The sequence below is a fragment of the Salvelinus fontinalis genome, chromosome 13, assembly GCF_029448725.1.
Source record: "Salvelinus fontinalis isolate EN_2023a chromosome 13, ASM2944872v1, whole genome shotgun sequence".
Lineage (NCBI taxonomy): Eukaryota > Metazoa > Chordata > Actinopteri > Salmoniformes > Salmonidae > Salvelinus > Salvelinus fontinalis.
The window spans coordinates 41,403,665-41,459,490 of record NC_074677.1 but is presented as its reverse complement, the minus strand read 5'-3'; the positions used below and the strand labels follow the sequence as shown (position 1 = coordinate 41,459,490).

Below are 55,826 nucleotides of genomic sequence, written 5' to 3'. Positions count from 1 at the left end.
GTACCTGTAGATGTATTTCAAGGCCTACCTTCAAACTCAGTGCCTCTTTGCTTGACATCATGGGAAAATCAAAAGAATCTGCCAAGACCTCAGAAAAAAAATTGTAGACCTCCGCAAGTCTGGTTCGTCCTGGGGAGCAATTTTCAAACAGCTGAAGGGTACCACGTTCATCTGTACAAACAATAGTACGCAAGTATAACACCAGGGGACCACACAGCCGTCATACCGCTCAGGAAGGTGATGCGTTCTGTCTCTTAGAGATGAACGTACTTTGGTGCGAAAAGTGCGAATCAATCACAGAACAACAGCAAAGGACCTTGTGAAGATGCTGGAGGAAACAGGTACAAAAGAATCTATATCCACAGTAAAAAGAGTACTGTAAAACAGGGAATTTTTACTAGGATTAAATGTCAAGAATTGTGAAAAACTGAGTTGAAATGTATTTGGTTAAGGTGTATGTAAACTTCTGACTTCAACTGTATATTAAATGTAAATACCTGTGAGGCCTAGAAAATGATACAGGGGATGGCTCCATAAAATAACAAACGAAATAAATAATAAAGAATATGACCATACATATTTGTGTGCCTCACATATAACAATGGCATTTGCTTGGGTACCACCTTGACATCTCTGATCTGCTTGCCTCAATAAATTCATGCCAAAACATTGGTAGCCAGGATTAGCTATTTGCATCTAGTCTCCTAATATTTGCATAACGGGGCAAGTTAGACACATGTTGTCTTTTGTTTGCATATGAGCATGTCTTTTTTGTCGGTCCTGTCAATGTTGAGTGATCACACATGCCTCAGCACACATCGGTTACTTTGCCTGCTTACAAATCTGTGTTAAAAGTGGGGATGTTTCATAGTATTTCTGATTGTTAACTCCCCACCACCAAGGATTTTTTAATATGTATTTTTTACAGAAAACCACAGAACCACCCCTGCTGCCCTATATACAAACACTTCACTGGCCACTTTAATAATGGAACACTAGTCACTTTAATAATGTGTACGTATTTTGCATTACTCATCTCATATGTATATACTGTATTCTATTCTACTGTGTCTTAGTCTATGCCGCTCTGACATTGCTCGTCCAAATATTTATATATTCTTAATTCCATTCCTTTACTTTAGATTTCTGTGTATTATGTGTATTGTTGTGAAATTGTTAAATATTACTGCACTGTTGGAGCTAGAAACACAAGAATTTCGCTACACCTGCAATAACATCTTCTAAACACGTGTATGCTCAGACTTAAATAGCAGTGTTCCAAGAACCACCACCAGGGGTGACTGTAGTATCCGCAAACAGACAAAAAGGAGACACAAGAGGGCACCCCACACTCATTTTAGATCCCAAGGGGTCTTTATTTTCATACTGTATGCTCTCACTCTCATCACGATCTCTTTTGCCATCTTCTCATGTATTTTCCTTGAACTCCATCCATACACACACACACACACACACACACAGAGAGACAAACTACAGTAGCATCTTGTTTACATTTCTCACATTTTAGGTGTCCATCTTTGGCCTTGGATGGATCATGCTGCAATGAGATGGGCACAGAGGTACGTGTGCACAGTCCTTTTCAGTGTGGCGGCAAATTAATTGAACAAGAGAATACGATGTGGTTGCGTGTGGTGGGAGAGCAGTGTGGGTGGTTGGGGAGAACATCCACAGTGATGCTGATTGGTTGCTCTGGCTCATCACTTGACTAAAATAAAAATAGATTTAGAAATTAGTTTGACCTTGCCTTAGCTCAACAGCTGAAAAGCTTTCATTAACATACTTCCAGAGATAGCAAGACATTCAGTACTCACTGAATGAGGTAGCCTACCCATCCCCATTTACAAGTGAATGAATCAATGAAATAAATTATAATATAGCACATTCATGGACATTATTTACTATAGACTATAGGCTACTCCTCTATCTACCTTGTACAATACCGTAATCATTGAATGAAGTGCGTACCATCCACATGTACTATTTTATTTATCAATTAGATAAATAATACAAGCACATACCGTTACATTATTGTAGAATAGGCTACTCCCGTATTCACACTATATTGGGATACCGTTATGATTTCATTGGTCTTGTCAGGCATGATTTTTAAGGTCTTCGATCGAAGTTGAACGTCGTACCTGGTTCCCCTTTTCAGTGAAAAGTAGTTATGCATCCCCTATTCCATTCAGTTAGAGTGTGAATGTGTAGGCCTAGTGACAGTGGAAAAATAAACCCATAGCGCCAGCACACAATGCCATCGTCTTACAATGTAAAATATGTATATATCCTATAGCACCACGTGTGTATATTTTAATTTACAATGTAATTCAAACGTGAAATAAATGATACTAGCACATCAAATGACGTTATTATTGTACACTAGCCTATTCCCTTATCGACATAGTAAATAATATTGCGTACCTGCTTTCGACAATGTTATCAACTCATTATCAACAAAAAGTAATTATTTTCTTATAAACCAAATTTGCCTTATCAACACAGTAGGCCTAAATATGTTCCTCACGATATCACAACTTAAACATAGCCTACTTACTCCTCAATCGGATCAAAGACATCTTGGTAATTATTTTGCATCGTCTCTAAGGAAACTATCTGGGAGCAGACACTCTGCTGCTTTTATAAAACAACAACAAATGAATACCTGTGTCTCGTCTGAGCTCTTAAATACCATGTCCGTCTCTGGATTCCTTTGGACAATCCTACCCTAAACCCTAAACTAGAACCCTTAACTAACACTAAACTTAACTATTTTACATTGATACTTGATTGAGGTATGGACATCCCAAGGATCCCAAATAGCTTTCAAACTCCTCTATTACTGAAAGCCATGGGCACAACTCTTATTGGTTGTCTGATGTAGGCTACTGGGAACTGGCAACAACACAGTTTGTGGTTGGCCAACAACATTTACATCTCTATACAGCAAGATAACACCTCATGGCATGGTATGTTATTTTGTAGGAAAAACAGATTAGATTGAACATATTATTTTCTATGCAATTTGCGAAAACAGAAATACACAAGCTGTAGGATCATTTATATAAACAATGCACCTTATGACTTTCATTAACATGCAAGCGTCACGCAGACGTTATTAGGCTGTTGGTATGACGACATGTTAGTTACACGCAGCCGTCATGCAGACGTTAGTAAGGTGTTGGTATTGTAATGAAACGGCAGGGAGCAGGTCTCGAACCCTCGACCTTCTAGTCCGAAGTCCGGCGCGCTATCGACCGTGCCGCAAAAGCATGCTCGTGCGGCAGGGTCGATTTCCGCGCTTATGAACCCAGGATCGTTACAATAGATATGTTAGTTACACGCAGGCGTTAATGTCATGTCATGTCATGTCAGTCAGATGTTCAATGGTAGGTGACAGCCACGCGGTGGTAGGTTTGTCTAGGCTTAATTCTGGCACATATCACCCCCCCCCCCCCCCCCCCCACAATATTCTTAGGTACAGGACACCATTGAAGGGAGTGATTTCTGGAGTGTGGAGGTGGGGCTTACGTTGGAGATTCCTGGTGTCTGTGCCGTTTGGTGCGACGCAGATCCAGTGGGGAGTATGGTGAAACAGAGGTGACACAGTCTGTTCTTTTGAGCTTTGATTCAGTCTTTACCTGACAATGTAATGTTAGGATATATGAGTTATGCTGTTACAGCTTTTGTGCTGAATACACTGCAGTGTTACAGGTGTTAGGTTAATGGGCATGACGCAGCAGGGTGTATGAGGGAGATTTGAAGGTGCGGGACAGAGGAATGTGTAGTTTCGTTGGGAAAAGTTGTGTGTCAACTGCAGGGTACATGTTGCTGGGGATCGGAGGTGTCCGGTGCGAGAGAGGCAGTTTGGGGTGGTCAGGGTCCGTGTGAATAGTAGATCTGCGCCAGAACAGATGGATAGGCCAATGAGTGATATATGTTTTAGTAAGGTTGGCTTCTTAGCGTTCATAGCAATGGTTATCAATTGTACTGCTGAGATTAAACGTAAATCGCAGAAAATGGATGGTGTGGTGGCCTCTACAGAGAAGTACTTGAGGATACGAGATTTGACTAAAGAAGAGTTACAGGGTGTGTTGAGTGGTAGTGTCTCGACCTCACAGGTCATTGGCCTGGGGTAGGATCAGATGGGGTTTTAAAGTAGTGGAATAACGTGGTGGGTTTTAATGAGGGTTAGTAGGATAATGAAAAACATTTTGTATTGAATTTTCCCCGTTTTGTATCACAAAGTGTAACGAATTTATTCTATAGCTCAGTTGGGGGCGGTAACGCAACAAATTGGATGCCAACCGACGTTAAACTCCATCGAAGAAGACGACGTCGACGACGAAGAAGAAGAATGATTATTTCTGGCTGTCGTTAATGCATAAAGTGTCAAATTCTCTCTGCTTTTTTGTTGTTGATTTTGGCAACATTCAGAAACTCGGTAACGTCACACCCAACAGTATCAGCTGTAGTGTCAACGTTGGGCTTTTATAATATTTGATCTGCAAACCAGACTAACAAAGACATATTTTCCGGCACGGATAAAAGTGCGTTTTGAAATGATTCCACGCAATATTATTGCAAGACTGTTCGCTAGCTAGATATGCGAGGATGTGTAGTTTAGCTAGACACAACGTTCGCTTGCTAAACTGTACATTCTTGATGTTTTTAGATAGCGTTGCTATCTAGCTAACGTTAGCTCGCTATAGAGTCAGGCTTCCCGTGTGTGGTTTCAAAGTAGTTAGATTGATTTCAAAAAGTTACCAAGTTAACGTTAGCTAGTTAATGCTAAACTGCTAGTGTGAGATTACCATCGTGCAATTAGTCAACAAGCAAGTCGGCGTTATTAGCTAGTTAGCTAGCTATATTAACGGTTTGTTAGCCAGTTAGTAATACAATTTAGCCTGTAGTTTATTCTTGATTATAGTGTTAGTTTGTCGTTATTATTCATAAATATGTTAGCCTATGTCGAGGATGTGATCACGATTTTGTAATATTACGTATTTATATTGTATAACGTTGTAACAAAACTGTCGAATCACAAAATCATGATCACATTCTCGACATAGGCTATCATATATAAATACAGTAGCTAGAATCTGCTGCTGACATTTCAGCTAGTCAGTCATATTGTGGCTGGCTTCAGACATAGCTCGTTTGCTAATTTAATAGATGATTATAGTTTAGATTTACATTTATGGTGTTGTGATCTACTTATTAGGGAATTTATAACAGCCTGATTGAGTCATGTATTGTTGTTTGATTAATGAAGGACTGTGGTAGGCAAATGGATGTAAACATATGTTAGCAATGTCAGTGATGATTTGTGGGCTCACTTTCTTCCTGTGTCTATCTGTCTGTTCTTAGCTGGCCCCACCAATCCCTACCATTATGCCTGCTCTATTAGAGAGGCCCAAACTGTCCAATGCCATGGCACGCGCCCTGCACAAGCACATCATGCGGGAGCGAGACCGCAAGAGACAAGGTAAGAAAGAACACTCTACCCAATGACACTGGGAGTTTGCAAACTCAAACAAATTTACTGACCATGTTTACATGCACACAGTTTTCCGGATAGTGGCTCATATCCTCCTTAAGGTCTTATTCGGGATAAGCTGTTTACATTTGATATCCTGAGTATCCCTATTCTCATGAATAAACAAAACATTCCTAACTTAAGTTCATATGGGTTACATGGAATAGTAACTGCTATATGGACACGGACTGTAGTCCTATAACCTCTCACATGTAGCATAATATAATATTAACACCTGCAGAATGATGCATTCTTTCAGTGAAAAAAAAAGTATATATTAAAAGGAAGGGAAGCGCTGCTAAGGTACACAATAGTAGATTTTGGTAGACAGAAGGTGCTCTTTTGTAAAAGTGGTAAATTGGTCCTCGAAAAGAAAGGAGGACCAAAGCACTCTTTAATATAATTAATTAAAATGCATTTATTTGTATGGCATGTTCAATGGAAACAGTTTATAAACTCTGATGCGTTTTGGCTGAATGGCCTTCATCAGGGAGTACAAAGATATAATACATGTCCTCTTTTGAACATCTTTTTTTCAATCAAATCAAATTTTATTTGTCACATACACATGTTTAGCAGATGTTAATGCGAGTGTAGCGAAATGCTTGTGCTTCTAGTTCCGACAATGCAGTAATAACCAACAAGTAATCCAACCTAACAATTCCACAACTACTACCTTATACACACAAGTGTAAAGGGATAAAGAATGAACCCAATCAACCCTAATTTGAAGAGGGAGTGGTTACATAATTAATTGGACAACACCTAGTATGCAATACTATACACATTAAAAAGTGAAATACTGTAGATGTGTTATCAAAAATGCATATCAAGGCTAGAAGCATCAGAACCCCTAGAAAGGTAGTTCTAACCTTGAATATGACTGGGCAAAGTGGTAAGAATAGGAGAGCCATCTATTTTATAGTACACTAGATAACAGCAACATGGAACACAACAGTTTAAACATAGCTGAGGGCAATAGAGCAATGTGAATTTTGTCTTGGGACAAGGGAGTGGAGAAATATGATTGCTTTCTTTCTGCATCTCTTGATAACACATTACACATGTATTCACATGTTATCTTTGACACTGTTATGCAAGCATACAGTATTTCAACCACATAAAATATGCACCCAAGAGGAACTGAAGTCTTATCAGAAAAATCTTTGTCATTTTCTCAGCTTTTCATTTCCTTAAAACCGGTAAAACTGATGACACTAGACATTTGGTAAGATGGCGCCCAAGAAGGCAGACGTTTTATGTTCCCCCAACCGATTGTTTTTTTGTTTGTTTATTTGCAACTTATTTTGTACATAATGTTGCCGCTACAGTCTCGTCTCTTATGACCAAAAATAACTTCTGGACATCAGGACAGCAATTACTCACAACAGAATGGTAGAATCCATTTCTTTCCTTTAACGAGTCTGTCGAGGCCGACGCTAACGATATACTGCTTTCTCGGGAACAGGCCCAGATCCCCGTAATTTGCGTGAAGAGGAGGCTAAGAAAAATGGTCTGAAGGGCTGGCTGCCTTCTGAGAATTCGTAGACGATTAAAATAAACCCCCACTTCTTTCCATTCTGTTAGCTAACGTGCAATCTTTGGACAATATAATATATGACCTACGCGGAAGATTAAACTACCAATGGGACATTCAAAACTGTAATATCTTATCGACACCATCAACATACAGCTGGCTGGTTATACGCTGCACCGGCAGGATAGAACAGCGTCGTCTGGTAAGACAAGGGGAGGAGGACTATGTATTTTTGTAAATAACAGCTGGTGCACAATATCTAAGGAAGTCTCAAGCTATTGGTCGCCTGAGGTAGAGTATCTCATGATAAGACGTAGACCACACTACATACCTAGAGTTTTCATCTGTATTTTTCATAGCTGTTTACATACTACCACAGTCAGAGGCTGGCACTAAGACAGCATTGAATGAGCTGTATTACGCAATAAGCAAACAAGAAAACGCTCAACCAGAGGTGGCGCTCCTAGTAGCTGGGGACTTTAATGCAGGTAAACTTAAATCTCTTTTACCAAATTTCTATCAGCATGTTAAATGTGCAACCAGAGGGGAAAAAGCTCTGGACCATCTTTACTCCACACACAAAGACGTGTACAAAGCTCTCCCTCGCCCTCCATTTGGCAAATCTTACAATAATTCTATCCTTCTGATTCCTGCTTACAAGCAAAAAATTATAGCAGGAAGCACCAGTGACTAGATCAATAAGAGGTCAGATGAAGCAGATGCTAAGCTACAGGACTGTTTTGCTAGCACAGACTGGAATATGTTCCGGGATTCCTCCGATGTCATTGAGGAGGACACCATATCAGTCAATGGCTTCATCAATAAGTGCATCGATGACGTCGTCCCCACAGTGACCGTACGTACAGTGGGGCAGAAAAGTATTTAGTCAGCCACCAATTGTGCAAATTCTCCCACTTAAAAAGATGAGGCCTGTAATTTTCATCATAGGTACACTTAAACTATGACAGACAAAATGAGAAACAAAAATCCAGAAAATCACATTGTAGGATTTTTTATGAATTTATTTGCAAATTATGGTGGAAAATAAGTATTTGGTCAATAACAAAAGTTTCTCAATACTTTGTTATATACCCTTTGTTGGCAATGACAGAGGTCAAACGTTTTCTGTAAGTCTTTACAAGGTTTTCACACACTGTTGCTGGTATTTTGGCCCATTCCTCCATGCAGATCTCCTCTAGAGCAGTGATGTTTTGGGGTTGTTGCTGGGCAACACGGACTTTCAACTCCCTCCAAAGATTTTCTATGGGGTTGAGATCTGGAGACTGGCAAGGCCACTCCAGGACCTTGAAATGCTTCTTACGAAGCCACTCCTTCGTTGCCCGGGCGGTGTGTTTGGGATCATTGTCATGCTGAAAGACCCAGCCACGTTTCATCTTTCCTTGGTGTCCACATCACCAACAAACTAACATGGTCCAAGCACACCAAGACAGTCGTGAAGAGGGCATGACAAAACCTATTCCCCCTCAGAAGACTGAAAAGATTTGTCGTGGTTCCTCAGATCCTCAAAATGTTCTACAGCTGCACTATCGAGAGCATTCTGACTGGTTGCACCACTGCTCGGCCTCCGACCGCAAGGCACTCCAGTACAACACTGGGGCCAAGCTTCTTGCCATCCCGGACTTCTATACCAGGCGGTGTCAGAGGAAGGCCCTAAAAATTGTCAGACTCAAGCCACCCTAGTCATAGACTGTTCTCTCTGCTACCGCACAGCGAGCGGTACCTCTACCCCCAAGCCTTAAGACTCCTGAACACCTTATCAAATGCATACTCAGACTATTTTATTGCCCCCCCCCCCCCCCCTCTTTGACGTTGCTGCTACTCTCTGTTATCATCTGTGCATAGTCACTTTAATAACTCTACCTACATTTACATATTACCGCAACTAACCGGTGCCCCCGCACATTGACTCTGTACCGGTACCCCCATTTATATAGTCTCGCTATTGTTATTTTACTGCTGCTCTTTAATCACTTGTTACTTTTATTTCTTTATTCTTATCCATATTTTTTTTTTACCTCATTGTTGGTTAGGGGCTCGTAAGTAAGCATTTCACTGTAAGGCCTACACTTGTTGTATTCGGCGCATGTGACTAAAATTTGATTCGATTTCACACAGGACCAGTCTTTCTACTGTTTGAGTTATTGCGTTTTCTCCCTGGTCCCTAAACGAAACAGACAACTTTACTGGTGTTAACTAGATTACTAATTCATTCATTCTGTCAATGTAAGACATTATTTTGGTGAGCACTACTTTCATTTAGTCTTCTGGGGCAAAAAGTTATGACAAACAAATGGCCTACCAAATTTCTGAAATTATAATATGGCCTACCATATTTTGGGAATTATACGCAGAATTGTCTAAATTAGGTGTGAAAGTAGCCAGTAGTAAATTAATTATAATAGGCTAAGTTATTATGGTGGATCGAAATGCGCAGGTATGCTACTTTTTGAAGTGAATTGTTTGGCAATCCGACGAAAACATCACACAACACCCATGATCTGCAAAACTAAGCCTGCACAGACCGCAAAAACAACAGTAAACCTGGTTAGATGTTTACATTCCACAGTATCCCGTCTTAGATTAGCATATACCAGGCATCTTATCTGGGTTTCTCATAACTGGGATACAAGCTTCTGTAAACGGGATATGATGTTTACATGCGCCAACTCAAAAACAAAATACTTGAGTATCCCGAGTAATAACAGGATCTTGGTGTCCATGTGAACGTGGTCGTTGATACCAACTCCTGTCCTGTAAACCCCCTCATCCAACCTTGTGTCACAGAGGAAGAAGAAGTAGACAAAATGATGGAGCAGAAGCAGAAGGAGGAGGAAGAAAGGAAGAGGAAGAAAGAGGTGGAGGAGAGAATGTCTTTAGATGAGACAAAAGAGCAGGTGCGTTATTGAGATTTTTTACATTGGCCCAGTGCCTGCTTCTTTCTATTTCTCTTATTCAACTCCTCTTTGTTTGTCCCTCTCGCTCTGCCTTAGATCATGAAGATGGGGGAGAAGCTACAGGGGCTACAAGAGGAGAAACACCAGCTCTTCCTCCAGTTGAAGAAAGTCCTCCATGAGGAGGAGAAGAGACGGAGGAAAGAACAGAGGTAAAGGCTCTACCGGCTCTTGAATGAACTTTCTGGGGGTCTTACAAAAATCACTTATCCTTAGCCTTGTGGTCCCAGATCTGTATGTGCTGTCTTGACCACATCTATGGTGTGACAGCGCATACATATCTGGGACCACCAGGCTAACACATCCCCACATTCCCCAGCAACCTACTTATATTATTGGCTTTTGATGTGAGATTCAGTCCTATTTGCTGATAGATTAGCATTAACATTGTTACTACTGACTGCTAGTGTGTGACTATGGACATAATTGTTTTCTTGTAGTGATATGACAACCCTGACATCTTCTACGTACCAGCCCAGCATGGCTATCCACTCCCACTCAGGACAACACCTGCTCAGCATGCAAGGTAATTCACATAGATTTTATGTAGCACATGTCTGATTGTTAAAACACACAAACTGTATCTTTCTCTCTGTCTCCTTCCTCTCTATATCAATGATCAGCGGGTCAAGTGAGTCACGGCCGCTCTGCTGCTCTGCTAGGAGAACGCAGTAAACAGCTCTTCCAGTCCCCTGTCCTTCCGGTGAGTGAGCAGACTTCTTAATATAAATGCATGTAAAGTTTTGGTTCCATGTTTCATGACCTGAAATAAAAGATCCCAGAAATGTTCCATACGCAAAAAAAGCATATTTCTCTCTCTTTTGTGCACAAATTTGTTTACATCCCTGTTAGTGAGTGTTTCTCCTTTGCCAAAATAATCCATCCACCTGACAGGTGTGGCATATTAAGAAGCTGATTGAAAAGGATGATCATTACACAGGTGCACCTTGTGCTGGGTACAGTAAAAGGTTTTGTTACAAAACACAATGTCAAAGATGTCTCAAGTTGAGGGAGCGTGCAATTGGCATGCTGACTGCAGGAATGTCCACCAGAGCTGTTGCCAGAGAATTTAATATTAATTTCTCTTCCATAAGCCGCCTCCAACATCGTTTTTTAGAATTTGGCAGACCACGTGTAACCACGCCAGCCCAGGACCTCCACATCTGCCTTCACCTGCGGGATCATCTGAGACCAGCCACCCGGACAGCTGATGAAACTGGGTTTGCACAACCAAAGAATTTCTGCACAAACTGTCATAAACTGTCTCAGGGAAGCTCATCTGCATGCTCGTGGTCCTCACCAGGGTCTTGACCTGACTGCAGTTCGGTGTCGTAACTGACATCAGTGGGCAAATGCTCACGTTCGATGTCCACTGGTATGCTGGAGAAGTGTGCTCTTCATGGATGAATCCCGCATTTAACTGTACCGGGCAGATGGCAGACAAGGTGTATGGTGTCGTGTGGGCGAGCGGTTTCCTGATGTCTACATTGTAAACAGAGTGCCCCATGGTGGAGGTGGTGTTATGGAATGGGCAGGCATAAACTTCTAACAATGAACACAGTTGCATTTTATCGGTGGCAATTTGAATGCACAGAGATACTGTGACAAGATCCTGAGTCCTGTTGTCGTGCCGTTCATGCCCTGCTATCACCTGAAGTTTCAGCATGAAAATGAGAATTGAGCATGTTTGGGAGGCTCTGTATCGACGTGTATGACAGTGGGTTCCATTTCCCGCCAATATCCAGTAACTTCGCACTGCCATTGAAGAAGAGCGGGACAACATTCCACAGGCCACAATCAACAGCCTGATCAACTCTATGCAAAGGAGATGTGTTGCGCCGCATGAGACAAATAGTGGTCACACCAGATACTGACTGGTTTTCTGATCCACGCCCCTACTTTTTAAAAAGATATATCAACAGATCTGTAAACAGTATGCACATTCTTGAAGCCCGCAGGCGTTGTGACATTACTCCATTCATGGGAGACTTATCGCCGCGATGTGCATGTGTGCATGAGCGTTTGAGTGAAGGAGTGTGTGTATGTTTTGAAAATGAAATATGAGCTTTTCTTTTTTTTAATCGTTTACGTTGTTTATACCGGTACTCCGTGTTTTCGATAGCCACAAGGACAGTGTGGCTGTATTCTCAGTCATGTGAAATCCATAGATTAGGGCCTAATGAATTTATGTCAATTGACTGATTTCCTTATATGACCTGTAACTCAGTAAAATATTTGAAACTGTTAAATGTTGCGTTTATATTTTTTGTTCAGTGTAGAAATGGAGTTCTTGGGGTTTGGCCTCAAGCACCTTAGTCAGTGTATGCAGCAGGCACTTGTTCCTGTTGATTATAATTAGGACGTCAGTGACTTGAGGAATGACCATTGGGGACACAAGATGCCCTAGTTGTTGTACTTAATTGTTCTATAATTAATTTAGTTCAGGCTTGAATGTAATGTAACAATTATATAATGTATGCAATTACACCACAGTGAATGTCTGAAAAAGTGTCCTGTATGTTGTTTGACAGGGGCGTCACTACCAGAGCCAGCCAGGGATGAGCTCCGGCGGCTTGGAGCATGGGCAGTATGCAGCCAGCCAGGCAGCCCATGGTCCCTACGGCCAGCTCACCCAGGCACAGCACGCCACTCCCTTCGCCCCCAGCCAGTCTGTCCCTGTCAGTTACGCCAGCAGCTCACAGCTCCGAGGTAACCGGTTCAATTTTTTTTTATGTCATTGTCATTTCAGAGACGTGTTGTCTACGTGAGATGTTACAGCAAATCATTTGTCTGGTAGCCTGCTCCCAGATCTGTTGTCTTGCCCACTAATATGGTCATTGTAATGCCAAGCATGTTTTGACAATGATCAATGGCGTTGTCAAGATGGCACAAACGGATCTGGGAACAGCCGTTGAATCTTTAGGTGTTCTGTTTTTCAAGGTGACTATGTTGAGGTTATTATGAGAATGAGAACCCTAATGTGTGTGCTGTTTGTGCACGCTTCAATCATAAACCCATCGCTATGGCCCCTCTTGTGTCCCCAGGTGCCTCAGCCTTCCAAGCCATGCAGTACCTGCCTCAACAGCAGCAGGGCTACGCCGTACACAGCCACTTTACCTCTCAGCCAGGTACCTTACACCTGTGTGTCTGTGTCGACTAACATCTATATGTTGTTGTAGGCCCTGTTGTGATTGTGGCACAGTATGTTTATTAAGAAGGTTTATGCGTAAAGGCGCTGGGATGGCTTGGTGTACCGACTGCACCAGGACTCTGTCTGTAATTGAATAACCATGTAGCTGGTGGTTATGGATGATGTCCGCCATGAAAATGAAACGACCTCCGAAACCGTTTAAATAGGCCTACATTTATTTTTATAAATTTTTATAAACTTTTTGATGTAGATAAACTTGACCTAATAGCGGGAGTGTTTCCTAATGATCATAAGCATTTGATTTGCTAACTTAGTCTGTCTACATCGCCTCCTTTTTCCAACTGTCGTTTTATGCTTTAGCAGCTAATCTGCTAGATGCAAGGGGGTGGAGAAGTGCTAGCCTATATGCTATGGCACTTCAGTAAAAAAAAAATGTTTGTGTGGATTAGTAAATAAATAAATCTGTCTTTAAAAATAGGTTGGATGTGTCTGACTATTAATTATTCAACAGCAGTTGACAAGTTTGTTCTGGCTCTGAGGCCTATAATGTGCTAATGTGTCAAATGGACAATGCGCAAATCCTACCCAATCTGGTATTGTATCATTTGATATGTAATCTTCTCTTAATTTATAGACTAATCAACGCTGATGAATAGGCTGTGTTGCGTGTATTTGTTTGTATGTTAATGATTGTCAGTTTCGCCTAGTTGTCTCCCCTTCATACTTTCCTTGTCAATTCATGATCTTAAAGCCTACTTTCGGAAAGAATAAGGTAGTCCTACGTTTTTTCATATGTTTTAAGAAAAATATATTTTTTTGCTCTTGTGTCTGACATAAGCTGGTTGCTTTGATTGACAGGTCCTTTTACGGGGTTGTGTGATTTCGCTGATTTCTCTTTATAGGCCTATATGTCCATTCAGAAGGTTTCTTAAAGTAGCCCGTCTAGGCTTTTATCTCTAATGAAAATCAAACGCTCCAATCATAATTTAATCTTGTTAAAGGCCATTTCTCACGAAGTCTGTTATTTTCGGCCAAATAATTAGGAAGAAAAAAATAAATACGTGCACGTCTTGTTTATGATGCCGTTCACACCAATTGCGAAATATCGTCCCGCCACAATCCGTCAATTATTTAACCGGAACAGGTTAGATTTTCGTGTCTTTTTGAAAAGCCGAAAATAATCTGTTGACCAATAGAATTTGTTATCAGGGACACTGGCGCTGACAGGTCTTTGGGGTCATTGTGTGAATTCACGAACAAATGAATTTCTCAGACTTTAAAAAAAAAAAACGTTTGCAATGATTCAGTTAAGCAATGTATCAATTCAATGTGATCACGTCACACCAGATCTAGGCTACATACACTTTGTCCTCACCAGTCCATTGCCAACGCTGTAGCCTATTTTATAGCCATTCAGCAAGCAAGACGATTGATCAGTGCTTCTCGAATAGGCCTATTAGTTTTAGAAATAGCTCGAAATAAGTTACAAATTATATTGCTCGTTCAAGAGCTAGAGAGAGGGGGATGAGATGGAACAGTGAAGAAGACAGAGATGTGTAAGTTAGAAGTTAATTGAAATATTAATGCATTATTTGTATAGCCTACATACAGTATTAGGCTATACGTTATAGGCCTGCTAAAGTAAATCTCGGCGACCCTAAAAGACAGAGAAAAATATCCTCCGGAGTTTAGCTTTCTCAATAAGTGGTTGCGCAGATTTAAATAAAGCACTCAAATTAAAATGTAGTGTCAACATAACCACCCATTGCTTCAATAAAATGGATCATCGGCTGATCATTAGGCTATGGCCAGGCTGATCATTAGGCTATGGCCAGGCTGATCATTAGGCTATGGCCAGGCTGATCATTAGGCTATGGACAGGCTGATCATTAGGCTATGGACAGGCTGATCATTAGGCTATGGACAGGCTGATCATTAGGCTATGGACAGGCTGATCATTAGGCTATGGACAGGTTGCATGCATGTGTTTTACATTTTCTAATGGTTATCAATTTCATCTTCATGCCAATCACAGCTGTCTCTATATCCCCCCCTTAAACCGTTCCTCGTCAGTTTATGATGGGCTACATTGTTTTAGCATTGTCCCGTAATGCAGACTAATTTTTATTGATATCCCACAGAAAGGATTTGAAGTTAAGGCTAGGTTTTTAATATGTCTTTGGGAAAGGACAAATGTGATTTGCTTATGCGTCTGAATGAGATGCGCTGCAGCCAGCTTGATTGACCTTTTAGGTGGGTGGTGTGCATGTATGAGTTCACTAATTCCTTATGTCCGTTCATACACTTTACTAAAATAGGACTAGCCTGTCTGGACTTCATCTCTTTAATCAGATAGAAAGCAACAACCTGTGTCTTGTTGCAGGGTCAGCATATGTGCAGGGAATGACGACCGGTACCAGTTTTGCGTTTCTTCTCTTATTAAATGTGGTGCAACTGAATGAAACGTAGCCAAGCTCTCTTCCTGATTCATCCTACAGGATGCATAGCCTATATCGTAAGATTTTCAGCAGCGTATAATTTTTCCAGTAGTATATGAATTTTTCTCTAGTTACTGTGTCCTCTAGCTACTTTGAACAAAATATTGCCACATAGAATGATCGCAGAAGCGTTGGTGACGCTACGCGAATTGTTTGGAGAAGTGGAGGGGAAAACGCGATGGACTTGATGTGTGTGGTTTAGTGCGTCAAAATTGGAATCTATATTTTTGCGGAATTCCTCTCCAATCGGACATTTCTTAATTTGTATACTAGATTAATATTTGGAGGTAATGACGTGAATAATAATAACGAAGTGTAATGATAATAGTAAAGTTGCAGAGAAAAGCCACCTCTCTTTTGAGTCTGATATGCCTAATCCTCCCCCCAACGGTTATGTTGGTGACGTGTACATTGGCCTGGCCTGGCCAACCTCGAAATTAAGGGCGTCCTGGCATCTCGACAATAAATATGTCTGGGGCGGTTCAAAACAGACGTTCGGACAGTTGTGGGACTATAGGCCAGAAAATAAATTTGACACAAAGATGACGCTTACGAAACAGATCACAATATTTAGCTTAAAAGTTGATAAATTATGAATAATTCACATAAGCGCACCTCGTCTCGGCCATGTACGTGAATGTTCCAAAACGCTATTATGGGAAAACACCCTTCTCAAACACGCACCTGATGCGAGCGATTCTTATAATGCGACAGAGATGGATATAATAGTAGAAATTTACAAAGAGGGAATAAATGAAGATGCAACAATAGAGTTGTGCCTTCCTGCCTTTGGACAGTAGAATAAGAAATGCTGTCTGCGTTCCCGCCGGCCCAGAGCTGAGGCTATGGCTATCTACTATGGTATTCTAGAGAATATGGTTGGATGTCCCTGACCTGAACCGAATGCACACTGGAAAATTTGCAATGTATTTCTGTCTTGCTCTACAACACTGCCTGACCGGGGGCTGTGCATGCACACGGGAAGAGCTGAGGGACCGATTCATTTTTAGAAGAGCAGCGCACGGGCATAAAAGTTTGTTTTAATTGAATTGAAACGGAAGTCTACTGAAGTGAGACTTTGTCCTTGTGTTCCTTGGCTAATTACGTAGTTTTGTGCACCAGCTAGGTTGTTTTTCAATGTTTGAGTTTCAACTGCTAGGGAGAGAAGCAATGTGGATACTAGTCAGAATCTCACAGGCGAAAACATGCATTACCATGGCAAAATTGTAAGCCTCTGTTTAAAATGTTTTATGAAATGAAACAATATAAACACACCACTTCTTACTACTAATACATGTATTGTTTTAGAAACATTACAAAGCATGCTCATCTGTTTAAAAAAAAAAAATTGTTTTGTTGGTGTAATTTTTAGAGATTTAATTTTTATCAGGGCTGGTAAAAATCTGATTACCTGCCACAGTGGCTGGTGGACCAAAAAGTAAATTTTAGTCCCTGGCTGTTAGGTGGTGGCGCTCAATAAGGTCAAGGTGACCATTCTTCACTGACTGAAGAGGGGAGGGTGAAGCGGAGGAAGTGAAGGCTGGGGAACACACGCACACACCGTTCTTTATTGTATGTTGTTGTGTTATGCTGTTTAATGGGGCAGCTGCTGGAGGAATGTAATGTCTCTTTAAGTTTGTTCAGTAACCAGTTCACAATAACATTGTTTGTTCTCTCTTAGATATATTGTATACATGTGGTTAGCATGTTCAGTTAATAAATTGTCATTATTAATAATGTAATGGATGTTTGTCTGTTTTCATTTAATTTTTCTCTTTTAAACATACTCTGTATTTTGTCACCAGGATTTATCCCTAGTGCTGGGATCCCTCTACAGAAGCAACTGGAACATGCCAATCAACAATCTGGCTTCACTGACTCTGTGAGTTCATTGGGCCCCTTTTATAGAGTGGAAAAGTAGCATTGCACACGATTTTAAATAATATGGTGTTAAGTGTTATAAACCATACAGTGTTCAAACAAACCTTTTTTAAGAGGTTGATCACAACTGTGTCTGTTTGTGGACGGGTCATCTGTGGTTAACTCGCACGTAACGGTCCGTTAATCTTTGGCTGCTGTGTTTTTGTGGTGGTTTCAGAGTGCTCTACGGTCCATGCACCCTCAGGCTCTTCATGCCAGTGCTGCAAGCCTGCTGCCTACCACCTCCCTCACAGTGCAGATCCCTCCTGCTACGGTAAGGCCAACCCTCTTCACCCACCTGCCCTGGGTCGTGTTCATTAGGACAAAAGTAGCAAAATGTTTTGCAATGGAAAAACAAGTGTTTCTTATTGGACCGGTGTAGTTAGTACCTCTCCATTTCACTCAGTTTTCTTCCATTCTGTGCCTAATGAACACAACCATGCTGTATGTACTACTCTCATCCCTCTGGCATTACACATACCACAAAGTCAGTTATCCTGATCAATTCATAATGTCATGTCTTCCTTTCTTGCTCCTCCTGTTCTGTGCGAATAGTCTGGCTTGCCATACACCCATCCCCCCCGTCCGGCCTCTCCAGGAAGCTTCACTCATGGAACTCCTCCACAGCAGGCTCACCCAGTGAGTATCCTATCACTAGGGCCTGGAGTTTTGGTTGATGATATGTAGCACTGTGCTTTTACCGGTATTTCCAGCCTTATTCTGCTAGTGACGCAGCTGTCAGAAAATTCTAGGAAATTATATTTGACACAAGCTGTTTCCAATCAATCAATGGCTGGTTGTTCGCGTGTGTTTTGTGGGGTTTCGCCTGATCCAGGGGAGGCGTAGTTCTGCGAATACATTTTTTGGCAAGGAACTCTTTTTGTAGATCAGTGATTCTGCACCTTACTTTGCTCAAACTGATCCTCTCCAACTGACTCAATTTCACGGCACAACCCAAGGGGGGGCGCCAACCCAGACAGGAAGATCACGTCAGTGACTCAACCCACTCAAGTGACGCACCCCTCCTAGGGACGGCATGAAAGAGCACCAGTAAGCCAGTGACTCAGCCCCTGTAATAGGGTTAGAGGCAGAGAATCCCAGTGGAGAGAGGGGAACCGGCCAGGCAGAGACAGCAAGGGCGGTTCGTTGCTCCAGAGCCTTTCCGTTCACCTTCACACTCCTGGGCCAGACTACACTCAATCATATGACCCACTGAAGAGATGAGTCTTCAGTAAAGACTTAAAAGTTGAGACCGAGTCTGCGTCTCTCACATGGGTAGGCAGACCATTCCATAAAAATTGAGATCTATAGGAGAAAGCCCTGCCTCCAGCTGTTTGCTTAGAAATTCCAGGGACAATTAGGAGGCCTGCGTCTTGTGACCGTAGCGTACGTGTAGGTATGTACGGCAGGAGCAAATCGGAAAGATGGGTATGAGCAAGCCCATGTAATGCTTTGTAGGTTAGCAGTAAAACCTTGAAATCAGCCCTTGCCTTAACAGGAAGCCAGTGTAGGGAGGCTAGCACTGGAGTAATATGATCAAATGTTTTGGTTCTAGTCAGGATTCTAGCAGCCGTATTTAGCACTAACTGAAGTTTATTTAGTGCTTTATCCAGGTAGCCGGAAAGTAGAGCATTGCAGTGGTCTAACCTAGAAGTAACAAAAGCATGGATTAATTTTTCTGCATCATTTTTGGACAGAAAGTTTATGATTTTTGCAATGTTACGTAGATGGAAAAAAGCTGTCCTTGAAACAGTCTTGATATGTTCGTCAAAAGAGAGATCAGGGTCCAGAGTAACGCAGAGGTCCTTCACAGTTTTATTTGAGACGACTTTACAACCATCAAGATTAATTGTCAGATTCAACAGAAGATCTCTTCGTTTCTTGGGACCTAGAACAAGCATCTCTGTTTTGTCCGTGTTTAAAAGTAGAACGTTTTCAGCCATCCACTTCCTTATGTCTGAAACACAGGTTTCTAGCGAGGGCAATTTTGGGGCTTCACCATGTTTCATTGAAATGTACAGCTGTGTGTCATCCGTATAGCAGTGAAAGTTAACATTATGTTTTTAAAAAATGACATCCCCAGAGGTAAAATGTATAGTGAAAACAATTGTGGTCCTAAAACGGAACCTTGAGGTACACCAAAATGCACAGTTGATTTGTCAGAGGACAAACCATTCACAGAGGCAAACTGATATCTTTCCGACAGATAAGATCTAAACCAGGCCAGAACTTGTCCGTGTAGACCAATTTGGGTTTCCAAACTCTCCAAAAGAATGTGGTGATCGAAGGTATCAAAAGCAGCACTAAGGTCTAGGAGCACGAGGACAGATGCAGAGCCTCGGTCTGACGCCATTAAAAGGTCATGTACCACCTTCACAAGTGCAGTCTCAGTGCTATGATGGGGTCTAAAACCAGACTGAAGCATTTCGTATACATTGTTTGTCTTCAGAAAGGCAGTGAGTTGCTGCGCAACAGCTTTTTCAAAAAATTGAGAGGAATGGAAGATTCGATATAGGCCGATTTTTAGTTTAAAAAAATATTTTCTGGGTCAAGGTTTGGCTTTTTCAAGAGAGGCTTTATTACTGCCACTTTTAGTGAGTTTGGTACACATCCGGTGGATAGAGAGCCATTTATTATATTCAACATAGGATGGCCAAGCACAGGAAGCAGCTCTTTCAGTAGTTTAGTTGGAATAGGGTCCAGTATGCAGATTGAAGGTTTAGAGGCCATGATTATTTTCATCATTGTGTCAAGAGATAAAGTACTAAAACACTTGAGTGTCTCCCTTGATCCTAGGTCCTGGCAGAGTTGTGCAGACTCAGGACAGCTGAGCTTTGGAGGAATACGCAGATTTAAAGAGGAGTCCGTAATTTGCTTTCTAATGATCATGATCTTTTCCTCAAAGAAGTTCATGAATTTATTACTGCTGAAGTGAAAGCCATCCTCACTTGGGGAATGCTGCTTTTTAGTTAGCTTTGCGACAGTATCAAAAATAAATGTTGAATTGTTCTTATTTTCCTCAATTAAGTTGGAAAAATAGGATAATCGAGCAGCAGTGAGGGCTCTTCGGTACTGTCTTTCCAAGCTAGTTGGAAGACTTCCAGTTTGGTGTGGCGCCATTTCCGTTCCAATTTTCTGGAAGCTTGCTTCAGAGCTCGGGTATTTTCTGTATACCAGAAATACTCCACAGAGACGCTCTTTGCAGATGACAACAACATATTCAGCAAAACATGCAACTTAGCATTAGCTCATAAACAGAAAGACAGGATAGATGGACATCTGAAATAACATTACGCTGTCTCATAAGAATTCTAGGACTACTGGCCAAGATCGTTTAGTCAGGTGGGAGGTCCTGGAGGATATGGTGGAGGGTTTTGCAAGAGCCAACATCCCTCTAGAAAAAGTTGATAAACCCCGAAATGCGCGCATTCATTAATAAACATGTGAAAAACAAGAGGCACAGTCCCTAAAAGTAGCCAACTTAGGAGTCTACATCTACCAAAGGTAGCCACAAAACACGAAGAGGAACTAAAACATCTTGTCCAAAAACTGAAAATGTCAATAATAACGGACAAATCAACTGACACACTGGATCAACATGTTCCTATTTTGTTTGTCTTGCAAGGAGAGCTGGGTGAAGGTTAAAGTTGTTCTATTCACATGTGCTAACCTAGGTTACGTTATTCTTTCTTGATGTTTTTTTTTGCTTTAGAATGTTATGTAGGCTAAGGTTGAGACTGTGTCGTCTGTTATCGTGATTTCCTCTCCATTTAAGTTTTTACATTAATTTCTATAGTGAATGAAAAATATATATATAGATTTATTTTAATCAAATGTGTATTTACGTTGCATTCGGAAAGTATTTAGACCCCTTCACTTTTCTCACGTTTTGTTACCTTACAGACTTATTCTAAAATGGATTAAATAAAAAATCCTCAATCTACACACACTACCCCATAATGACAAAGCGAAAACAGGTTTAGACATTTTTGCAAATGTATAAATAAACAATAACAGAAATACCATATTTTCATAAGTATTCAGATCCTTTGCTATGAGCCTCATCTGAGCTCAGGTGCATCCTGTTTCCATTGATCATCCTTGATGTTTCTACAACTTGATTGGACTCCACCTGTGGTAAATTCGATTGATTGGTCATGATTTGGAAAGGTACACACGTGTGTGTGTGTGTGTGTGTGTGTGTGTGTGTGTGTGTGTGTGTGTGTGTGTGTGTGTGTGTGTGTGTGTGTGTGTGTGTGTGTGTGTGTGTGTGTGTGTGTGTGTGTGTGTGTGTGTGTGTGTGTGTGTGTGTGTGTGTGTGTGTGTGTGTGTGTGTGTGTGTGTGTGTGTGTGTGTGTGTGTGTGTGTGTGTGTGTGTGTACAGTGCACGTCTGAGCAAAAACCAAGCCATGATGTCAAAGGAATTGTCCATACAGCTCCAAGACAGGATTCTGTCAAGGCACAGATCTGGGGAAGGGTACCAAAACATTTATGCAGCATTGAAGGTCCCCAAGAACACAGTGGCCTCCATCATTCTTAAATGGAAAAAGTTTGGAACCAACCACCAAGACTCTTCCTAGAGCTGGCCACCCGGCCAAACTGAGCAATTGGGAGAGAAGGGCCTTGGTCAGGGAGGTGACCAAGAACCCGATGGTCATTCTGACAGAGCTCCAGAGTTCCTCTGTGGAGATCAGGTCTTTATGGTAGAGTGGCCAGACGGAAGCCACTACTCAGTAAAAGGCATATGACAGCCCGCTTGGAGTTTGCCAAAAGGCATCTAAAGGACTCTCAGACCATGAGAAACAGGATTCTCTGGTCTGATGAAACCCAGATCAAACTTTTTGGCCTGAATGCTAAGCGTCAAGTCTGGAGGAAACCAGGCACCGCTCATCACCTGGCCAATACCATCCCTACGGAGAAGCATGGTGGTGGCAGCATCATGCTGTGGGGATGTTTTTCAGTGGCAGGGACTGGGAGACTAGTCAGGGTCAAGGGAAAGATGAACGGAGCAAAGTACAGAGAGATCTTGCTGCTCCAGAGTACTCAGGACCTCAGACTGGGACAAAGGTTCACCTTCCAACAAGCCAGCAACACTAAGCACCCAGCAAAGATGATGCAGGAGTGGCTTCGAGACAAGTCTCTGAATGTCCTTGAGTGGCCTGGACTTGAACCCGGTCGAACATCTCTGGAGATAGTTGAAAATAGCTGTGCAGCGACGCTCCCCATCCAACCTGACAAAGCTTGAGAGGATCTGCAGAGAAGAATGGGAGAAACTCCCCAAATACTGGTGTGCCAAGCTTGTAGCAGCATACCCTAGAATACTTGAGGCTGTAATAGCTGCCAAAGGTGCTTCAACAAAGTACTGAGTAAATGTTCTGAATGCTTTATGTAGTTTTTCATAAATTTGCACAAATAAAAATTGTAACAATGTGGAAAAAGTGGACTGTAATGGACTGTAATTCAGCTTCATCTCAAGTTATAAAATGAATCTATGATTTCCATGTGTTCGAGGGTGATTAAGAGATTGTCTAGATATAGTAAAATGTCGTCCGCATATAAAGAAATTAAGTCCTCCAGTAGATTTTAGGGAAATTGGTGTTACTTTCGATTTGACGAATTGTCTGGGCCAGGGGTTCCATGGATAATAATAAAAGTAGCTCTCTCACCTGCTGCTTTTAGGGATTCTAAAAGGAGCAGTGCAGATATTACCTGTTATAACTATGGCTGAGAGATTGGCATATAGTATTTTAATCATATTAATGAAATTGGAGCCAATTCACAAAGTACCAGTAAACATTTTGGAAACCTACGCATTCAAGGGTTTTTATAAATTTTTCACTTTTTTCTACAATGTAGAATAATAGTGAAGACATCAACACTATGAAATAACATATGGAATCATGAAGTAACCAAAAGAACTGTTAAACAAATCAAAATATATTTTAGATTCTTCAAAGTAGCCACCCTTTGCCTTGACAGCTTTGCACAGTTTTGCCATTCTCTCAACCAGCTTCATGAGGAATGCTTTTCCAACACTCTTGAAGGAATTTCCACATATACTGTGAAATTGTTGGCTGCTTTTTCTTCACTCTGCAGTCCAACTCATCCCAAACCATCTCAATTGGGTTGAGTTCGGGTGATTGTGGAGGCCAGGTCATCTGATGCAGCACTTCATCCCTCTCCTTCTTGGTCAAATATCCCTTAAACAGCCTGGAGGTGTGTTTTGGCTCATTGTCCTGTTGAAAAACAAATGATAGTCCCACTAAGCGCAAATCAGACGGGATGGCGTATAGCTGCAGAATGCTGTGGCAGCCATGCTAGTTAAATGTGCCTTGAATTCTAAATAAATCAGTGTCCCCAGCAAAGCACCCCCACACCATAACACCTCCTCAATGCTTTACATTGGGAACCACACATGCAGAGATCATCCGTTCACCTACTCTGTGTCTCACAAAGACACAGCAGTTGTAACCAAAAATCTCTAATTTGGACTCATCAGACCAAAGGACAGATTTCCACTGGTCTAATGTCCATTGCTCGTGTTTCTTAGCCCAAGCAGGTCTCTTCTTCTTATTGGTGTCCTCTAGTAGTGGTTTTGCTACAATTCGACCATGAAAGCCTGATTTCACTTTCTCCACTTAAGTTGATGTTGAGATGTGTCTGTTACTTGAACTCTGAAGCATTTATTTGGGCTGCAATCTGAGCTGCAGTTAACTCTAATGAACTTATCCTCTGCAGCAGAGGTAACCCTGGGTCTTTCTTTCCTGTGGCGCTCCTCATGAGAGCCAGTTTCATCATAGCGCTTGATGGTCTTTGTGACTGCACATGAAGAAACGTTGAAAGTTCTTTAAATGTTCCGCATTGACTGACCTTCATGTCTTAAAGTAATGGACTGTCTTATATTATTTGCTTATTTGAGCTGTTCTTGCCATAATATGGACTTGGTCTTTTACCAAATAGGGCTCTTCTGTATACCACCCCTATCTTGGCACAACACAACTGATTGGCTCAAACGCATTAAGAAGGAAAGAATTTCCACAAATTCACTTTTAACAAGGCACACCTGTTAATTGAAATGCATTCCAGGTGACTACCCCATGAAGCCGGTTGAGAGAATGCCAAGAGTCTGCAAAGCTGGCTTCAAGGCAAGGGTGGCTACTTTGAAGAATCTCAAATATAAGATATTTGAATTTGTATAACACTTGTTTTGGTTACTACATTATTCCATATGTGTTATTTCATAGTTTTGATGTCTTCACTATTATTCTACAATGTATAAAATAGTAAAAATAAAAACCCTTGAATGAGTAGTTGTGTCCAAACTTTTGACCAGTACTGTATGTTCCAAGACACACCAAAGATATGACTGATCTAGTCTATCAAAAGATTTTCCTTCATTGAGAGATAAAACAGCCCAATGAGCTGTTGTTTCATATGAAGCATTTAAGATGTGTAATAGCCGGAGGTTGCAGAGGATAAATGTTTTTTAACAAACCTGCTTTCGTCCTTGTAGACCAATTTGGGTAGTAAGTCTCGAAATGGGACGATAACATTTGGAAAAACTTTCATATCTGTGTTTATCAAAGATAGGAGGCGATAGTGAGAACACTGGGTGGCATCCTTTAAAAAAGATTTAAAGCGAAATTAGTGCTGTATTCACATCTCTTCCAAATGAACGTTTGTGAACGGCTGTGTTAATAATTCCGACCAGTAGTGGACCTAATTTATTCCAAAATTTAAATCGACCTCAGGGAATACAAACTCGTCCAGGTGATTTGCCTTCATTCATGCTATCCAATGCTCTTTTGAGTTCTTTGAAAGAGATTTGGGCTCCCAGCAGGGTGGCTTCCTCTGTTGAGGAGAGTAGTTCTTCATTCTTTACGAAAGGGCTTAGTCTGGCTTGATATGGATTTACAATCAGTGGTGTAAGGTTATTTAATTAATTTGGGTTCTGATAATTCCACTGTTTCAGATTCAGTAGTAGCTATTTGATCATTATGCATAGCTTGTTGGCCAGTAAAAGACTGGGATGATTACCATGGAGTAATGGTTGAGTCTAACTCGATGGACGGGAAATTCTTCTCACTGCCTTATCAATAAATGAAGTTCTGTCTTGACTACCTTGTCTGAGAAGAGTGTTTGTTGAGAACGCTCTACAGCAGTTAACATTTCCAGTTCTGATTATCTTCTTTAATTGTGTCGCGAAATGCTTGTGTTCCAACAGTGCAGTAGTATCTAACAATTCACAACAATACACACACATCTAAAAGTAAAATAATGGAATTAATAAATATATAAATATTAGGACGAGCAATGTCAGAGTGGCATTGACTAAAATACAGTAGAATAGAATACAGTATATACATATAAAATGAGTAAAACAGTATGTAAACATTAATAAAGTGACTTCTGTTCCATTATGAAAGTGACCAGTGATTCCATGTGATAGCAATTTAACAGTCTGACAGGATGCTCTCAATTGTGCATCTGTAAAAGTTTGTGGGAGTCTTAGGGGCCATGCCAAATTTATTCAGCCTCCTGAGGTTGAAGAGGTGCTGTAGCACACACACTTGTGGGGCCCATGTGTTGAGGATCAGTGAAGTGGAGGTGTTGTTTCCTACCTGCGTGCGGCCCGTCAGGCAGTCCAGGGCCTAAGTGCACAGGGCGGAGTTCAGACCCAGGGCCCCGAGCTTGTTGATGACCTTGGAGGTTACTATGGTGTTGAAGGCTGAGTTATAGTCAATGAACAGCATTCTTACATACAGTTGAAGTCGGAAGTTTACATACACCTTAGCCAAATACATTTATACTCAGTTTTTCACAATTCCTGACATTTAATCCAAGTAAAAAGTCCCTGTCTTAGGTCAGTTAGGATCACCACTTTATTTTAAGAATGTGAAATGTCAGAATAATAGTAGAGAGAATTATTTATTTCAGCTTTTATTTCTTTCATCACATTCCCAGTGGGTCAGAAGTTTACATACACTCAATTAGTATTTGGTAGCATTGCCTTTAAATTGTTTAACTTGGGTCAAACGTTTCGGGTAGCCTTCCACAAGCTTCCCACAGTAAGTTGGGTGAATTTTGGCCCAGTCCCTCCTGCAGCAAAGCACCCCCACAACATGATGCTGCCACCCCTACGTTTCACGGTTGGGATGGTGTTCTTCGGCTTGCAAGCCTCCCCCTTTTTTCTCTCCAAACATAACGATGGTCATCATGGCCAAACAGTTATATTTTTGTTTCAATAGACCAGGACATTTTTCCAAAAACTACAATCTTTGTCCCCATGTGCAGTTGCAAACTGTAGTCTGGCTTTTTTTATTACGGTTTTGGAGCAGTGGCTTCTTCCTTGCTGAGCGGCCTTTCAGGTTATGTCGATATAGGACTCTTTTTACTGTGGATATAGAGACTTTTGTACCTGTTTCCTCCAGCATCTTCACAAGGTCCTTTGCTGCTGTTCTGGGATTGATTTGCACTTTTCACACCAAAGTTCGTTCATCTCTAGGAGACAGAACGCGTCTCCTTCCTGAGCAATATGACGGCCGCGTGGTCCCATGGTGTTTATACTTGCGTACTATTGTTTGTACAGATGAACGTGGTACCTTCAGGCGTTTGGAACTTGCTCCCAAGGATGAACCAGACTTAGATTATATTATGATTATATATGTGGCATAACCATAGTAACAATAGAAAAAATGTCCAAGGACACCCATAGGACTAGGTAACGGCCTCCCTCAAGCCCACAATGGCCTAGTCACACACACACACACACACACACATATTCACAATGGTCTCCCCCCAAGCCCACATTGATTGTACTCACCGCTCCAAGACGCACAACACATGCATCGTAAAATCCCCCATACTTGGAAACCGAATGCTGGTTGATAACAAGTGTGAAGCATCCGACGTCAGAGAGATTGTGAATATGTATTTATTTTATTTTTTGGGGAGTTTGAAAATGTACTGGCCCAAGTGGGCGATATGAAAGCTTGATTAACTGGCCCGGCAAGCTTCGGCAGAGGTTGCAGGGCCAGCGGGCTGCCCTGAATGTCGAGCGCTGCTTATGGAGCAGGTGTGTTTCTTGGAGCATTGCTGTATCAATATGGTTTCTTGGAAGGATATCTAGACCGCTGACACGTTTGATAGGACATATAAAGTATTTCAAATTCCAAGAGAATTGCTATTTTTGCCATTGTTTTTCAGAAAAGAATGTTATATTAATTATATAATTGTTCTTTAGTGTTGATAAGCCCTAGGATGTGTAACAAAAAGCAGGACCCACAGGGAAATTCACCCATTGGTTGTTCCCCACCCAGAAAACACTCCCTGTAAACACTCAAACCCTGTTCCTGGAGAGCTACTCTCCTTTTTATTTTTTTATTTTTTATTTTACCGTTATTTTACCAGGTAAGTTGACTGAGAACACGTTCTCATTTGCAGCAACGACCTGGGGAATAGTTACAGGGGATGAATGAGCCAATTGTAAACTGGGGATTATTAGGTGACCATGATGGTTTGAGGGCCAGATTGGGAACTTAGCCAGGACACCGGGGTTAACACCCCTACTCTTACGATAAGTGCCATGGGATCTTTAATGACCTCAGAGAGTCAGGACACCCGTTTAACGTCCCATCCGAAAGACGGCACCCTACACAGGACAGTGTCCCCAATCACTGCCCTGGGGCATTGGGATATTTTTTTAGACCAGAGGAAAGAGTGCCTCCTACTGGCCCTCCAACACCACTTCCAGCAGCATCTGGTCTCCCATCCAGGGACTGACCAGGACCAACCCTGCTTAGCTTCAGAAGCAAGCCAGCAGTGGTATGCAGGGTGGTATGCTGCTTTAGGTTTTCAATCCAACCCCAGTTGTAACTAACCGGATTAATTTTTATCAACCAGCTAATTATTAGAATCAGTTGCGCTAGATTAGGGTTGGAGTGAAATCCTACAGGACGGTATCTCTCCGGGAACAGGGCTCAAACAATGTCCTTGTCCTCAAAGGCGAAACGCAGGCGGATGGAGGCGAGATCAAGTGGGAACATTCTAGCTAGACAATGATCTTTGGTAGAAAATATTTAATACAATCGTAACAACCTAAGCATTATGAAACTTCTATTCGATCCAATAAGCCTTAACTACCGTATCAAAATAGCAAATCACTTTTCTCTTTACCAAATTCGACACTCATTGCCCCCCATACAAAAACTCCTCACTTGCTCTACTTAACACTGACCAAGTCTGCTCAGTCTGCGCGGATAGATTTTGGGCAGAGACCCTGCCACTTTGCCTCCTCCTCTCTGGAATAAGTGTCGGCAGTAATTTCCTTTTTGAAGTCAATCCACATGGTTGGGAATATATTTTGGACTAATTGAATAATTCCGTTATACAATTATGGTATGCACGGGTGACAATTAATTCACACGTGGTGTGAGAAGATGCTACATCAGCCTCTTTAGGTCAGATGACTGAAAAATGCAGGGTAGAAAATAACTCTCCCTAAATGCAGAGCCCTACCTATCACGTAGCACCCAAACCTGGGCCGCACTGCCCATTACATACACCCTTGGTGCTGCCAGGTAGATCAAATGGCCAATTGTAATGGCTTCAACGAAATACTAGGAATACATCATGAAAATCAACATTAGTCACAATATGGATTTGAGTATTCGTCACTTTTAGGCTAGATGCACCCTAGCTGTGATTTGACCGACTCAGTCATTCTCATGTTTAGTTAGACCATGTGATGCTTACAAATAGAATAACTCAATTATACTTCTATGGTATGATGTTTCTAAAGGATCTATTCATGCTTTCTTGTTTGTCTTTTACAGGCAACGTTTCAGAGCTCTCCTCGGCACGCCTACCTTTCCCACAGCCAATCGGGACAGAGGTTCTACCACCACACCAAGTAAACTGGCCACAACCACCACCAGCAATTAGGGATTGGCATCATTCTCCACACAGATTTAGGCTTCAACTGCTGAAATAGTACATCAATGTAGCGTTTCTTCTGCCAAAATGTTGCATTACATCCCATAATGTGTATATTGACTACTTTCAGTATGCATTAGCATGTTTTTTAAGTTTGAGATAAAAAATCAGAATTTCAATAGATAAGCTTTCTGTTTCATTCAGGGTGTCTCAATCATGACATACTATGATAGAGAATTGGTAGATTCAGAATGATAATATTTGCATTCCAAACAATGGTGCTGTTTTCATTGTTTATGTGTTAGCAAATGAACCCAAGCTTCAGTAGTCTGTGCTATTCAATTTTTACTGATAATGAAAGCCTCTTAAAATTCTCTTCATAATTGTGTTCTTAATCTTATTTAATACATTTTAAATGATTAAATGTAAACCCTTCTCAGGGCCCATGGAGGAAATGATCATTTGCCAGGAAGAACTCTTTGATTCACTTAAACGTGCTGTATTTGTGGAAGCCATATTTTCCTAAACTTTTTTAAATGAAAATCTACTAATTTTATTAAATTGCACTTGAAACTAAACATGCAATGGTTTTTATTTTTTAATGCAGAGGCGTATGGTGATGTGTAAGAAGAGAACATGTGACAAGTTATGTGGGAGGGAAGTGAAGGTGGTAATCTTTGTAAAAACGAAAGAAAGAACTTTGAGATATGATTACTTGAAATAGAAACATTTTCATACAGCGATGAATCTAAGGAGAGGTCATTCACAAGAAGTAAAGCATAAAAAAAGTGTTACAGGATCACATGCAGAAGAGTCTTGAATATATGCCAGTCTGTGGGAGAGAAGAAAGGCGGAAGTTGATTATGCACTTTTTAGTGTTTAGGAAGAGGGAGAGCGCGAAAAATTAAGAAAAAATGGCCTGCTCTCCAGTGACTCGTCATGTTTCAGATTTCAACTTAAGAGAAAATAAGTAGGTCGAGATAGATATCAAAATATAGCCTACTGTTTTTGGATTCTTCGTTCCCTTCTGGATTTTACTCTTCACATTGCTATGGGACTGATGAAACTGAAACCAGTGTGTTATTTGAATGAATCACTGAGTCTGTTTTCTTGTAGTTGAAAGCACTGGGATGACTTGACTTTTTATGTGGGTGATGTATCTATTTGTGAATTTTGTACAGTTGCTTTTGGAGTGAGTGTTATATTCGCCCGTTTTCCTTTTTTTCTCTCGTGTATATAACTATTTCCATTTCACGTCAACTACTCAATTTTTTTGTTTCCTATATTTGTCATTCAATAATGGTGTCTATTGGCTAATATCCTTCAAGTTTATACATTTTCCTCACAGATAACGGGGTCTTCATGAGGGTGTTCCTTTACTTTCAAAAAAATGGTTGATTTCTACTTCCGAAACTGTTCAAGCAATACAATTGGTTACCAATGATGCTCTTTTCCTGATGTTTTGACCTTCTATTTGACTATACCCAGACCAAACCTCCATTTCCGGCTTTTAGTCAGTTAGAATTATAGGAGCAATTTTACGCCCTTTGTTCACTATTGTTTATCATGGATCTCTATGCAACCTCTCGATCTTTCCATCTCCCCAGAGTTTCAAACCCACTCATGGAGACCTCTTTCTCTACTACTTTTCCAGGCATCACCAATGACAGGTGGGTGATTCAATTGCAGGAGTAGGTTGCCATTGATATTCGATAAACGTGCTATGCAGTCAATCAATTTTATTGTGTTAATTTGTACATATTTCAATTAACCGTATGGTTTCGGAGGTTTTTGATGTAATTAGTCCCATTTTCTATCTGAGAAATATATGTTACACTGATACATTAGTGTTTAGGCTTTTAAAGTATTATATGAATTATTTGAATTTACTTTAAGGTAAAGGTCGGCTGACCGAAAGCTCAGCTACTATTAAAATGAATTTGCATCTGTCTGGAAGTGTGTGGATAGTTTTTCCTGTTTCTCCAGTTTAGCAATTTGCCTCCAGCGCTTTCACTAATCTGACTTAGGTGTGCGGTAGATTCTGCCGATTATCTACAATAATTATTTGAATTAATTATATATGTATTATTTACCTGCATTTATTGGTTTTGTTAGTTATGTATTGTTTGACAGTCTTGTTCACCATGTCTGGAATGTGCCTGTGACAGAGAGCCATTGTATGTGCCCATGTGGTAGAGAAGCAGAAAGGGATGTGCAGAGAATCTCCGTTTTCCCTGTAAAGTATTTGTCTAACATATTTATCTGATTATATCAAAAGTTTGTTTGAAAAGTTGGATTTTATAACTATGTATCCTTTATTGACTTTTAGATGGTCAAGAAAATGATGAAATATCCACTTGAAACTTCTATCTACTTTTTCAGTAAATTTCATGAAATGGAGGCTCTGAAATTGTCACACCACTCTTTCTGGTGTTTTTGGTCTGTAATCCAGCATATATACTCACCTGTGTTTTGAAAGTGAAGCTAAAATGTCTCTTTACTCCAGCATTTTGAAATCAAATGTTTCATATGAGGCAACCGTACAGAATGTCACCTTTTATTTGAGGGTATTTTCATACATATCTGATTTACCGTTTAGAAATGAAAGCACTCGGGTGTGACTATATACATAAAGCGCTTAAATCGATATTTATGAAAACCCAACATGCTGGAGTATAGAGCCAAATTTAAAAAATGTAGCTTCACTGTCCAAGTACATATGAAGGTGAGTGTATGATATCGGTAAAGTGGACATGTAAATGGTTTGTATTCTGTTAATTTGAATCTATAAAAGCATCTCTTAATTTTATGTCACTTTTGTAATAATCAGCTCTGGACAGGCCATTTGGGTGCGTTCCAGATTATTCATGCCTTTGCAGGTTTCATTGTAGATGGAGAGAGAGCTGACAGATTGCTAAATGTTATGATCCTGTGGTGCAAAGGTGAGGATCTGCTCCCTGTACCATAAAAACTTGGGCCTTAGGTAGACACCAGCCCGTGTTACAGTATTCCTTGGGCGCAAAGCCCCCACTATTAGTGGGCCCAGTGGTGGAAAAAGTACCCAATTTTCATACTTGAGTAAAAGTAAAGATACCTTTTAATAGAAAATGACTCAAGTGAAAGTCACCCAGTAAAATACAACTTGAGTAAAATTATTTGGTTTTAAATATACTTAAGTATCAAATGTAATTGGTAAAATGTACTTAAGTATCAAAAGTATAGGTATAAATATTGTAAAATTCCTTCTATTAAGCAAAGCAGACACATTTTCTAGTTTTTTTTAAGCATTTACGGATATCAAGGGGCACACTCCAACTCTCAGACATCATTTCAAAACTAAGCATGTGTGTAGCGAGTCCGCCAGATCAGAGGCAGTAGGGATGACCAGGGATGTTCTCTTGATAAGCTTATGAATTAGACCATTTTCCTGTCCTGCTAAGCATTCAAAATGTAGCGAGTACTTTTGGGTGTCAGGGAAAATGTATGGAGTAAAAAGTACATCATTTTCTTTAGGAATGTAGTGAAGTAAAAGTTGTCAAACATTCATAGTAAAGTACAGTTACCCCAAAAACGACCTAAGTAGTACTTTAAAGTATTTTCACTTAAGTACTTTACACAACTGCTAGCGGGACACCTCCAATGTATCTGGAATGTCAAACTTGTCCGTTTTCCTTGGGAGACTATTTCTGGAACGCACCCATCGACACTTAAATCATACAACATGAAAATATTCCTTTGATATTTTATTTTAAGTTTATTATAATTTACAACACTAAAATGATATTATAAATACATTTCGATCCCCTCGGCGCAGTTTTGATTTGAATTAATTTACTTTTCGTTGGTTGGATTTGACTGGATGACCCATTTGACTCCGCCCATATTACAGGTCAAATTTAGGGGATTCCCCAACGCGTGGAAGAAAAGTATAAAAATATTGTGCTGGCAAGCTAGATTCTTAACACCCACGGCAATAACAAATGTGAATTTACATACCGAGTTAGCTAGCTACACTTCACCGGCAGCACTGTGCAATCAAGAGTTTTGGGGTAATCAGATCGGAGAAGGTAAGTTAGTCCACGTCCACCACCAAATGATCAGAGCAATCTAGTTTCTAGAGAACATTGCTTGGTTTGTGGTTTATGGGTTTTGTTGTTATACATCATTCAGGTAGCCAATGACTGTACTGCTTTGATCTATGAGACTGACTTGAATGGGAGTTACCTAGCAAGGGAGATTGTACGTCGGCATTATTGTTTAATACCTAGTTAACGTTAGATTGTATTGCAATTATGTACGTTTGTTAGCTATTGCATAGTCATCGTGGCAATAACACGGAAGTGCGCCTGTTATGTATGAAAGACGAAAAGGTTTTGAACCACACTTAGCATGTTGAGCCCTACCATTCTAATCACTACGAGCTAATCATTTTGATTTCTCTTGGCAATTTGTATTTTATACTGTTTAACGTTACATAGTAAATACGGTAACGCTTATTTCATCTCATTATCATCGCTTGCCTCCTTTCAGCCCCGGTTGGCTTTTCTTCCCTGCGTGCTGCTTTGAGGTGCTAGAGAACGCTATCATGGCGGATCTGGCGGAGAACGTGTCTCTTCCCCTCAGCCAAGAGTCTTTCGAGGACCTGTGGAAAATGAATTTGAACCTGTTGTAAGAAAAAACGTGCAGTATTACAATTGAATGAATCAGATACTGAAATATCATGTTTTGTTTCTACCTCCAAGTGTTTCTGCCTCTCAGGGTTGTCTCTCCATCCTCAGGGTTATGACCATATGTGAGTGTAGACATAAGCAAAGCAGCTGTTGCTATCACCATCAGCTCCAAAGTTTCCACAATCTGAACTGTTCAATTATTAATGCCTGCATTTGGTTGTTTTCTGAGTTTTAAAGTCTCTTTCTCTCCCTCTCTCATATCAGGGCAGTTCCATCACCTGTAACCCCGGCTTGGGTGGATTATGGTAATGTACGTGTCACTGCAGCAAGTAATTTTTCCTTGTGCATGTTATTTATATGTTTAATTTAGTGAGTTATTTTAATGTTGTCTCAAGTTACAATTTGGTTGTTGCTGAAAACATGTTGGTCTCCATTGCAGTGCACTATTTACCTAACCTTTGTAGGAAAGTATTGCTCTGATACCATTCGTTGTTTTAAGAAAAACATAATTCTCTTACATGCAGTTCATGATGGAGACCCCTCTCCAGGGGGAATTTGATCCGAGTCTGTTTGAGGTGTCTGCAACAGAGCCTGCACCCCAGCCATCCATCTCTACCCTGGACACTGGCTCGCCACCTACCTCCACCGTACCAACCACCTCTGACTACCCCGGGGCCCTGGGGTTCCAGCTCCGTTTCCTCCAGTCCAGCACAGCCAAGTCCGTCACTTGCACAGTAAGTCTAAGGGATTTGACACCCTCACCTATGTATCTAGGGCCTTTGTTTGTTTTTTCCCACAAAAATAATTGGACTTTTTTGTTAAAGATTTGTGATTTTTTTTCCCTCCAGTTTTTCTTTTAGGTTTTCGCCAAACAAAATCACACTTTTTCATAGGAACAACATTGGTCCACAACAATGCTTAAACCACATCAGGAGACCACTTTTGATGTCTGGGAAAAAATATCCTGTATGTATGTGGCAAAACAAATGCCCACCTGATTGATAGGCAATTCATCATGTTGTTCTTCTGCCAAGTAGGCCTACTTTGCAGTCAACAGTTAATTGAAACGTTTTTTGGGGGAAAGCCTTCAGTTTTGGCATTCTAACCAGTTACACAACACAAACGAGCGCATTCCCTAGCCATTACTACTTCAGAAAGTTGCTGGAAATGAGAAGCACTGATGCATTGATTTGAGAAACTAGTGCAGTTTACCAAGTTTTCTAGTTCAATACATCTAATTAACTTTTTACCAGGTTCAATTAAAAATTTGTTATATTGTTTAATTCCTTTTTAATATCAGATCCTGTGATTCCGTCCTCGCTTTCCCGCATCGCAGATTTTATTGGGCTATGATGGCTGCTCAATGAAGCTCTTATTCATTATTTAAAGTAGGCTGTGTAAAGAAAGTTGATCTAAATTGCCTAAATACTTTCTGTAGCTTATCAATCACATTGACTATAGTTTTAATGAAATATCATCTGATGGATTTTATCTGATGTATAATCTCATAACTCTTAGTGGTGGTCAATTCCACAGTAACTGAATGATGCAGAGACTCTGATTTTTCAGAAAAAGTATGCCAAAGCAAAACCATTGCACTGAATTTTACACAAATACATTTTACTTGAACAGTGCAGATTTTAAAGTTTGGTAACAGGAATGGCAGTAAAATCACCCTCGGTTTGACCACGATTTCCAAGAACTCTGTTAAATAGCTACCCAGATTTAAAGTGCGGTATTTTAGCAATTATCCCTAACTCGTGGATACAATTTGTATGTCTCTCCATATAGTATGAGGTAGTTTCACGAGCCAATGCTAACTAGCGTTAGCGCAGAAACATGAAAATGATATCCACAAGTTCATCTGACTCTGGGGAAGTTGCCAAAATCCCAAGCTATCCCTATAAAAAGATGTCTGCAGAAAGAATGGAGTGTGGGCTATGATATGACACCTTGAGTTTGAAAAAATCTATTTTGTTTATTGAATTACAGTAAGTGAACTAGATTAACACCTGGTAACAATAACATTATGGGTCCATGATCTGTACTATGCATAATTATGAGTCGTTCTCTTCATGGTCATGCATCCTGAATAGGTACACAAAGGTAGAAAAATGTAATATCCTACTTTGAATGCTTGCTTATTATTCTACTACACACTGGATATTATTCTAATGAGCTCCACCCCCAAACAAGACCAAATTTGTTCGGACCAGACCAAATCTGTACCAATTATAGATGTCCAAACTGGTGAAACAGACAGAGTACAGTAGAGTATAGCACAGCAAAGTAGAGTTCAGAGCAGAGTATAGTACAGTAAGTTATACTGTACTCTAGTGTGCTCTTCTGAACTGTACTGACCTATAATCTACTTTTTACTGTACTGTTGTCCAAACATCTATGATTGCTTCAGATTTGGACTGACAATATTAAGTCCTGGACGTCAAAATCTAATTTTATTTTTCACATGCGCCGAATACAACAGGTGTAGGTAGACCTTACCTTTTAAATGCTTACTTACAAACCCTTAACCAACAACGCAGTTTTAAGAATTTTTTTTTACTAAATAAACAAGAAAAAGAGCAACAATAAAATAACAAGGCACAGTGGGTGAGAGGGCTGGTTACAGTAAATGGAAAGGGAGGAGGCTCATGGGTAGGTGTCAGTAAAAGCCGCGAGGGGTGACACGGAGAGAGGGAGGGGTTGTCCAGAGTGTTTTCGGACCGTTTGACCACCACATGACGAAGAAAGAACTGTTATGAGTTGAAGGTAGGACAGTAGCAGGTGACCGAACTGTGGTTTGTCACTACTATATAAGGGAATGGCACCTTGAGCTGTTATTTGTAATTTATTTTTCTCATAATGTTTCTACCACCGTCTTATGGCCGAAAAGAGCTTCTAAATATCAGGACAGCGGTTACTCACCCCGTACTGGAGGAATACTTTTTCTTCAACGAGACGGACGGGAAGGATTTACTTCAGACGCCCGTCAAGGCCCTCATCCCCGTCATTCGCAAGAGAAGGAGACGGAGGTATCGTGGACGAAGGTCCGGGTGCCTTGTAAGGATCCGTCACCGAGAGGGTAATCTATCTTCGGTCCTGTTAGCCAACGTACAATCGATCGATAAAGTAGACAAACTAAGATCACTTATATCCTACCAATGGGACATAAAAAAACGTATCTTATGTTTCACCGAGTCGTGGCTGAACGACGACATGAATAAAATGTTAAGCTTTTTCAGGCCGGATATAACCGCGGCCTCTGGTAAGACAAGGGGTGGTGGTCTATGTATATTCGTAAACAACAGCTGGTGCACGAAATCTAAGGAAGTCTCAAGGTTTTGCTCGCCTGAGGTAGAGTATCTTATCAAACTGTAGACCACACTATTTACCAAGAGTTTCTGTATTTTTCGTGGCTGTCTATATACCGCCACAAATTGATGCTGGCACTAAAGCCGCACTCAATGCGCTGTATAGGCCATAAGCAAACAGAAAATTGCTCATCCAGAGGTGGCGCTCCTAGTGACTGGTGACTTTAATGCAGGGAAACTCAAATCCGTTTTACCTCATTTCTACCAGCATGTTAAATGTGCAATCAGAGAGGGGGAAATTCTAGACCACCTTTACTTCACACACAGAGACGTGTTCAAAGCTCTCCCTCGCCCTCCATTTGGCAAATCTGACCATAATTCTATCCTCCTGCATACAATCAAAAACTAAAGTAGGAAGCACCAGTGACTTGGTCAATAAGTGGTCAGTTGAAGCCGATGCTAAGCTACATTAGTGATGTGGTCCCCACAGGGACCGTACATACATACCCCAACCAGAAGCCATGGATTACAGGCAACATCCGCACTGAGCTAAAGGGTAAACCTACCGCTTTCAAGGAGCGGGAATCTAACCCGGAAGCTTATAAGAAATCCCGAGCATGCGCTGACCAACTGGCAAGTGTCTTCACTAACATTTTCAACCGGTCCCTGACTGTAATACCAACATGTTTCAAGCAGACAACCATAGTCCCTGTGCCCAAGGACACTAAGGTAACCTGCCTAAAATAACTACTGACCCGTAGCACTCATCTGTAGCTATGAAATGCTTTGAAAGGCTGGTCATGGCTCACATCAACACCGTTATCCCAGAAATGCTAGACCCACTCTAATATGCATACCGCCCCAACAGATCCACAGATGACGCAATTTATATTGCACTCAACACTGCCCTTTCTCACCTGGACAAAAGGAACATCTATGTGAGAATGCTCTTCATTGAGTACAGCGCAGCGTTAAGCACCATAGTGCCCTCCAAGCTCATCACTAAGCTAAGGACCCTGGGACTAAACACCTCCCTCTGCAACTGGATCCTGGACTTCCTGATGGGCCGCCCCAAGGTGGTAAGGGTAGGTAACAACACGACAAGCCTATTCCCCCGCAGGAGACTGAAAAGATTTGGCATGGGTCCTCAGATCCTCAAAAGGTTCTACAGCTGCACCATCGAGAGCATCCTGACTGGTTGCATCACTGCCAGGTATGACAACTGCTCGGCCTTCGACCGCAAGGCACTACAGAGGATAGTACATCACTGTGGCCAAGCTTCCTGCCATCCAGGACTTCTATACCAGTAGGTGTCAGAGGAAGGCAATACAATTGTCAAAGGCTTCCGCCACCCTAGTCATAGACTGTCCTCTCTGCTACCACACGGCAAGTGGTACCTGAGCGCCAAGTCTATGTCCAAAAGGCTACTTCACAGCTTTTTTTTACTTCTTGAAGCATTGTTGTTTAAGTGCTTGTAAGTAAGCATTTCACTGTAAGGTCTACACCGGTTGTATTTGGCGCATGTGACAAATAACATTTTGATTTGATGAATTCCAAATTCTTTGGGGGTTGTCTTTCTGTTACCAATTTGGTAACAGAATGATGCATTTTAATCACTTAATAAATCATAAGCTAAATTGTTTTGTGGAAACGGTAACTAATTGGTTGGTTTAACTTTACGTGTTACTTCTGTGAACTTTCATTGTCCTCCCTCGTGCGTGAGATTCGAATATATCTTCAAAATATGTGGGTTTTTGGTAACAGAATGACAAGATACTAGGCAATATTTCTTAAACCTACAGAAGGCAAAACATTTCAGGAAAACTAAATATAACCGTTTATTAGTTGTCAGGGGTCTTTACTTCAACATTGTGTTTTGATGTATTTCTAAGACCCTTTTTCCATCTGTTTTACCAGAAATCAAAGCCTTCACATGCTTGTTCTGAGTTTTTCCGACGGGAAATGTCAAACATGTTGAGAGAAACAAGCTTTTTGTGCATTCGGAAAACATTTTGTTTTTATTTCAGCTCATGAAACATGGGACCAACACTTTACATGTTGCATTTATATTTTTGTTCAGTGTTTAAGAGATTATGGGTTTTTGAAATAAAATCTGAAAAATAGACTTAAGACGAAATTAAGTTTCATTTGAAATGGTTACATTAGCATAAACGTCTTCTACTTGCAACAATGTTACTGATGTTGATATCAAACTTGTACAATGTAACTCATTGTAGGCAGGCATTGTAAATGTGATGGGAGCTATATCATTTACTTTATAATGGTAAATTTGCAATATGGCTGCTAAAAAAAACAATATTAGTAATGCCTAACATTGTACTGTAGTAAACAATACCTTCACTGGAATGTTTTAATAAAGCATAGTAAGCATACGGTTTAAATGGCAATGGTAAAGTTTGCCTGTGAGGACATGTCTTGACTTGCCTCAAAGCAGGGCTGGGGGAGGGGTTTCAGTCCTGCCCATATGAACTGGGGGAGCAGCTTAATCTCTACAGAATATTTAAACCTGGACTCATTCATAATCTGGAGAGTATATCAGGAGAGGAGTGATGTTTATTTGGAGGATGCTGGGCTGTCACAGCAGCCTTGAGTTTTAGTACAGTTGTTGAGTTTTAGTACAGTTGATAAGAATCAAGAGGACTCTGCTTTTATACAGAAGGTAAAGATTCCTATTTTGTCCAAACTATTTGTAATGGTCAAATTTCCTTCTCGTGTCACTAATTAGATCTAAACTAATCAAGTGCTTTGAAATAAATACATTTTCTACTGTCCAACGCTACAAAGGGGACTTGGAAAGGTTCAGGGCAGAGTCAGACGAGAACAATGGGGGAGCAGATTTACTTTGTGAATTTTGGACATGTATACATGATCATTTTGTGAGTTCTATCAAACTATCAGAAAAATAGAAGTTCGTTAGGCCTACTCATCTTGTTGGCTGACAAAGTAAATGTGGACACTTCTTCCAATATCTTCAATATGCACCTCGGAATAAGGACGCACGCAGTTTGGATCCAGTGACCAAATTTTGTATGGTGGAGTTTGTATTTCGTTGCCATATTATCTATCACACTGGGATTAGAACAATGCTGACAGATTAAACAAAGACCCAAGTATTGTTTTTGATTCAACAAACTCTTTCTCTCTCCAGTACTCGCCAGACCTGAACAAGTTGTTTTGCCAGTTGGCGAAGACTTGTCCAGTTCAGATTGTGGTGGACCACCCTCCTCCTCCTGGGGCAGTGGTACGAGCCCTGGCCATCTATAAGAAGCTGAGTGACGTGGCTGACGTGGTGAGACGCTGCCCTCACCACCAGAGCACCAGCGAGAACAATGAAGGTACACAACACAGCGGGAAGGCTACTCTTACCCATAGTAAAACATGTTAGATTGATCTAGAATGTTACACAGTGTGCTTTTCGATGCAGTATAGAGGGTCCACACTATAAAAGGAGTTTAAACGTCATTTTATACTTACACTTGTTGCCTCTTGAATGAGTAACGCAAATGTTTTGACTGGTAGGTTATCCTCTGTGTGTCACTTAATACGCAAGTGTTTTCTGTGCCTTAGGTCCTGCCCCGCGAGGTCACCTGGTCAGAGTTGAGGGGAACCAGCGAGCAGAGTATATGGAGGATGGTAACACTCTGAGACAGAGCGTGCTCGTCCCCTATGAGCCTCCTCAGGTAGGTCCCATACACTACTGTTGTGTGTGAGTTAGGGCTGACCCCATTTAGTCGATTGGACGATTGTTTGGTCTATAGGCTGTTGGTCGACCGAGATTTCTTTAGTCAAGCAGTCAAGCAAATAGTTAAGTAAACCAGCATATTGGTGTCTGCAGGTTTGAGTTTTTTTCCTTTCGATTAAGCCCTAGGCAACCAGGTGTGGGGAGTTCCTGACTAATTAGTGAGTCTAATTCATCGATCAAGTGCAAGGGGGGAGTGAAAACCTGATTACACTCGGCTCTCTGTGGAATGAGTTTGACACCTGTGCTCTAACACGGAACCCAAACCGGCTGCGCTTGTGCGCCATCGTGCATAAATGTATTTTGTCCCCCCACACCAAACGCGATCACGACACGCAGGTTAAAATATCAAAACAAACTCTGAACCAATGACATTAATTTGGGGACAGGTCGAAAAGCATTAAACATGTATGGCAATTTAGCTAGTTAGCTTGCACTTGCTAGCTAATGTTAATTTGTCCTATTTAGCTAGCTTGCTGTTGCTAGCTAATTTGTCCTGGGATATAAACATTGAGTTGTGCATTTCAGGTAAAATAACAAGGACATCTACCCCGACAATTAATCCACACATAAAACAGCCAACCGAATCGTTTCTAGTCATCTCTCCTCCTTCCAGGCTTTTTCATCTTTGAACTTATATGATCGCATTTAAACTTTCATTGTAATACCACGACAACCGGGAACAAAGTTCGTCTTTCAATCACCCACGTGGGTATAACCAATGAGGAGATGACACGTGGGTACCTGCTTCTATAAACCAATGAGGAGATGGGAGAGGCAGGACTTTCAGCGTGATCTACGTCAGAAATAGGAACGACTTCTATTTTAGCCCTTGGCGTCGCAGACGCTCGTTGGCGTGCGCGAGCAGTGTGCGTGCAATAATTAAATAACATGGATTTCTAAATTTATTTTGCGGCGCACGCGACGTGTCCGGTCTGGTCAGCATGTAAGACGTGCTACTGAAATTGTAAATGGTTATGTTATATGAGAATAATGGTTCACTAATACATATATTAATTTATAACATGCGCTTTCTCCCGTGATGGATGGCGGGCGCTGTCCGCGGTGCTAGAACTTAAACATCCGTGCACCGTTGAATTAGCGCCTCTCCTATATGTTGCAATGTGCAAAATAGTTAAGTAAACCAGCATATTGGTGTTGAGAACAATGTGTCGGAGGCAGCAGCGGAGTGAGGAGACGAGAAAACGCCCCTTGCCTTAATTGTCTAAGATCATTTAGGAGCACGAGAACCCCAACTTAATTAAGTCTATAATCAATAGCCTAACTGTTAAACATGCCTGGCTTTATAAATCATCCATACAGAAATAAGATAAGCAGATGATAATAAGCACCTGGATGATCATCAAGACTCTGGGAAGAATGTTCGATGGACAGATAAGTCAAAAGTATAACTTTTTGGATGACACGTGCCCCATTATGCCTGCCAAAAACCAAACACTGCATTACACAGTAAGAACCTTATACCAAAGGTGGTAGTGGGATGCGTTTGGGATGCTTTGCTGCCTCGGGACCAGAACGACTTGCCTTAATAGAATGAACCATTAATTCTGCTCTGTATCAGAGAATGTCAGTCCATCCGCCTGTGAGCTGAAGCGCAGCTGGGTCATGCATGATCCAAAACACACAATCAAGTCGACATGAAAATGGTTAAAAAGCAACACATTTTAAGTTTTGGAATGGCCTAGTCGAAGTCTCCAGACCTAATCCCAATTCAGATGTCGTGGTAGGACTTGAAACGAGCAGTTCATGCTTGCAAACCCACATGTCGCTGAGTTAAAGCAGTTCTGCATGGAAGAGTGGGCCAATATTCCTCCACAGTGACGTGAGCGACTGATTAACATCTACAGGAAGTGTATGGTTGGTGTCACTGTAGCTAAAGGTGGCATACCCAGATGTGTGTAAGGGGCAATTACTTTTTCACACAAGGGTATTAGGTGTTGCATAAATTTGTTTATGTAAGTGTTGTTATTTGTTCACTCAGGTTCCCTTTATCTAACATTAGGTTTTGTTTGAAGATCTGCTTAACATTCCGTTTCAAAAAATGTGCAGAAGTAAGAGAGGATCAGAGAAGGGGGCAGATACTTTTTCACAGCACTGTATATGTTTTGTGTGAGGGAGCGTGTGTTTGGGGGCATCCATCAGTCACAGCTGTCTATCTCTATCTGGTTTCCCAGGTGGGATCAGAGTGTACCACGGTGCTCTACAACTTCATGTGCAACAGCTCCTGTATGGGCGGGATGAACCGCAGACCCATCCTCACCATCATCACCCTGGAGACACAGGAGTGAGTGTCGTCTAATAATCCATTTTAGACCACTGCTCCATTGATTGTCTTTGCTTTGTCATCGCTACCTGCCTGTCACTCCTCTGCAGGGGTTTGTCTCAGTTCCATTTACATTCAGTCATTGTGGCTTTTCTAATTAGTCAAATGTATCATTTGACTGAATTAAAATGGAATTGACCCCAACCGTGGTCCTGGGTTGACCCCCAGCCAATGTCATGTCATAGTATGACAGTGATGGGAACTTCCTCTCCCGTTCTGCAGGGGGCAGCTCCTGGGCCGGCGCTCCTTTGAGGTGCGTGTGTGTGCCTGTCCTGGTCGAGACAGGAAGACGGAGGAGATCAACCTGAAGAAGCAGCAGGAGACAACCCTGGAGACCAAGACCAAGCCTGCCCAGGGAATCAAACGCTGTAATTGATCCTGACAATCTTAAAGCGGTGGTCTTGGGGTTGGGATTAACATAGAATGGCAAAAAGAAAGATGCCAGATTCACATTGGACTTTTAAAGTTGTATGATGGCTGATAAAGGTTGACATTGACCTATGACCCTGAGTGTGAGCAGTTCCTCATCGTGTGTGTCATGTTTGTGTTCTTCTAAGCTGTGAAGGAGGCCTCCCTGCCTGCCCCTCGGCCTGAGGCCAGTAAGAAGACCAAGTCCTCCCCTGCTGTGAGCGACGATGAGATCTACACTCTTCAGGTAACTGCTCAGAGAACAGACCAATGGCAGTTTATTATCATGTCTAGTCCCCTTCAGAGATGCCTAGTCACTAGTCTGCTGTTTGTGTATACTGTGTGTAACTGGGCTCATCTGCCCATCCAGATTCGAGGGAAGGAAAAATATGAAATGCTGAAGAAGTTCAATGACAGTCTTGAACTGAGTGAGTTGGTGCCTGTTGCCGACGCTGACAGATACCGTCAGAAACGGTGAGTTCACTCACTTCTCTGACACACATCCTCGCTTTCTCCCTCTCTTTCCCTTATGCAACATTAGAATTCTCCCTTTTGTTAATTTTGGCTCTCTTGTGTGTGTCATTTCCTTTCCGAATCTTATTTAAATTAAACATTAAATCCCCTACAGCCTCACCAAGAGAGTTGCCAAACGGGAAATGGGAGTGGGGCCGAAGAAAGGGAAGAAACTACTGGTGAAGGAGGAGAAGAGCGACTCTGACTGAGAAGGCGAGCGAGTCGTTCCATGTCATTTCAGCACGCCATGACACCCACCATCTGATTGTTCTGAAATTGTTTCTGTAATTGGAAACAGGTAAGATTGGCATTCGTAAAACATTTTGTTGATAGGTACATTTTATCTTGGAGAAATGAAGCTTTTTCATTGCACCCAAGGTGGCCATTTTAATTGATAGGATTCAGATAATATTCAATAAATATAGTACCCAACATCTCATTTGGGTAAAACTGCTTCCTACCCATGAGTAAGACAAGATGAATTCAAAAATAAATGTCAAAAGCCACCTACTGGGGGGGGGGGGACCTCATGCCAAGCCCACCCCCAACATCCAGTATACAGTTTCAGTTCTGTTTGACAAGTAGTATGGAGCTGTATATTGTATTATCTGAATCCTATTAAAATTGCCAATTTGGGTGCAATCAATTAGCTTCATTTCTCAGATCAAATTATATTTCAACAAAATGTTTCAGGAATGCTAATCATATCTGTTACCAACTACAGAAATGATTTCAGAACAATCTGAGATGGTGGGTGTTAATCCTCTTTCTTGTGCTTTTTGAGGTGGAACGACCCAAGAGGGCGAGAATTAACCCGTTCTGCTTTGTTTCTGTTCTGCCAAATAAACTTTTCTATTGATTGCGGGAGTACGGTGAACTGTTAATGCTTGCAGCTTACTAGCCTTATGTTAGCAAGCTGCTTTAGGACTCTTAAGTGCAGGTCGAGGTTATTTTTCTGTCATGCTTATGGGCAGCTTTGGTGCGCACGTCAGTTGGTTGGTGGCCCATGCAGATCCTGAATCCCTGTTCTAGTTTGACACACTCAGATGACAATAAACTCCTGTCCTGTTAGACTGTCTTGCTTTTTGTAAAATGATCTACTTTTCTATATAGTATGTGCATTCCCCTGGGTTCTCTGTGCTGTACATTTAGCTAACAACCTAGCATGGCCATCACTGTCATTTTTGCATATGAAGGAAAAGTATGCATTAGAGTACAGGGGCCTGACTGTGGTTCATAACTGATGATGTTTAGTTAGCGAGTCCTATTGATAAGATCCTTACTTGAATAATTGGTGAGCCCTTCAACTGAACATCTACCTCCCTAGTCATTTTATATTGTGAACTGTAAAGTAGAGTATTTTTGTCCTGCCACTGCCATACGTGTCCAGCTCAACATGTCTGTTCTGCGACACCCCTTTTACCATGATGTTAAAATGTATGCTTTGGTAGTCTCTTAAAACGGCCTTACCCGGAAGAGTAACTGATTTGGTTCTGTGTGCCTAGATTAAGTTTGGCGTAGAGAACCTTCTACTGTTCTGCCAAATAGACTCCCCTCACTAGTAGATGCTTGCTGTTTTCAGAACAGGAGTTTGTAAGACACTGCAGAAATATAGTTTTTAAAAAAAAAAGTGTTAATTGCAGCCTTAGTTGGATATTTTTTTAAGGTCCAATTATTGATATCTTTTTTGTAGTTTTGTATTCTAAAATGTTTTTGTACCCTTTTTTTTAAATTTTTGTTCAACAGAAATACATTTACTTTTTCATAAAATTATTCAAGAAAAAAATTACTTTTCATTGTTTGGCTTTGTGTGAATTATTGTATAAATATATGTATTAGTAAGTGTTACAGCATGCATGGAATGTAAAACATAGGCAATACATTTGACGTTGAATTATTATGATGAAAATTTCATACAAAAGTGATTGGTCCAAGCTTGATCAATTTTAGTTCATATTGATGGCTATTAAACCAACTGAAGTTCTGTTCATTCCTCATATTGTGTGTGTATATACTGTACAAAAATTAACACATGTGAAGTGTTGGTCTCGTATTTCAGCTCATGAAACATAAGATCCCAGAAATGTTCCATATGCACAAAAAGCTTATTTTGTGCACAAACTTGGTAACATCCCTGTTAGTGAGCATTTTATCCTTTGTCAACGTAATCCACCCACCTCACAGGTGTGGCATATCAAGAAGCTGATTTAAACAGCATGATCATCGCTGCAACTCCCGTACGAACTCGAGAGAGAGGCGAAGGTCGAGAGCCATGCGTCCTCCGAAACACGACCCGCCAAGCCGCTCCGCTTCTTGACAAAGTGCTCGCTTAACCCAGAAGCCAGCCGCACCAATGTGTCGGAAGAAACACCGTACACCTAGTAATTGTCAAGACATCCCTGCTGGCCTAACCCGGACGATGCTGGGCCAATTGTGCGCTGCGTCATGGGACTCGCGGGCGCGGCCGGCTGTGGCACAGCCTGATATCGAACCCGGATCTGTAGTGATGACGCTAGCGCCACTTGGGAGGCTCGAAAAATCTAATTCTGATTGGCTGGGCTTGGCTCCCCCATGGCTGCGCCCCTGCATCCATAGATTACGGCCTAATGAATTGATTTAAATTGATTTATTTCCTTATGTGAACTGTAACTCAGCAAAACCTTTGAAATAGTTGCATGTTGTGTTTATTTTTGTTCATTAGAGATACTAAATATATACTTCAGAGATACTAGAAACTTCATAGATACTAGATGTATCATCCATGGAGGCAATAGGAGGGCTCTTAACAGATATTTTGAGGTCACGGTTCCAGGATCAAGGTTATCTGTTGCTGTACACCACAGGGTTGTTTCTCTCACACTGATTAAGCCTAAACCTGAGAATCTCCATTGAGTTTGTTTTTTAGTCCAGGGCGAGCAGGAACTGCCCCTATGATGGGTAGAGGGTAGGCTCTTCTTACACACACGAGTTTGGGGTTCTCAGATTAGGTAGGGGGTGTCTAGTCTACATCTGTGACATACTTCGGTGATGAGATGGTGATGAGGGTGCGTCCATCCAGTGGAGCAAACAGAGGATACAGCTTCTCCCTGAAGTTATCCGTGAATGTATAGATGTGTGCCCGGGTCTCCGCATTGTAGAAGGAGATTTGACCCTCCTCGTAGTCCAGAAAGATGCCCACCTTGCGGGGCAGCATCTCCATGGGCAGGGAGGTCTCGGTCTTGGTGCAGGCGTAGAACTGCCTCGTGCTGCGCCACAGGGCCCAGTAGCCTTCTGCGGGGGTCATAGGGAAGCGACCGTGCCGTTTGGACGTGGCGGTGGTCAGACCGACCCTCCAGTATCCGTTGTTGGCCAGGGTAACCTCCCAGTAGTGACGTCCAGAGGACAGGCCCTCCCAGCCCAGGACGCAGGGCCAGCTGTCATAGCGCTGTGTGCTGAAGGCCGCCTCTGTCGTGCAGTGAGCCTCCTGGACCTTCTTATGGTCGTCTGAGAGCAGCAGCCATGGGTGGTTGGTCATAGGGTCCAGGTTAATGTCAACTATGTAGGATAACATGAGAGGAGAGGTTTTAGTGTAGTTTCAGGGCAATAGAGGACCCACAATTGAAATGATTTGTTTCTATTATCCTGTTATTTTGAAAGCACTGAATCCACCTGTGTGGCTGTAATTGCTTTTTTTTTTTTTTTTTTATCTAATCAAATCTGTCCGTCTAAATACATTTTCATGTCACTCTACTGCAGTGTTTCCCAACTCCGGTCCTCGAGTACTCCCAACAGCACACATTTTTGTTGTAGCCACAGACAAAAACACCTGATTCAACTTGTCAAGGGCTTGATGACTCGTTGACAAGTAGAATCAGGTGTACTTTTCCAGGGCCACAACAAAAAAGATGTATTGTTGGGAGTACCTGAGGACCGTAGTTGGTAAAACACTGTACTGAATTATGAAATGCAGCAAATGAAGCATAATTACCCGAAGCACTGCAGATCCAGTTCCACACTGAGTTTGGGATGTACTTAGGTGTTTCTGTCAATTCAGGAGAAGAAGACGATAAGATACCTCAATAACATTCAAATGTAAAAATACATTTTCAAACATTCACAGCCAGAAAACATAGATTGGGATGTTAGGGGAGGGGGGAGGGGGGGGCATACCTGTTTTCCAGGTGCGTTGTTTCGTAGCCAGCCATAGCTGGGGAATGATACCCTATAGAAGAAGCAAGGAGAAGGGTTGCGTCAGAATTTGGGGCAATGCCAGTGGATGTGGATGATAGAGAGCAGCGGCCAGAGGGCACGAACAGGAGTAATAAAGGAGGGCACTTTGATACCAATGGGCAGTTCTAGAGGGTAGTATTTCATTCCAAAACTGTTGACTCAACTGTAGGTAATAGAAAGGTCAGCATGAAGTATTGCTGATGATTTGTCTAATCTGATAACGATTTATACTGGCTGGTCTATAGCCCCTTTGATTAGGCGGCTGCCTTATCACTACTTGCATACAAGAACTTTATCTGGAGCCGCCCTCCTCTTTTGATTGACAAAATGTTATCCGAGGACAATATTCTAGGTGAATCGAAACCCAACTCAAATTCTGTGTTTTGTATTTTGAAATAGGTAAATAGTACCAATCACAGCTTGAAATTGTAAAGACATGTAATAAGACTGGATCCTACAAAGTTTGAGAGAAGTGTGTGGGTGGCAGGGTTATGGTTAGGGTTGAACTAGCATGTGGACATGATGCTAGGGTTTTGGTTCGTGTCAGGCTTGAACATAGGGTTAGGGCTGTGTGCCTCACCATGCTGCTGTCTTCTTCCTTCAGTAGAGACCAGGTGATGAACTCCAGGAAGGGGAGGAGGGTCACCAGCTTCTTGTTATTCAGCTCCAGCCGTCTCAGCATCTGGGTCAGCTCATCCCTCATCAGACCACATCTCTGAATGGACACAAACAGTGCAAGATTCATTCATAGATTTGATCTCATTGAGACTGACTCTGACCCTAGATCAGGCAACCTCTACCTACGCCAATGATATGTGTCAATCAGAAATGTTGGCTATGGCTGGCAAGAACACACACACCTCTGTGACACTCTGCAGCTCCTTAGCCCATTCCATGATCCTCTGCTCTGCCTGTGTGGAGGGTCCAGGATCCTCCCTGTTGTTCTCCAGGTCTATGAGGTCAGCTCTCTCCTGTATCCAGGGACTCTGTGGGACAGAGTAAAACATATGACGTTTAGACAATTATTGTGTTTGTATCAGTGTCTCATATAAATGAAATAAATAAGTAAGATTAATGGATGCTCAATTGATCATCCTGGTTTGATTCATTCACATCATAGTAAAGTATATGAGATCACCCCCCCCCCCCCCCCCCCCCCCCCCCTCTTTATCTGTCATGTCCTAGTCAACCCCATCCATATTTTACAGTATGAATATGCAAGTAGCTCGAGATGAGATTTGTGAGAATATTGTTAGTAACCCACTCACTGTGTCCACTCTCTTCAACTCCTCTGCCCATTGGAGGATGAGTTTACGACACTGTTCCAGACTCTGTTCACTCTGCTGGTCCACTCTGACATTCTTACTGCGCTGCAGAACAACACACAACAACAAGTTGACTTACACAGCACAAAACTGTAATTTACACTCAAATACTATTTGAGCGTTTCCTCTAGCCTGTCTAGATGGGTGGGGTTTACAGTTGTGTGACTATTCTATTGGTCCATTATGTCAGGCAAGCTCAATCAAGCACAGATAAAGTATTTTCAAATTATTTCAAATAGTATTTGAAGCAAGGTTTGCAAGAAACTCCGTAATTTGCCCCAAAGCTTCTTCCCATTCATATGTCAGCCCACCATACCCACTCCTGTCCCAATGAGCTGATGTAGCGTCTCCCCCACCAAATTTAGATCCAGCATCTTATTTAACGTTTAGTTTATCTAAGGACTGGTAAGTTTTTTCATAAGAAGTATACCGTTTTTTTATCAACCACCGTGATCCATGGATTTATGGCATACAGTCTCCCTGAGCAACGTTTATGAAAGTCCCATAAAACAACAGTGAAGGCTCTATTTCCTTGTTATGGGCCATTCTGGATTACGACTCAGGATAAAGGTTAAGGTAAAGGGCGATCCATTTAATCACTTGGTTTTGGGGGATTTTGTACTTCGACATCTCCTTGTCCCAGATTCAAATCTCGTCGTAGTTTTCCATTAATGGTACATATGACCTTCTATAATCTACACGCCATACATAGAATATGATATTTAGCTCAAATGATCAAATCCAAAACAAAGCATGATTTCATTTAGTGATTTCATTTAGTTTTTCAAATGATGTGTAGTGATTTACTATCCATAAGCAGACAAAGAAAGAACTCAACCAGGAAACCATAATGACAAATCCATAACCAGAAAATGAATTCTCTAACAGCATGAAATAAACTCCATTATAAGCCACAACAAACTAAGACATCAAGCTGAGTTGTCTCATTTTAGTCAGAACGTGACTCAATAGAATTTGTCACGTGTTTCAATTTCATCTGCCCAGCAACCACAAAGCTTTCAAAAAGTACATTTAAAACAGAGATTCATTTATACTCTTCTTGCTTCATTTACTCAGTATATTTAAGCAATAAGGCCTGAGGATGTGTGGTATATGGCCAATATATCACGGCTAAGCGCTGTTCTTATGCACAACCCAACGCGGAGTGCCTGGATACAGCCCTTTGCTGTGGTATATTGGCCATATATCACAAGCCCCCGAGATACCTTATTGATATTATAAACTGGTTACCAACATAATTAGAGCAGTAAAAATAAATGTTTTGTCATACCCATGGTATACGGTCTGATATACCACGGCTGTCAGCCAATCAAAATTCATGGCTCGAACCATCCAGTTTATAAAAGGTGTTATACATACCAGTATACCGTGTGTATACCTAGGGGTAACTGATGATTTCAACTGTCAATCTACATTACCCTACAACAGAACGCCGGCTCCCATACAGTGTTTCAGTACTCCTACACATACGAATAAAGACTGATCAAGAAATATACAAATATACATACAACAAAGGATTTGGGCCCAATGTGGGACCCAGTCCATAAGTCTCAGGCCTACCTAACCAAACCTTATACAGTAAGGCCCAGCCAAGACAGATCTTTTGTCTCAGGCCTATCTTGCAGACCTTAAATATTTAGTCTCAGGCCTACCTTGCAGACCCTAAATATTTAGTCTCAGGCCTACCTTGCAGACTCTAAATATTTAGTCTCAGGCCTACCTTGCAGACCCAAAATATTTAGTCTCAGGCCTACCTTGCAGACCCAAAATATTTAGTCTCAGGCCTACCTTGCAGACCCAAAATATTTAGTCTCAGGCCTACCTTGCAGACCCAAAATATTTAGTCTCAGGCCTACCTTGCAGACCCAAAATATTTAGTCTCAGGCCTACCTTGCAGACCCAAAATATTTAGTCTCAGGCCTACCTTGCAGACCCAAAATATTTAGTCTCAGGCCTACCTTGCAGACCCAAAATATTTAGTCTCAGGCCTACCTTGCAGACCCAAAATATTTAGTCTCAGGCCTACCTTGCAGACCCAAAATATTTAGTCTCAGGCCTACCTTGCAGACCCAAAATATTTAGTCTCAGGCCTACCTTGCAGACCCAAAATATTTAGTCTCAGGCCTACCTTGCAGACCCAAAATATTTAGTCTCAGGCCTACCTTGCAGACCCAAAATATTTAGTCTCAGGCCTACCTTGCAGACCCAAAATATTTAGTCTCAGGCCTACCTTGCAGACCCAAAATATTTAGTCTCAGGCCTACCTTGCAGACGACCTCCACCTGTTGTTTCCACTGTGTGATGAATCTAACACAGTCCTGCAGGATACGCAGGTCCTTTAGGCCCTATAAGGAAAGAGAAATTTTCAAAAAAGAAAATCAAGCTGTCAATTCACTGTCTCTCACTTTCACTGCCATTATCCATATCATTTATTCTCAATCTCTCTCTCTTTCTCTCTCCCTCTCTCTCTGACTGTAATGTCCATCCTGTACCTTTTGTCTGGATGGTTTGCTGCTCAATTTTAGTTGAGGTGCTGAGTTGTGAGTCTGTAGGTCTTCTGGCAGTTCCCATCGTACTGCCCCGATCGAGCTGTCCTGCGTTGCACTCTCCTCGACATCGTCGAATTCTGACACACACGTACACAAAACCAAACGTTTGTCAATTGATTACACACATTTTACATGGGTTAAAATGAAATCTGTCTGATAAGGAATTGTTCTTATGTGTATATGCAGCTACTGGGGCTTACAGGCATGGTTACATATCATATAGAGGCCTCACAGGAAGTCTGTCACAATTCTGAATCAGCAATAATAAACAACTTACTGATCTTCTTCTCTTTGAGAATACTCTTCTTGAGAATACTCATTTTTGGATGTTTATTGAGCCACTTTAGTGCTTTTTTTATGCTATTGGTGTAGAATCTGAAACAACATTCACATAGTAGGCCTTAGTACTCTCTTCAATACAAACATAGTTGCCTGCCTGATCATTTTGGCAGTGTGTGTGCGAATTGATATTTTCTTTTATCACTGAGCTGTCAAATAATAGCATAAATCAATATGCAAACCTGTGGCAATTAAAGTCACATATTCTATCTATCAGCACAACGATCATCCATGCAAAAGAAAAAGGACATGCTATTGGTTATCATTGCGAAATAAAGAAAACTTTATTTTACATTTACTATAACTGTATGAAATGGTAATAATCACATGGACTCACCTCAAAGAACAAATGTCACACAAGACTGATTAAATGATAACCGAAGCAAGTCAAACTTCATTGAGCATGTTTAAATTGATACTAATTAAGCTGATAGTTAATCATAATAATTGATATAAGCAGTGCATATATATAACTGATAAACCTCTTACCCTGTGAGGGTCCTGGCCTAGGAGTGAAAGAGACAGAAACCAGGTTGTGTTCCGTCTGCTACGGTGAGAGAGAGCTAAAATACCAAAAGCCTCTGGTACAGAGAGACTTGAGTCTCCCAGACAGACAGTCATGCTGCTATCAGCTAGACCTTTGGTCCTTTTTATGGATTCCCAATCCCAGCAGATCTAGCCTTCATCAGATCAAAATCACGCACCATACCTTTACTATCTACCTGAATGTAGAGATGCTCTTTTTTACTGCATATGATTTAACATAATTACAGAGAAAGAAAGTCAATGAACTTTGTTAGACACTTAAATAAAATCTACAATAAAAACAGATAAGAATAAGAAATAAAAGTAACAAGTCATTAAAGAGCAGCAGTAAAATAACAATAGCGAGACTGTATACAAGGGGGTACCAGTACAGAGTCAATGTGCGGAGGCACTGGTTTGTTGAGGTAATATGTACATGAAGGTAGAGTTATTAAAGTGACTATGAATAGACGATAACAACAAAGAGTAGCAGCAGTGTAAAAGGGGGGTGGGGGGCACACAATGCAAATAGTCTGGGTAGCCATTTGATTAGGAGTTCAGGAGTCTTATGGCTTGGGGGTAGAAGCTATTTAGAAGCCTCTTGGACCTAGACTGTTGCTCAGGTACCGCTTGCCGTGCGGTAGCAGAGAGAACAGCCTATGACTAGGGCTGCTGGAGTCTTTGACAATTTTTAGGGCCTTCCTCTGACTCACCCTGGAATAAAGGTCCTGGATGGTAAGAAGCTTGGCCCCAGTGATGTACTGGGCAGTTCGTACTACCCTCTGTATGCCTTGCGGTCGAAGGCCGAGCAGTTGCCATACCAGGCAGTGATGCAACCAGTCAGGATGCTCTCGATGGTGTAGTCCACAATCATCACCTTTGTCTTGATCACGTAGAGGGAGAGGTTGTTGTCCTGGCACCACACGGCCAGGTCTCTGACCTCCTCCTTATAGGCTGTCTCGTCGTTGTCGGTGATCAGGCTTACCACTGTTGTGTTATCGGCAAACTTAATGATGGTGTTGGAGTCGTGCCTGGCCGTGCAGTCATGAGTGTAGTACAGGAGGGGAGTGAGAACGCACCCCTGAGGGGCCCCTGTGTTGAGGATCAGTGTGGCGGATGTGTTGTTACCTACCCTTACCACCTGGAGGCGGCCCATAAGGAAGTCCAGGGTCCAGTTGCAGAGGGAGGTGTTTAGTCCCAGAGCCCTTAGCTTATTGACTAGCTTTGAGGGCACTATTGTGTTGAACGCTGAGCTACATTCTCACATAGGTGTTCCTTTTGTCCAGGTGGGAAAGGGCAGTGTGGAGTGCAATAGAGATTGCATCATCTGTAGATCTGTTGGGGTGGTATGCAAATTGGAGTGGGTCTAGGGTTTCTGGGATAATGGCGTTTATGTGAGCCATGACCAGCCTTTCAAAGCACTTCATGGCTACAAACCTGAGTGCTACGGGGAAGTCGTCATTTAGGGAGGTTACCTTTGTGTTTTGGGGCACATGAACTATGGTGGTCTACTTGAAAAATGTTGGCATTACAGACTTGGACAGGGAGATGTTGAAAATGTCAGTGAAGACATTTGCCAGTTGGTCAGCGCATGCTCGCAGTACACGTCCTGGTAATCCGTCTGGCCCTGCGGCCTTGTGAATGTTGACCTGTTTAAAGGTCTTACTCACATCGGCTGTGGAGGGCGTGATCACACTGTCTTACATTTACATTTACATTTAAGTCATTTAGCAGACGCTCTTATCCAGAGCGACTTACAAATTGGTGCATTCACCTAATGACATCCAGTGGAACAGCCACTTTACAATAGTGCATCTACATCTTTTAAGGGGGGGGGGGGGGCAGAAGGATTGCTTTATCCTATCCTAGGTATTCCTTGAAGAGGTGGGGTTTCAGGTGTCTCCGGAAGGTGGTGATTGACTCCGCTGTCCTGGCGTCGTGAGGGAGTTTGTTCCACCATTGGGGTGCCAGAGCAGCGAACAGTTTTGATTGGGCTGAGCGGGAACTGTACTTCCTCAGTGGTAGGGAGGCGAGCAGGCCAGAGGTGGATGAACGCAGTGCCCTTGTTTGGGTGTAGGGCCTGATCAGAGCCTGAAGGTACTGAGGTGCCGTTCCCCTCACAGCTCCGTAGGCAAGCACCATGGTCTTGTAGCGGATGCGAGCTTCAACTGGAAGCCAGTGGAGAGAGCGGAGGAGCGGGGTGACGTGAGAGAACTTGGGAAGGTTGAACACCAGACGGGCTGCGGCGTTCTGGATGAGTTGTAGGGGTTTGATGGCACAGGC

At 41.6% G+C, this 55,826-nt stretch overlaps 3 protein-coding genes across 9 annotated transcripts; 2 read left to right on the top strand and 1 right to left on the bottom strand.

Annotated features, from left to right (window-relative positions):
• Positions 1–1,408: 1,408 nt before the first annotated feature.
• LOC129868702 (G protein pathway suppressor 2-like) lies at positions 1,409–30,147 on the top strand. 6 transcript variants are annotated; one of them, XM_055942883.1, is made up of 12 exons: positions 1,409–1,580; positions 5,389–5,506; positions 9,900–10,009; positions 10,106–10,218; positions 10,507–10,592; positions 10,690–10,769; positions 12,598–12,775; positions 13,111–13,194; positions 17,521–17,597; positions 17,814–17,909; positions 18,191–18,274; positions 20,432–21,658. In XM_055942883.1, exons 1-12 carry the CDS (start codon positions 1,569–1,571, stop codon positions 20,489–20,491), a joined length of 1,098 nt encoding a protein of 365 aa, XP_055798858.1. In that variant the 5' UTR covers positions 1,409–1,568; the 3' UTR covers positions 20,492–21,658. The 6 variants fall into 6 exon arrangements, with proteins under 6 accessions (XP_055798858.1, XP_055798856.1, XP_055798861.1 ...); XM_055942881.1 differs by lacking the exon at positions 20,432–21,658 and adding an exon at positions 29,470–30,147 and having other exon boundaries at positions 1,415–1,580; XM_055942886.1 differs by lacking the exons at positions 1,409–1,580; positions 20,432–21,658 and adding exons at positions 3,514–3,618; positions 29,470–30,147.
• A 3,302-nt stretch (positions 30,148–33,449) lies between these two features.
• On the top strand, positions 33,450–46,572 carry tp53 (tumor protein p53). 2 transcript variants are annotated; one of them, XM_055942879.1, is made up of 11 exons: positions 33,450–33,636; positions 34,100–34,237; positions 34,504–34,549; positions 34,764–34,973; positions 40,720–40,906; positions 41,139–41,251; positions 43,506–43,615; positions 43,877–44,022; positions 44,212–44,309; positions 44,433–44,536; positions 44,691–46,572. In XM_055942879.1, the coding sequence occupies exons 2-11, from the start codon at positions 34,155–34,157 to the stop codon at positions 44,782–44,784; spliced, it is 1,191 nt and encodes a 396-aa protein (XP_055798854.1). In that variant the 5' UTR covers positions 33,450–33,636; positions 34,100–34,154; the 3' UTR covers positions 44,785–46,572. The 2 variants fall into 2 exon arrangements, with proteins under 2 accessions (XP_055798854.1, XP_055798855.1); XM_055942880.1 differs by lacking the exons at positions 33,450–33,636; positions 34,100–34,237 and adding an exon at positions 34,246–34,361.
• A 614-nt stretch (positions 46,573–47,186) lies between these two features.
• si:ch211-114c12.5 (E3 ubiquitin-protein ligase TRIM39) lies at positions 47,187–53,701 on the bottom strand. Its single transcript, XM_055942878.1, has 10 exons — positions 53,508–53,701; positions 52,957–53,054; positions 52,623–52,756; positions 52,395–52,475; positions 50,053–50,154; positions 49,645–49,770; positions 49,365–49,499; positions 48,725–48,776; positions 48,543–48,596; positions 47,187–48,109 (listed from the first exon to the last, which is right to left on the bottom strand). Exons 2-10 carry the CDS (start codon positions 52,997–52,999, stop codon positions 47,574–47,576), a joined length of 1,263 nt encoding a protein of 420 aa, XP_055798853.1. The 5' UTR covers positions 53,000–53,054; positions 53,508–53,701; the 3' UTR covers positions 47,187–47,573.
• Positions 53,702–55,826: the final 2,125 nt, after the last annotated feature.

What these genes read in the sequence shown, in the direction of transcription:
- LOC129868702 (XM_055942881.1), top strand. An exon ending in AATCTGGCTTCACTGACTCT is followed by an intron (nt 17,598 to 17,813) that starts GTGAGTTCATTG and finishes TGGTGGTTTCAG; the next exon opens with AGTGCTCTACGGTCCATGCA. An exon ending in TGCAGATCCCTCCTGCTACG is followed by an intron (nt 17,910 to 18,190) that starts GTAAGGCCAACC and finishes CTGTGCGAATAG; the next exon opens with TCTGGCTTGCCATACACCCA.
- tp53 (XM_055942879.1), top strand. Translation starts at nt 34,155, where the DNA reads ATGGCGGATCTGGCGGAGAACGTGTCTCTTCCCCTCAGCCAAGAGTCT. An exon ending in CCAAGTCCGTCACTTGCACA is followed by an intron (nt 34,974 to 40,719) that starts GTAAGTCTAAGG and finishes TTCTCTCTCCAG; the next exon opens with TACTCGCCAGACCTGAACAA. An exon ending in GACAGATACCGTCAGAAACG is followed by an intron (nt 44,537 to 44,690) that starts GTGAGTTCACTC and finishes AATCCCCTACAG; the next exon opens with CCTCACCAAGAGAGTTGCCA.
- si:ch211-114c12.5 (XM_055942878.1), bottom strand. Translation starts at nt 52,999, where the DNA reads ATGAGTATTCTCAAGAAGAGTATTCTCAAAGAGAAGAAGATCA. An exon ending in AGGTGGAGGTCGTCTGCAAG is followed by an intron (nt 50,155 to 52,394) that starts GTAGGCCTGAGA and finishes GTTGTTCTGCAG; the next exon opens with CGCAGTAAGAATGTCAGAGT. An exon ending in ACAACGCACCTGGAAAACAG is followed by an intron (nt 48,597 to 48,724) that starts GTATGCCCCCCC and finishes CTGAATTGACAG; the next exon opens with AAACACCTAAGTACATCCCA.